General features: G+C 40.7%; 1 protein-coding gene across 1 annotated transcript; it reads left to right on the top strand.

Annotated features, from left to right (window-relative positions):
- Nucleotides 1-2,721: 2,721 nt before the first annotated feature.
- LOC102905980 (sulfotransferase 2A2-like) lies at nt 2,722-46,778 on the top strand. Its single transcript, XM_076571993.1, has 6 exons — nt 2,722-2,927; nt 4,507-4,715; nt 6,377-6,503; nt 18,944-19,038; nt 42,132-42,309; nt 46,644-46,778. The coding sequence occupies exons 1-6, from the start codon at nt 2,795-2,797 to the stop codon at nt 46,754-46,756; spliced, it is 855 nt and encodes a 284-aa protein (XP_076428108.1). The 5' UTR covers nt 2,722-2,794; the 3' UTR covers nt 46,757-46,778.
- The last annotated feature ends 14,168 nt before the right edge of the window (nt 46,779-60,946 follow it).

Genomic DNA, 60,946 nt, shown 5'->3' with positions numbered 1-60,946 from the left:
CTACCACTTCCCAGGGCCCCACTGCTGGCTCTTCAACATCCTCGGAGCGTAGGGACAATGGTGACTATATCAAGACGGCCTTTGGTGTGGCCACACCCCATCTCTGAGACCCCCTGTTCTTCCACCAAGGCCCTCGCCCACATGGCCAGTGGCAAAAGTGATGCCCAGCATCCCAGGGCTGGGGCTAAAGCTGTTTTTGCTGCCTCTGCTCTTGGGTGAAGCCCTGCTGGGCCTCTACTTCTCAAGGGATGCTTACTGGGAGAGGCTGTATGTGGACCAGCCAGCTGGCACACCTCTGCTCTATGTCCCTCCTGTGCAGGATGACCCTAAAGAAGTCCCAGCTTCCGCCTGGGCAAGAATCTCTCTAGCGCCTTCTGCACATGGCTGCATGAGAATGATTGGCTCTACATCCTTGAGGACACTGACCTTCTCTACCTCAACCAGGGCCTGGTCCACAGTTCCTGGTAACAGCTTAGCATTCACAATAGTGGCTTCCCCTTGCTCACCATCTTCTTCCAGGTCTCCCTGGGGTTCGCAACCCAGTGGGAGGACAAATGCCAATGGCCAGGCTGTGCCCATATGCACGTCTCATTCATCAGTGACTCCTTCCCAGCATGTAGCTCCCTCAAATCCCATGACCTCTACATCCTGGAGACAGACCTGTCCTTCTGCATCAGGGAGAACAGGTGCCCTGGCACCTTCTACCCGTTACACCTGTTACCTGTGCAGTTCTTTTGCCCCAACATCAATGTGAAGGCTCTTGGAAGGGGAGAGTCTACCCTTTCATTGCAGCCCAGAAAACTTGGAGGTGAGCACTCGCTGGGCCCTGGACTGGGAGCTTCAGGGGAAGTATGTGCTGGTGGCCGAGTGCATGGTGGACACTGGAGCCAACAAAGAGAAGGTGACTGTGTGCTTCCCGGTGACCATGTATGACGAGGATGACTCAGCACCCATGTTCTCCAAAGGCATGGGGCTGACAATTCTCCATGAGATTGGACTCAAAGATGGATTAACTCTAGTAAATCCTAAATGTGACTGGAGCAGCCTCCTTTTGGAAATTATCAGCCATATTTGGGCATAGGGGTAGGGAAGGATGACTCTCTCTTTGTACCTTTAATGGGTTTCTTAACTCTTCTCTCTGTAGATGTTCATGTAAATAATTCTGGTAATAAAAGCCTTTTCTCCTGCCCATGACATTGTTAAAAAGAGACTTTTTAGAGAAATCTCTGAAAAATTTTAACTAGTGTTTGGACTAGAAACTTACATTGTGTTTGCTTCATAACTAACTTCCCCAGGGACAGTAGGCTGATCTGCCAACTGATTTTCTGTATTCTCAATAAATGTTGGGTTTAACATGAAAAAAAGAGGGGGTGCCAAACAGGTAAACTTTGTAAAGACATGCCCTGAGCCTAAACCTTAAAATAAGGTGGGCTTACTGAAAAACAAAAAGGGGAAGTCTGTGGGGCACACAGGATGACATGAGAGGAAGTTAGCCCAAGTTGTTTATGCTGAGATTAGATACAAAGATCAGGAGGTGATGTCAGTGCATAAACAGCTCGTAAACAAAGAAATGAGCATAGGGTGACCTTTCAAATGATTGGTTGGTTCCTTCCACCTGCTCCTAGGGTTCTGAGGTTTTCTGCTGTGAAAGAAGCTTACTGCCCAATAATAAATGAGTTCTTGTTTGACTTGATTCTCCGCTGTTACTGATCGTCTCCATGTAAGAGGAAGGCTGGGAAACGGGCGAGCAGGGCGCACTTACCTTTCCTCGGTTCCAGGCCACCTCTTCAGAGGTGACCTACGTTCCTGGTGGGGCAAGACCCCATAGAGAATATTGACTGTGAGGTGCCCAAGCACAACTGATACATCTGCAATGAATCCATTCAGCCTAAGACGTGGGAAACACACAGAAGATTGACAGAAATCCCCCAGAGGCTAAGGATCTCTGTTGATGGTATATATACCCTAGACATGACAGGAAAACACACCTATGAACTCTCAAAGTGTATTTAGTGAAATGTGCCATCATAATCACACCAGTTGATATAGAAATAAGGACAGGGGAAATTCTTCATGGTCTTACCTCTAGATGAGGGAACACAGCAGGTCAACAGCTGCTGAAAGAGAGAAAATCAGCTGCCTCAGTAGGGAAATCCCATGTTGGTTTTCCAATCACAAGTGCTCAGCTCAGAATACATTCACATACAAACAGAACTAACTGGACTCAGTAGGTTATATGTACATGTGATCATATAAATATACATATACATAAAATGAAATGTAAAGAAGAGATCATTAATATGGGAAGGGAGTGAGGCACTGGAGGGGGAGAGTATTGGTGAGAGCCATAGAGTACAGCTAAGGAACTGAGTTTCTCAAAAACAACCACTACTTTTTAAAAAAAGAATTGCATGTGGTAATATTTTGTATGATCTCTGTAACTTTTTTTGCACATTTGAAACTATTCTGAAAACTGAATTGTATTAGAAATCATTTTAAATTAAGCTCCATTTCTATGTCCCAGTACTTGTTATTGAGTTTCTGGTTTGGGGTCATGAACTCAGGCTCACAAATGCTGCAAATGATCTCTGAATGGGTTCACAATTGCTTAACACCACAACCTTTGACTGGTTGTTACATTATTTCTTCCCGTCAGTAGTTAGTTTCACAATGAACTGTGGGGTGTTACTAATTTCTTTGACTGCACTATAAATAATACCTTTCACCATTTGCGAGAAGCTGAAAAGGTGGCTAAAACTGTAATCCTAACAGCATCCACAAAGAGCTCTTTGCCATGCCAGACTACCTTTGGTTTGAAGGGATACCTTTCCCTGCTGTAGAGTATGAAAAAGAAGTAATTGAAAAATCTCGTGATAAGTTTGTGATCAGAGATGAAGACACAGTCATACTGACTTACCCTAAATCAGGTAAGAACTGTTAGTGAGAATGCTCCTGAAGTGTATTCATTTGGGTGATGAGTAGCGTGCTCTATATATCTGATGTTTAAAATGTTTTGTGGGCATGGATTGCTGTTTGTGAGTGCATTTCACTCAGAGAAAGAACACCAGCCTGGTCTGTGTGGGGAGAGGCTCATCTAGGCCATGTGAGCAATGTCAGTAGATCCCAAGGCTCTGGCATTGTTCTGTCTCTGTGTGGAGGAGAGTGGAAGGGAAAAATGAGGAAAATAAACAGAAGAAACAGCAACAAGGTATAAAGGCATGGATGTAAGAATATGTAGAGGAGAGGACAATGTCAGGTAGAAGAATTACCATGGACCTTGTCCAAGGAGTGAAAACAGTCTCAAAACTCAAGGAACCAAAAAGAAGCAGCGTGGGCTTTGGGGAGGGTTGTTTTCTGGGTGGCAGAAGCACTGAACACAGGTAAGTTATAGGTTGCTTACATTGACAGTGAACGAACATGGAAAAGCCAAGGGCAGTTGAATCCATGAAGAAGATTCATACAATGACCCAGAGAAGAAAACTAGAGAAATACCCAAAGACAAGTGAACATGTAAACATAAATACAAGTGTGTGTGGAAAATAGACAGAAGGGGATTTATTCACCTAAAGAGAACCAGTACTCATACACATACTGCAGCATGGATTCATCTCAATTACTTTGTATTAAAAGAAAGGAGCTAGTCTCAAGGACAGAGTCCACAATTACATCCCTGTGAAGTATTTGGGAAAGTTGAACTCACAGCACCAGAATGTAGAATAATGATGGCCCAGGACTTGAGGGGACTTTCAGGTAGAGTTAATTGAGTATAGTCTCAGTTTCTCCATGTGAAGTTGATAGACCCCAGACCCAGGGTGCTACCTTCTTGAGGGGGTACCCCAAGAACCCAGACTCCGATCCAGTTGATGCAACAGCAAGAGGTGTTAATTAATGCGGATGAACAGTCGGGCTGCTCCGCTCCAAAGAGCAAGAGTCACCTCTATTGCAATCACATGGGTACTTTTAAAGGAAAAACCCACAAAAGCCATAAGATTACAATTCCCATACAATTTCATGGCCTGATCACAGGGTGATCACAGAGTGGGTACAGTCACGTCTGCATGCACATTCTTCCTGAAACCTCAAGGGGGGTATCAGGGCAGGAGTGCAGTTTACACAAAGGTCACAGTGGTCCTTCCTGGAACACTTGCAACTATCCCAGCCACAGTTGAGCACATCTCTTAACAGAAATCTCTTTACATTGTTACATTGTGGCAGGGGTGGTTGAATAATGGCTGAGTCAGGTGGCCCTTGGAACTAGTTTTCTTTTTAGTTCCTTATTCTCTTGGGGCTTGGGGGGTGTAAGCCTGAAGGGTTAGGGTCTTTCAAAGCATTGACAATGTGCTGTCTGAATAAACTTTGTACTTAGAGCATGTGGACATTATGAACACCACAGGTCTGTGTGCTTGGAAACAGCTTCACTGTAAATTGTACAGGTGTACAGTTTTCTTCTTGAGGCTTTTTAACAAGTACTGTTGAAATGAATGACCATTACTTTTCCTTCTTCAGGAACTAACTGGCTGATTGAGATTGTCTGCTTGATTCAGACCAAGGGGGATCCCAATTGGATCCAATCTGTGCCTATCTGGGACCGCTCACCCTGGTTGGAGAGTCAAGGAGCATATCCACTATTAATCAATAAGGAAGGACCACGCCTCATCAGCTCCCACCTTCCCTTCCATCTTTTCCCCAAGTCTTTCTTCAGTTCCAAGGCCAAGGTCAGTGTCCAGTGGTTGAGAAATCTTTGACCAAATGCTTTTTTGAACTTCATCTACCTTGATGGGCCCTGGAGCTCTGGCTGAAATGCACTCGGATTGTGTAGGTTGTGGGTGGAAACATGAGATTCTCATGCACTAACTAAGTGATGCAGATGTGTCTCCACCTCAGACTACATCAGAGTACCAGAATGTCAAGTACCACACAGTGATCCTGGGCAGATAAATGAGAGAAAGTGAAATATCAACTAGAGCATTCAGGAACTACACATACAGGTCAAGCAGAGGGCACAATCTAGTGTACAGTGGATATTACTGTTTTGCTGTCATCAAATTCAATTAGCTAATCTTGATTCTACATAAATCCCATGAGCAGTGTGTGAATCACCCCAGACAGAGTTGCTCATAGGAAAGAGCCTGACCAGGCATCAATGCTGTAATCATGGAGATTGTTCAGCAGTCATGGCTCATCTGTACCCACTGTGTGTTGCTCTATCTAGGTGTCCACTGATGTGATTAGCCACAGGAATCATACATATCACTGATTGAGGATCTCTAGAAGGGATCAGAAATATCCAGGTTCTGACCTACCATAGTTTCTTGTTAGTAAGAAAGTTTTTTGGAAGTCCCTGCACCATGGAGCCTAAAAATATTTTATGCTTAAACTGCAAAGACAAACTTAGAAAAATTTCCTCTCTTGGAAATATCATAAGGAACTTGTGACCATTCAGTTATACGCATGTGCATTATCCGGATTTGACACATACTTAGCTGGGAAAATTGACGCCTAAAGAGTTGAATTCTAGAATAATGCCACAAAGAGTGTTGGCACAAAATATAAATTTCCTTTTATTAAAATTATTTATTTTTGATTTGTTTCTTTCATTGTCTGTGATTATAATATGATTACATACATCATTCCCCCTTCTTCCCTCCAGGCTTTCCTTCTTTCTCTCTTTCAAATTTGTGGTCTCTTTTTTCTTTAATTATTGTTATATCTGTATATGTATCTACATATTTCTCAATATTTAAATGAAACCTGCTCAGTCTATAAAATGTTACTTGTATGTATGTTTTCAGGGTTGAGCATTTGGAATTGCATAACCAATTGTTATGCTTTTCCCAGGGAAAGTCTATTTCTCCAACTCTCTGCATTTCTGAGTTGCCTGTAGGTCTTTGTGTTCACTATTGTGCAATGACACACTGGCTTTGAACTCTGCATCATGATTCTTTTGAAAGTTATATTTGGTAGTTACAGTTGTGGAAAACAATTAGTTTCTCATATTGTAGATAGATTTAGCACAGTACTCATCTATGAGTATATGAGGTGCTCTTTCTTAGTGGATGTATGGTTTTTCACACAGTAAGATATTGATCTTTACAACTAGAGAATCAGTCTTGGATTTTTGTTATTGTTGTTTTGTTTTTTAAAGTATTAGTGGCCTGAGTAATTTTACTGTTACATGTTTGTAAATAAAATAAAATTATAAAAGTGGATTCTCACTATAGATATTTTGTACTTATGTAAATATTTTGTCCAAATAAAAATAATTAATGTTTTTAGAAACCTCATGGGGATTTGATTGACATTTCATATAAATTGTGGAAGTTAAATGGTTTGGAATGACTATGTTGACCTTCATGTACATGTTTTTCTGTTTAAGGTGATCTATTTAATCAGAAATCCCAGAGATGTTCTTGTGTCTGGTTATTTTTTCTGGAGAAAGACAAAATTAGCTAAGAATTCAGAGTCACTGAGAACTTATTTTGAATGGTTCCTCAAAGGAAATGGTGAGTGTCCTATTAAATATAAGGCTTTGGTGAGCTTCAGAGACATTTTTAATGACAAGGTGAGATATAGCTCAGGTTGGTCTTGAATTCTATATAGCCAGGGACAATGTTGAAGCTCTGCTCCTCCTGCATCCACTTCTTGAATTCTAGTACTAAAAGCATCTACTACCATATTCTGTCAATTTAATACTGGGGCTCATACCCACAAGATCATGTATTTTGTCTAACTTGCTTATGTGCCTAGCCTTTAGTATATTCTTTAGTATATAGTCTTCACTTGGCTTCATCTTATCCCTTTATATTCAACAAATCTGCGGTTCTAAATCTCATCACCATTTTGAAACTAATTTTGAAGTCTTCCCATTTTCACACACCACTGAATAACAGGGCACAACTACAGCTTGACCTGTAACATGCTATCCTGGCAACGTTTGCAGTATCTGGTCTTTTCAGTACTAAGGTAGGTGTTATAATTTGTGGTATTGAATGAGAAATGCCTCAACTAGACCTTGACATTTGAACACGTGTTTCCCACTTGGTACTCTTTCAGAAGATTTATGAGGCACAATTGCAGGAGGTATGTCACTGAGTATGGGCTTTGAGAGGTTTTAAATTCTTTTTTTTTTTAAATTAAATTTATTCATTTATTCTATATCCTGACCAGTTTAGCCTCCCTCCTTTCCTCCAATCCTTCTTCACCCCCAACCCCCAATCCACTCCTCCTCTGTTTCTGTTCAGAAAGGTGCAGGCCTCAGAATGGGTGTCAACAAAGCATGGCGTATTAAGTTCAGGTAGGGCTAAACTCTTCTCCTTGTATTAAGGCTGGACAAGGCAACCCGCTATGAGGAATAGGTTCCTAAAAGTTAGCCAAAGAAATAGGGATGGGCCCTGCTTTCATCACTAGGAGTCCCACAAGCAGATCAAGCTACACAATTGCCATACATGTGTAGAGGCCCTAGGTCAGACCATGCATGGTCTTTAGATGTCAGTCCAGAGTCTGTGAGCTCCCATGAGCCTATGTCATTTGTTTCTATGGGTACCTTTGGGATGACCTTGACCTACTTGGCTCATCCAGTCCTTCCTCTGTCTCTTCAATAGACTTTCCTGAGCTAGGCCCAGTGCTTGGCTCTGGGTCTCTCTGTTTCTTTAGGTCATTGGATGAAGGCTCTCTGATTACAAAGTGGTGAGTTACCACCCTGCTTACAGGAGATGGCCAGTTCAGGCTTGCTATCCACTATTGCTAATAGTCTTTCTTAGCTTGAGTCATCCTTGTAGATTCATGGGAGTTTCTCTTACCAGGTTTCTACCTGACCCCAAATGCCTGCCCTCAAGATGTCTCTTTCATTACTCTCCCACTCCAACTATGCCTCCAACGTAATCTATCATGTTCCCATCCCAGTCAACCCAGGAGATCTCTTCTATTTTCCCTTCCAGGGAAATCTGTGCATTACCATTCCCTTTGGGCCCTCCTGGTTACCTAGTCTCTATGGGGCTGTTTATTCTAGCATGGTTATCCTTTACTTTACAGCTAATATCCACTCTTTTTTTTTTATCACAGGCAATTTATTTTGTTCTATTCATTCACAGTTAATACAGAAAATACTTGGAAACATTTCCATATAATGTTTGACACAGAAATCATCAAATAGAAGTATACAATGTTGACAGGAGGCAGTACATTTATAATTTATAACCCCAAATGTATTTATAAATTAGAAATGGAAAGATCTACAAATGAAATTATGAAGGTTCACCAAAGTCATTTAATCTGTCAGTTTCTCATTCATTTTTATGTCTTAATAATATTCTATTGTATGAATAAGCCACATTTTATTTCTCTCCAGTATTTGATAGCTATTTGAGTTGTTTTAACTTTTTTACTATTAGCAACACACTGCTGTAAACTTTCATGTACATGTTTCATAGGTGCACATTTTCGGTAGTTTGAAAGGGTAGAATTGCTGAGTAACAGAGTAACAATGTTTTGCATTTTGACCAACCACCAAACTGTTTTGCCAAAGTGGCACACCATTTTACAATCTCACCAAATCCTTGTTTTTAAGGCTCTGATTTTTGTACAAAAGCATTCAATCATTCTGTCAGACCAAACCAGGAAAAGTAAGCTATAGTTCAGAGCTGTTCTATTCCATTTACTATGCAAAGCCATTCTTGGCATTTGCAACTCTCAGCCCTTTTGAGTATTCTTGCAGTGTTCACCTTTTCCTCCACCTTTTTTTTTCTTCTTTTTTTCTGGTTTATTTCTATCTATTACAAATGTATAAAAAATCCTCCATCAACGCTGCTGATAGCAGCAGAACTTTGAGAAATATACCTTTGGTTTGCCTCAGAAAAGGAACACATATTGCACTGTAAAATTTATAAAATTGGCGCAAAACATTGTGATAATGTTACAATACCAGTTTTAAGAGTTCAGTGACTAATGGGGAGCTGATGGGATACATGCAGAACTGTGAAAGCGATCTCACTTAGCCAGCTCTACACATAGACTGTAAATCTACATTCAGATCATTTCTGAACTAAGACTATCATCTCAGTTTATCTGTTGAGGTCAACCAGGAAACCCAAGAATATACCTTGATTTTTGCAAAAAACAAAATAGGGGGAGGGGTTTCTTCAGCATTTCAGTCCACGAGTAACAGTATCCTAACAGGCGAAGTGTTCTCTCACTGTCAACATAGAATGAACTGCTACTGGAGGTCAACTTGGGTTTTAATTTGCATTAGCACTTACATGCATAGTAGTCCAAGTTGTTGACCTCATGACTTTAAAAAGTAACTCTAAAAAAGTAAAATAGCCCTTCTTGGAAGACTAACGAAAGACATCCAGCCACAGTTGTAAAAAGTCTCATCAGAACAATATACCCTTTTATGAATTACGCCTCAATTTAAAAAAAAAAAAGTAGCCCCAAATAAGAAACAGCTCTGAAAAAGAAAATATAACTTAAGATATTTGGAAAAAACAAGGTGAATACAGGTTCAAAAATAATTAAGATACATTTTCCTAAGGCTACCTAGAATTAGGCTTTAAAGAATTCTACTATTTCAAGTTTACCACTAGTTACTAGATACCTATTTACAAACAAGATGTTCACCTTTTTTGTTCCTTTATCAAGAGAAAAATCTACCTTCAGACTATGAGGGTGGTGATGGGGAGGGACTAGAAAACAAGATTCAAACAAATCCCATGCAAATATCACATTTTTCAAATGGAAGAACTCCAAACTGCACTAGAAGTTCCAATCACTAAGACACTTTCCATTGAAATGGTTTAAGTACAACTAGATGGCACCAAGGTTTAGGCCTAATATAGGCCTGACAACCAAGTCCTTGTTTTCTGGAAGAAAGGTCTCAAAAGTCCCACTCAATTCCACATAACAATACTTCAAAGATCAATTAGGTTTTCCTTTCCTTAATATTTTTGTTTTTGACTTCTAATCTTAAAGACTAGATTAAAACTTAGCTCATTTCCCAGAAGGCATTGCTTCCCTTTGCTCTATGAAAGTCCACCAAGACCTCTTCCTCAAAACCATCTAGCCCCCAGCCTCCAGCCTGTGCTTGTGATGCATCTTTCTCAACATCCTGAAAAGGTAATGTAGGTAAAATATGCTCATAAACATTAAAACTAGTTGTTAGAAAGACGTAACTAGCTTTATAATTTAAGTTTTAAAACATAAATACTTGCAGCTTGATCTGCACTGACAATGATTGTCGAAGCCTAGAATTCAACATTTACAAATTCTCATTCACATACACAAAACACACTATTATCACACAACTTGTGTCTTGAGAGAATCTTCTGCTTTTTAAATCTTTGGCCTCCCAGTCAATCCCAAGTTCAACCAACTTTAACTAAAACTTCACTCAGAATTTCACCAAGCTTTTCACCCACACATTAATGCTTGTCGTATCTTTCATCAACTGTCAAAATCTGAAGCCTGCTCAGAGATTGCCAGGTAAAAGAAAATAAATGAAATACACAGAGGTTATTTCAAAACAGAACATGACCATCATCCAAAAAAAAAAAAAAAAAAGTCACGATTCCCGATTGGGGTCATCTTTTGTTTCCCACGTTGGACTATTTCACACTCCGGCATTGGCCAAAGGACATGAGAGCTGGTTCTGGAGCATACAGTTTCTCACACAGGTGTCCCCAGAGGAACACCAGAGACAAAGTCACGTGAGGCCTCTCCCGTACAGAGACTGTCTCACAGGGGCAGCGAGGGAGGACACCCACTAGTTTGTGGAGATCCCTGAGAGAGTATGATTCTTAATATCTGGACTGCACATAATTCACATCAGCCCTGTTCAGGTACTTACTGGAAGAAAGATGCAGCTGTTTGCCAGAACTCAGCACTCCACTCTAGATCTCTGCTGCCTTAGTCTCCGTCGCGGATTTCCGAGTTCTGGTAGTTACCTGGACCACTGAGGCATTGCCACAAGACTTCTTCTCTTTTGAAACATCCTTTTTCTCTAGATATTAGGATAGCTACACCAGCTTGTTTCTTAGGTCCATTTGCTTGGAAAGCCATTTCCCAGCCCTTTACTCGGAGGGAGTGTCTATCTTTGAAGTTAAGGTGTGTTTCTTGTATGCAGCAGATGGATGAGTTCTGTTTTCTTATCCATTCTGTTAGCCTATGTCTTTTTATAGGTGAGTTGAGACTGTTGATATTGATGGATATTAATGACCAGTGATTGTTAATTCCTGTTATTTTTTGTGGTTGTGTTGTGTTGTCCTTCTGTGGTGTATGTTGGTGTGGGATTATCTACTGCTTGATTTTTCATGGATGTATTTAGCTTCTTTGGGTTGAATTTTCCCTTCTAGTGCTTTCTGTAGGGCTGGGTTTGTAGACAGGTATTGATTAAATCTGGTTTTATCCTGGAATATTTTGTTTACTCCGCCTATGGTAATTAAGAGTTTTGCTGGGTATAATAGTCTGGGTTGGCATCTGTGGTCTCTTAGTGTCTGCATGAGATTTGTCCATGATCTTCTAGCTTTCATAGTCTCTATTGAGTAGTCTGGTGTTATTCTGATGGGTTTACCTTTATATGTTACTTGGTCTTTTTCCTTTGCGGCTCTTAATATTTTTTCTTTGTTCTGTGTGTTTAGTGTTTTGATTATTATGTGGCGAGGGGACTTTTTTTTGGATCCAGCCTATTCGGTGTTCTGTAAGCTTCTTGTATCTTCATAGGTATTTCTTTCTTTAGGTTAGGAAAGTTTTCTTCTATGATTTTGTTGAATATATTTTCTGTGCCTTTGAGTTGATATTCTTCTCCTTCTTCTATCCCTATTATTCTTAAGTTTGGTCTTTTCATGGTGTCCCAAATTTCCTGGACGTTTTGTGTTAGGACTTTTTTGTCTTTAGTGTTATCTTTGACTGATGAATCTATTTTCTCTATCGTGTCTTCAGTGTCAGAGATTCTCTGTTCCATCTCTTGCAATCGGTTGGTTATGCTTGTTTCTGTAGTTCCTGTTCGTTTTGTCAGGATTTCTATTTCCAGCATTCCCTCAGCATGTGTTTTCTTTATTGTCTCAAATTCATTTTTCAGATCTTGGAATGTTTCTTTCATCTGTTTAATTGCTTTTTCTTGGCTTGATTTGATTTCTTCCCATTTTTTGTTGTTTTTTTCTTCCATTTCTTTAAGGGAGTTTTTTATTTCCTCTTTAATGGGGTTTTTCATTTCCTCTTTAAGGAAAGTTTTTATTTCCTCTTTAAGAGAGTTTTCATTTCCTCTTTAAGGAAGGTTTTTATTTCCTCTTTAAGGTAGTTTTTCATTTCCTCTTTAAGGAAAGTTTTTATTTCCTCATTGAGGGAATGTTTTATTTCTTCTTTAAGGGCCTCTATCATCTTCTTAAAGTCATTTTTAGGGTTGATTTCTTCTGTTTCTTCTGTCATGGTATGTTTAGGTCTTGCAGGTGTAGAATCACTAGGTTCTGATGTTGCCATATAGGTCTTTATGTTGTTGCCTGTATTTTTGCGCTGGCATCTACTCATCTTTTCCTCTGTGTGGTGCAGGTGGTGTCTGTGTCTGAGAGTGCCTCTCTTGTTCTAATTTTTAGTCTTGGTTTAGTAGGGGTTCTTGGTTAAATTGGTGCTATTGGGCTGTTTCTTCAGGGACAGCTGATTTCAGTTGGTGAATTATATACTTATGATTCTGGTGATCTGGTTTAGTGGCTGGGTAGTGCCTTCTTCTGTATTCCCAGGTCACATTTTGTTCATTTGTCAACTCCTCAGCTGATCTTGTTTCTTCAGACTTCAAACTGTAGGCATCTGAATCCTCTCCCAGATGGGTTTCAGCTGAGCAGGGTAGTCTCAAAAACACCTCCAAATTGTTGGGTTTCACAGGATCAGCAGCTGGGCCCTGGGTTGTCCTCAGACGGAGTGTTCAGATTCGTTCTGGTTCCAACCCACACGATGATAGCTTCTTCCCCAGGTGTTGGGGCTAGGGGCATCCCCGTTCCAAACTGCGTCCACCCCTCTCCGTCCCGGGGCCTGTCCACCCCTGTGGCCCGCTGCCACAGGCCCACCCGCGTCCACTTGTCTCCGCTGGGCCTGTATGTTCCTGTCAACCGCCGCTGGGTCTGTCTGCCTCTGCGGGCCGCCAACGGGCCTGTATGTCTCTGCCGGCTGCCACCGCGGGCCTACCTACCTCTGCTTGTCACTGCTGCCGGGCCCATCCACCTCTGCAGGCTGTCACCCGGCCTGTATGTCTCTGCCGGTTGCCACTGGGCCTGTATGTCCCTGTCGGCCGCTGCCACCGGGCCCGTCCACCTCCGCAGGTCACCGACCTGCGTCCGCCTGTGTCCGCCTGTCTCCGCCGCGTGGCCGGTCTACTTTTGTGGGCCTGAATGTCTCTGTCGTCCGCTGCTGCCGGGCCCGTCCACCTCCATCTGCTTATCTTCGCTGCAGGGCCTGTCCACCTCTGTGGGCCACCGCTGGGCCTGAATGTCTCCGCCAGCTGCCACCGGGTCTAAATGTCCCTGTTGGCCGCTGCCGCCGGGCCCGTCAACCTCCGCGGGCTGCTGCCACAGGCCTACCTGTGTCTGCTTGTCTCCGCCATCTTGAATCCCTCCCCTAATATCCACTCTTGAGTGAGTACATACCAAGTTTGTCTTTCTGTGTCTGGGATACCTACTCAGGATGATTTTTTCTGGTTCCTCCAGTTCCCTCAAATTTCCTAATGTAACTGATTTTAACAGCTGAGTAATACTCCATTGTGGAAATGTACCTCATTTTCTTTGTCCATTGTGTGGCTGTGGAGCCCCTAGGTTGTTTCCATGTTCTGGCTATTGTGAATGACCCTGTCAGGAACATAGTTGAACAACTGTTCTCATGGAAAGATTGAGCATCCTTTGGGTATATGCCCAAGAGTGATATTGCTGGGTCTTGAGGTAGATTTATTTTCAGTTTTCTGAGAAACCTCCATATTGATTTCCAAAGTGGCTGTACAAGTATGGACTACCACTATCAGTGGAGGAGTGTTCCCCTAGATCCACATCAAAAGGTGAAGTTCTTAAGTCACTGCTAGTTCCTTGTCTCTGCTTCCAGCTTGTAGTTGAGATGATCTCTCAGCTTCCTGCTGCTATAGCCCTGCTTGAAACTTATTGCCATTGCCTCCTTTCTCCCATCATTTATTCATATCCATCTGGGATAATAAGCCAAAATTAAGTTCTCTCTGCTTACTTAAGTTGCCTTTGTTCATGATGTTTTATCACAGCAACAGAAAACTAACAAAAATATTGGTCTTCCTACCACACCATTTGTGGATTCTCTTAGTCTTTTTTTCATTGGCTTCCCATACATTGTCCTGACTGTCCACCATTTTGTTAAGATGCATCCTTCCAAATATTATAAACCCTATTTTCTTTATTGTCTTAAAAGTATTTTCATAGGCATAGATTCTTAACACTTTGTAAATAGTTTAACTTTTATTGACTTACAATAATTATATATAATTATTATGACATTTTCATACATATATGCAGGCATTTTTGATCAAATTAATGGCCCACTAACCTCTCTTGTCCTGTTCCCACTCTTCCTGATCTTTTTCCTCTTCCCAAGTAACTCTGCTTTCTACTTCCATGTCCCTCTTCTGCGTATGTGTGTGTGTGTGTGTGTGTGTGTGTGTGTGTGTGTGTGTGTGTGTTTGTGACCCAGTGAGTTACATTGGGGTCGCTTACTGGAGCACAGGGAAGGAGTCATTTACAGGAACATGGGTATCTCACCAGTAGCTCCTATACTGAAAAAAAATGCCTCTTCTTCCACTAGCAACCACTAACTGCCTATAGACCCTGGAAGGAGGGGGGTGTCTCATGAGCCCTACCCTAACTACATTTGACTGCTCATAAAGCCACAGGAAAGTTGTGGTTACTTGTTAGCACCTTTTCTCTCCTTGATAGAGTATTTTAGGGCCCAATCTTGTGCAGGTCTTGTGCAGTAATCCCAGCTACTAAGAGTTAAAATGTGCTGTGGCCTTGTCATGTCTAGAAGACAATATTCCACACCATTCATGTCATTTTATTTATAGAAGTGTTTTTCTTGCATGTATGTGTTTGTTGAATATGTGTCTGGGGCCCAGAGGGGCAGAAAGAAGGCATTGTGGGTAGTAGAAATTGAGTCCTGGTTCTCTAAAAGGACAGTGAATGCTTTTAACTGCTCAGCCTTCTCCCCATCCCTACTTGTTTAATTGTTCAAAATGTCATCTTAGTTTATTTTTGGTAGTTTTTAATCTATGTAGAAATTCATCCATATGTTTTAGATTTTCCAGTTTAGTGGAATGCTCTTAAGGTAAACCCTAATAATTTTCTGAATTTCACTGGAGCTTGTCATAATGACTCCATTTTCATGTCTTATTGTATTAGCTTTGGCATTCATTCTTCCTTTTGGTTAGTTTATCTAGAGTTTGTCAATATTGTTTATATTGTGAAAGAACCAAATCTATTTCATTGACTATGTAGTTTGTTTTGTTGTTGAGCTGTTTTTGTTTCACTGATTGCATTAATGTCAGTGTTTTCTTTCCAGCTAATGATTTTGGTGTTTGGCTTGTTCCTTTTTTACAGTCCTAAGGTGAACCATTAACTAAATTTTTAGAAATTTCTTTGATTTCTTATTACAGGAACACTGACCTTTAAACATCTCTGTTAGGACTGTTTACATTGCATCTCACAGATTAAAAAATGTTGTGTTTAATTTTCATTTTATTGAAGGAGTCTTTCTACTCTTGGATTCTTTAAGAAACCATTCATGATTATGTCGTGAGTTGTTTAATCTCCATGAGTTTCTTTACTTTTACAGTTTCTCTTATTTATTTATAGTCATTTTATTGGTGTTGGACAGAATATAAAGAAATATTTCAGTTTCCCCATATTTGCTCAGATGTTCTTTGTGTCCTAATATATCTTGGAATTCCCACTCCTATCTTATTATTATGTTATCTTTGTTCTTATTGGATTTTCCTAAGTCCTCCACCTTACCTTCACACTGTGATTTTTTTTCCTTTAAAAATATCTTATTTATTGTGATCTTGTGTGTATGTGTGCATGAGTGTCTGTGTGGGCAGAACATTTTTGAGAACCTGAGAACAACTTTGTGGAGTCAGTTGTACTTCTGATTTATGTGGGTTACAGAGACAATTTGGTCATCAGGTTTATATGATAAGCACTTGGTTTACCCATTATTATTTCACAATGCCACCATTACTTTTTGTATCTCTATTTATTTCATTTACTATTTACTAGTTGTGTAGATTACTCTTGCTAATTTCTACTCTTCCTTGTGCAATAAAGTTGTTTTCATAACTTACTTTTCAAAATTATGTCATTAGGGTCTGAAGAGATGCTTTGGTGCTCAAAAGAACTTGGAGCTTTTTAGGGGAGGGGAGTGTGTTTCCCACTACCCACATCAAGTGGCTCACAATTTTCTATAGCTTCAGCTTCAGGGGAACTGGCACTCTTCTCATCTTTGCAGACACACAAATACACAGACTCACACTCATATGAAAACACACAAACATATACAAAAAGAAAAAATTAAAATAAATCTTTCAAAAATTATTTCTTTAACTACAAGTTTCTAGGGCATTGCACATTCTCTGAACGCTCATGTATAACTCTCTGTCTCTGTCTCCCTGTCTCTCTCTCGTTCTCTCCCTCTGTCTCTTTCTCCCTTTCCCACTCCCTCTACCCTTTCCCCACCTCTCACTCTCTACTTGATGACTTATTCCCTTCATTCTTTTAATTGTGATTATTAATGATGCCATACAACCTTGATTCATTCATTTGGTTTCACTCAACTGCTTGTTGTATTGATAAGAATCATTCTTCTCAATGTCATACAAAGTGCCATTCTTCCCATCTCTGTCTTTGAATCTTTTTGTTTTCCTAGGACCAAGATATAGGTGCTTACTTGCCTGATAATTGAACATTACTCCCCACTAACACTCAGATCTTGTGGTTGTTTGTTTTTGGATGCAGCCACTAGGTCTCTTAACTTGATACACATCAATTAAAATGTAACAAAATATAAATAGCCAGGCTGATTAGTATGGTGCAAGCCTGCAATCACAACATTCATAGGATGGATTCAAGTGAATCAACAGTTCAAGAACACCCTTGTCTGCATAGCAAGATGGAGGCAGCCTTGTTGAGATATTCTTTTTAATACATGCTTCCAAATAAACACTTATGTTTTAAAATGACTTCCAAGGCAGAACCACTGTTATTTATCAGCTACATATATGTCATTAGCTTATTTTTGGTGCTCTCCCTAAAATGCTTTTGGCTTTTTGTTTGTTTTCAGACAGGATGTATTATATCCCAGATTGGCCACAAATTCTCTATGTACTTGAACATTGAACCTCTGGTCTTCTCTTGTCTTGACCTCCCGAGTTTTAGTAATGCACATGTATGCCACATTTGGCTTGGCTTTTAGCTTTTCTTTGAATGTGAATAGCTATGTGTGTTTATAATGGTGTGGTTACAAATGTGTGAATGTGGCTGTCCTTGTGCCAAAGCTTGAGTGTGGAAGACAAGCAATGACATCAGGCATCGAGCCTTAATTTCTCCCTTGTTTGAGGCAGAGTCTCTTTCTTCTTGTTCATCACTGTGTGTGCCAGATTAGCTGGTCCCAAGCTTCTGAACATTCTCCTGTCTCCACCTCCCATGTCATAGAAGGAGCACTAGGGTAACATATTTACTGCATCACCATCTTTGAGTGCTTCCTGAGGATTCAAACTCAGGTCCTCACACATGCAAGGCAAATGCTTTCCACTGAACCATCACCTGAGCCCAGCTTTCAATCTCGTTAAATGGCTTAATTCTGTCATGTACTGTGCAGCTTATTTCTCTCTACTACTTCTCTGTAGATCATTTACCCCCAGCTTTCAATCAAATTTTAGATTCCTTGAATTCATGTATCCTACGGCACTCTTAACTTTACTCCTGACTTGATTTATTTAGTTCATCAGATAATGGTGAGCAAGGCAAATGTGCAATGGAAGCTGAGAAATATAGAGAAAGGCCTAAACCAGGAACAGTGAAGACTGTTGAGAAAACATCACAATAGCCCTAGGAATGTAAATGAAGCTTTGGGGTGTGTATCAGGGTCCTGCGCTGTTTCTCCCTCTGGGGGAGGAGCCAAGTAGACACAGAGTCAATGACACAGACTCTGGGAGAATGTTGAAACAAGCCTGGTTTATTCAGGAAGAGGCAAGTCTTCCATACCCTCCACCCCACCCTGGGAGAAGGTCTTAAGAATATGCATCTGCTGGTGTGACATGGTTGCCTCTCATTGGTCCAGATCATCTCCAGATCATGTCTCAGCTGCTGTTGCTAAGGCCCTTAGCCAGACTCAGGTTGGTTCTCAGAAAGCATCTTTTTTTTTTTAACTGATCTGGGCCAGCTGGCTCTCAAGCTTATTAGGAATGAGTCATCCCACAGGGGTGAAGGTATAATTTTATGCCTGGAAGGTCTCTTGTAGTCTGTGTTTAGGAGGCTAGGGTATTGAGAATCACTATTGAGAAGTGGTAGAAGCTTAGAAGTAGATGCCAGGGTGAGGAGATCTCCCTTAGAAAGGATTAAGACAGTTCTTAAGACATGATAGTCCAACCATGGCCATGCCAAGACCATTCTGGCTTACTGTATTGGTATGATTGCTTTTCTCCCAAACATGCATCCATCACTAAAGCCCAAGAGGAGGATGTTTCCATGAGGCATCAAGGGTAAATCTGTGAGATGAAGAATTTACTAATGAACTTGATTTAATCAGCTCAATATCTGTGTGTATGTGTTAAATGTCACATTGTATAGTATAAATACTGGTTTGATTTTTCTTAGTAAAGCTGTCTGCCATTTCCAGAAAATATCAGGAAGACCTCACTTTCTTTCTTTATAATCAGTGCTTTCCTCTTCCCTTAATGCAGTGATATTTGGATCATGGTTTGAGCACACCCGTGCCTGGCTATCCATGAGAGAAAGCGACAACTTCCTGCTACTGAGCTATGAAGACATGAAAAAGGTATATGTTACAGCAATCACAAAGTCTCTCACAAAATTTCCCCATGCAGCACCTCATATTCTTCCGTATCCCCATGTTAGTGTTAGGTCAATGAAGAGTCAGTAAAAGTGAGATTATGCTCTATGTCCTTTATTGAGCTGCATCTGATATTTTCTCTCCAGTCTCCTGTCCATCATTCACAACGTTTTTACCCTACTCCACCCTGGGGTAGGGTGGGGTAGCTCACACTTGTGTTATAGGGTTTTTAATCCTGTCTATGCAACACATTCCATACACCTAATAACCCAGTGGTCAGTGGGGAATGGGTAAAGCAGTGTCATTCCACTGTTGTTTCCAACTGTAAGTCAACCACCCTTGAAGGCAAGAAGAGAGACAAAGGCAGGAAATCCATCTGTGAATCCTGGGAGAGCACAAGAGCTGAAGTCATATGAAAAGCATGAGTGATACACCTGACTAGGCATGCAGAGGATGCAGCCAGTCAGGGATGATTGTGTTCTGTGTTCTGCAGTACAGAGGTTTCTGCCTGGTGGGCTAGAATATACTGGAGATTTCAAAACTCTTAGTAGAGAATATCTGAAATATTTCAACATTTAGTAATGACATATGTCTAAATAAACTATTGGGCCATATCCTTAGCAGATCATTGCAGCTTTCATTTCATTGAAATGCCCCACAGACAGCAACATGTTGAAGTACTGTGTATGTGTCTAAAATATCTCTTATTTTAAAAATTAATAAAATATATCTTGGCAAGGCATCACATGACTAAAACTAGCACTGGGAGAGAGAGAGAGAATTTAAAATCCTGAATCATGACATGACAATCAGGGGTTCTAGGTTATTCTTGTTTGTATGGTAGGTTTGAGGTCAACCTTGGCCCAAAAAGACATTGATTCAAAAGATCATTAATTAAAAATAATTTTAAGTTCATTTGTGTATTTTATTTTCATTTAGTTAAAAAATTCTCCCTCTACTGATGGACACATAATAATGACACCAAAAATATAAACACAAAAATATTCACATTTGATCACCAACTCAAAAGTTTAAGCAGTTTGGAAGTTATCAGTGAAAGCTAATCATCATTTATATATCACAGGTAAAAGTATCGATTGTACTTTTTTACTGAACAAGAAAAGAATTGTGAAGTCTATCAGAGAAAACACTTGCCCATCCTTAGAATAGTTCAAAAATTTAGTTAAGGAGGAAAAGAAGCCACTGTGTACCTTTCAGAAGTAGACTCTGGTGATGATGACGGTTACTGATAGCAGTAATTTTTTTGTTTTCATTTTTATTTCTCTTATGAGAATTTTATTACTTAAAACAATTTTTAAATTTAAATATATTTTGATCATATCCTTTCTCTCCCACAATTTCTTCCAAGTTTTCTTCTCCTCCTTACTCACACAACCTTAAATTCTTTCTGAAAAAAAAAAACAAAATCCAAATAAAACAAAATTCCCCCTGAAAGAAAACAAAAGATAACAATAACCAAAAAGAAAAAAACCCCACTGAACTGCAACCAAATAAAAACACATACACACACGCACAAAACAAACACAAACACAAAACAAAACTGTGGATTCTATTACATGTTGGTCAACTACTCCTGCACATGAAGACTTTCCTGCAGTGGTTGATATATCCAGTGTCACTTCATTGGAGACAGTGGATTTTTCCTTTTCTAACAGGTATAAATGACAGTTCAGTTGTTAACCTTTACCCTAGTGGCTAGATTTTTCATGCATTAATTTTTTAAAAATATAACAAAATGAAGTACAATATGATAAAATAATATTATTCCCTCAAAGTTGGACAAGACAAACCAACAGAAGGAAAACAGCACAAGAGAAGGCACAAACAGAGACCCACATGTTTGAACATCCAGGAAGACCACAAAATCACTAAACTCTAGACTCTAACATATTAGCATAAGATTGGTGCAGACTGGTGTGGCACTATGCATGCTGCTCCAGTCTGTGGGTTCATATGAGCTTTTCTTATGTTGATGTGGATGGTCATGTTTTCTTAGTGTTCTCCCTCTTCTCTGTCTCTAACACTCTTTCTCTTCCTCTGAAGAGTTATCTGAGTTCTAAAGTGAGAGATTTGGTGGAGACATACCATTTAGGGCTGATTGTTCAAAAGTATCTCAAACTCTGTGTATTCTCTGTCTGTGGATCTCTATATTTCTTCTCAGCTGCTTTGGGAGAAAATTTCTGATGATGACTGTACAAGGTGCCAATCTGAGTATAGCAGAATATCATCTGGAATCATTTTTTTTCACTAATTTTTCAGACCAGTATTATTTGGTTTTACCTTAGGTCCCTAGGCTGTCTAGTCTCTGGTCACCAAAACAGTGTCAGCTATGTGTTCCATCCCATAGAGTAGACCTTAAGTAAAATCTGTTATTGGTTGGTAACTCTCGTGAGTTTTGTGGCATCATTGCCTTAGTGTATCTTGCAGGTAGGACTATGTAATTGGAAGTTTCCTGTCCCAACCATCTGGTCCCAAATAACCAACTCAGAGACTGTATGTGAACTATAAATGCTTGGCTGATAGCTCAGGCTTGTTACAATCTAATTCATACTTTTAGATTACCCATTTCTGTTAATATATGTATTGTCAGGTGTCTCATGGCTTTATATGTCCTCTAACATGTCTTTCTTCCTGATCAGCTGGGTGGCATCTCTCCTGAATCTGTTCTTCCTTCCCATCATTCTCAATTTGGTTTTACTGCCTAACTTCCTGCCCAGCTACCAGCCAGTCAGCATTTTATCAACCAATATGAGTAATACATATTCATAGTGTAGAAAGGATTGTGACAGACAATTTTTTCCATTTTGTCTAATTAAAAAGGAAGGCTTTATCCTTAATATAGTAAATCTCTGAACAACTAAAACAGTTATTATGTAAGAATTACAGTAACAGTATCTGATCCATTTATATTTGCAAAAGTGGAGAAAATACTTAATTATCTATCTTATCTTGGTTTGTCTAAATTTTGTATCTAATTTACTTTCTATTATAACTAAGGAAAACTATAACTATAACTATTTAATCTTCAGCTCCATCAAAGACTCCAGAAGGGTGAAAAGTTACCTAATGGCAGGGACATCAGGTTGCCTGGACAGTCACCCAAAGTTCATCTGTAACACTGGGGCATCCAACTCTGGCCTATAGGCCAAGCATATCTGACAGACTTTCCTGTTAAGCAGAGAATATTGAAGGACTGTCCTACACTATCATGGCAAAGTCCAGCAGTTACCTTTCTTGCATCCTGCTGGTCCAGTCTAGACAGTAACTGTCAGTAATTGAGGCAAGGGCAATTACTTTACCTATGTTGCTAGCTTTTGCCATAATGAAAACCAACTCCATATTGAATTTCTTTGATGCCCATCATTCTCTTTGAAGTAGTTGGTGATGCCAGGAGCAGACATGTCTCACTGTCAAGAAAAGTCTATGTTCTTAAAACATTTCAAATGCTGTATTCTGTAGGTCTTTGAAGTGTTTCAAGATTGCCTATATATCTGAAATATACCTATGTATACCTAGAAGACTCAACTAACACCTCTATATGTTTGCTATTATAGATGACTATTAATCTGTGTTTCTTAACTATATATTACATTTTAAAATTAGCTGCATAATCATATTACCAGAAACAAGAGTAGAAATATATACACTATAACAAAATTAACTTTAAATTTGTATCAATAAACCAAAATCCATATCAATGTACTATAGATAAGATTAGTACTTTGTTTGTGGATTAAAGTAGATTCAATAGTCTACCATTTTTTCCTATCATTTCTGTATCCCGCCTTTTCTTTTCAGAACAAGATTCCTGAATCTAATCTCACTGTTTAGCATTTTTTTCTGACCATTATGTATAACAACTTGTAGCCAACCCTCCAAATAATGACAATCATAATGTGTTTTTGGGAATTATTTCTGGTTGATTTTGTGTCCTGGTAATGTTTTGGGGATCCTGAGAAAATTTAGGATTATGGTCAAGTCCTGACTGAAGTATTCTGTGAGGCTGGATTATCTCAGCCAGCAGCCCTGAAGTTGTTCTGGTGCAGAACTCAGAAGGAACTGCAACAGATGCACTCTCAAACATTGCATCAGCTGCGTAACCCTTTCCCATTGGAGATTTTTCAGGGGGTCTTCCTCATTCAAACCTGATTTTTCTTAACCCCGAATGAATCCAGAGCCTCTCATTTCCTGTGGAATAAAAGCAGAATCTCTTTCCCAAAGTATCATATCTTTTGACTTAAATTTTGATGTCAAGATATTTTCAAAATATAAGCTTGGTTTAATCTAGCAGCTTTCATAATCAAATGTTTCTTTGCAGTTCTTATTTGTTGATGAGTATACAAAAAATTTAAAGACAACACAGTAACATATAGTATCTAGACTCCTTGTGTGTTTTCCATATTTATGTGGCTTATTATTTAAGGAATTTACTTTATTTTAAAACTATATTTTTTAATCTGGGGCTATATATATTCTTTTTTCTCTCTCCCAAGCCTATTCATATTAAAGACACTGTGACCTGTTTAGAGGCTCTTTTTAAAAAATCTGTCCTTACTGCACATCAATAACCTTTTCTGTGTGCATGAACCAAAAAATTGCTATGTAACTTAGATCACAGAATGCTGGTGCCAGCTCCTCTCCCTTGGTTCCCTGAGAGTCTAGTCTCATGGCAGAGGCAAGTTTACCATCAGCATTGGGAACGATGTTTACTTCCTGATCTCTGGGAAGTCTCTAGGTTCATGCTGCCATAGAGTAGCATGATGCCAGTTGCTCATAAGCACCATATAAGTGTTTGGTAGTGGGGTATCTTAAAAGAGATATCGCCCATGTTTGCTGCTAGCACTAAGCCTGAAAGCCACCTCATAAAGGAGCCATGCATATGCTCACTGCCAGCAAACAGCCCATTGGAGAAAAAGTCACTATCAAGAAGCCATGCTTGACTACATTCTTGTGTGTATAGGATTCTCTCCTGGAGAGCTGCGATCTCTGGCTCAGTGTTACCAGCTCGCTCTTGCTCAGTCCACTATGGGACATCTTAGAAGGTTTTTCTGTTCAGCTTCCCCTTGCTCAATCCACTATGGGACGTCCCAGCAAGGTTCTTCTGTGTACCAGTGAATGAAGGTCTTCACCCAAAACTCTTCTGAGAAAGAGATTTATTTGGGAAGGAGGAGTCCAGGAGAGTAGCTGCCTCTACCAGGGTGGAGAGAACAGCTCACAACTGACCAGGCAGGGCAGTTTATATAGGGTGTCTATGGGGCAGAGTCAACTGTGATTTTTTTTCTGCCCAGGGATTGGCCAGTTTTGTGAGCAAGGGGCAGAGATGGCCCTGATTTCAGGGCCAAACTGTGTTGCTTTCACTGGCCTTTCTTGACTTTTGGACACTACCTCTAAGGCCAGGGCACATTTCTTTCACTGACTCTGATTCTAGGGGCCAAGAGTGTTATTTTGGTACTAGTTTCAGATACATATTTTCTGGGTTCTGGGTTTGGGGATAAAGTGTTCATTTCTCTTGCTCCAGTCCCAAACACAAGCTATGTTTCTTTCCCTGGTCCTTGGCCCTAGGGTCAGGATTCTACTGTCCTGTTCTATGATAGGTTGGCTTCACAACACAGTTGGACAGGGGCAGAGATGGCTCTGATCTGAGCTAAACTATGTTTCTCTCACTGGCCTTACTTAGGTTTTTGACACTACCTCTAAGGCCATGGCATATTTCATTCACTGACTCTGATTCTAGGGTCCAAGAGTGTTTCTTTGGTACTGGTTTTAGGATCAGGGCATGTTTCCTTGGTTCATTTCTCTGGCTCAGGTCCCAAACACAGACTGTGTTTCTTTCCCTGGTCCTGGGCCCCAGGGCCAGGATTCTGCTGTCCTGCTCTGTGATTGGTTCGTTTCACAAGTCAGTTGGACAGGGGCAGAGATGGCTCTGATCTGAGCTAAACTGTGTTTGTCTCACTGGCCTTATCTGAGCCATCCTTCCTAATCATTGGCTCCAGGGTCAGGGTGGGTTTCTTTTTTTTCTCTCTTTTTTATTTTATTTTATTTTACAATACCATTCAGTTCTACATGTCAGCCACGGGTTCCCCTATTCTCCCTTGTCCCACACCCTCCCCTTAACCCCAGCCTACCCCCCATTCCCACCTCCTCCAGGGCAAATCCTCCCCCGAGGACTGCAATCAACCTGGTAGACTCAGTCCAGGCAGGTCCAGTACCTTCCTCCCAGACTGAGCCAAGTGTCCCTGCATAAGCTCCAGGTTTCAAACAGCCAACTCATGCAATGAGCACAGGACTTGGTCCCACTGCCTAGTTGCCTCCCAAACTGATCAAGCCATTCAACTGTCTCACCTATTCAGAGGGCCTGATCCAGCTGGGGGCCCCTCGGCCTTTGGTTCATAGTTTATGTGTTTCCATTCATTTGGCTATTTTTTTTTCAATTATTGAGTAGAACCGAAATTTATTATAAGCCACAGTCGTCCTAGGGACCTCCATACTATATATATAGCCTCTATGGTTCTATGGGCTGTGGTCTGATTGTTCTTTATTTTATATCTAGAATCCACTTATGAGTGATTATATACCATGACTGTCTTTCTGGGTTTGGGTTACCTCACTCGGGATGATTTTTTCTAGTTCCATCCATTTGCCTGCAAATTTCATGCTTTCATTATTTTTCTCTGCTGAGTAGTACTTCATTGTGTATATGTACCACATTTTTTCCATCCATTCTTCCATTGATGGGCATCTAGGTTGTTTCCAGGTTCTAGGGTGGGTTTCTTTAGCCAGCCCCTTTTCCCTACACTCCTCAGCTATTGGTGCACAGTTCATGTGTTCCCACTAGTTTGGCTGGCCATCTCTGTATGTCTCCCCAACATGATCTCGATGTCCCTTGCTCATAGAATCTCTGCTCTCTCTCATCAATTGGACTCCTGGAGCTTGGCCTGGCTGCTGGAAGTGGATCTCTGCACCTGCTTCCATCAGTCAGTGGATGAAGGCTCTATGATGACAATTAGGGTAATCACCCATTTGATCACCAGAGTAGGCCAGTTCAGGTACCCTATCAACTCTTGCCAGTAGTCTCAGGTGGGGTCATCCTTGTGGATTACTGGGAACTTCCCAAGCACCCTGTTTCTCCCTATTCCCATGATGTCTTCATATATCATGGTATCTCTTTCATTGCTCTCCCACTCTGTCCCTGTTCCAGCTTGAACCTTCTGTTCCCCTATGTTCTCATCTCCCATCTGTTGCCCTCCATTACCCGCCTCAGCTCTAGTTTGCTCATGTAGATCTCATCTATTTCTTCATCACTGATGATCCATGCATCCCTCCTAGGGTACTTCTTGCTAGCTAGCCTCCCTGAAGCTGTAGGTTGCAGTCAGGTTATCCTTTGCTTTATATCTAGTATCCACTTATGATTGAGTAAACATCCTCTTTGTCCTTCTGAGTCTGGGTTACCTCACTCAGGATGATATTTTCTTGTTCCATCCATTTGCCTGCAAACCTCATGAATAATACTGCTATGAACAGAGTTGAGCATGTGTCCTTGTGGTAAGATTGAGCATTCCTTGGGTATATGTCCAAGAATGATATAACTGGGTCTTGAGGAAGATTGAGTCCCAATTTTCTCAGAAAATGCCATACTGATTTCCAGAGTGGCTGTACAAGTTTGCACTCCCACCAACAGTGGAGTAGTGTTCTTTTTGCTCCAATCCTCTCCAATATAAGCTGTCATCAGTGTTTTTTATCTTAGCCATTGTGATGGGTATAAGATGATATTTCATAGTCATTTTGATTTGCATTTCCCTGATGACTAAGAATGTTGAGAAATTCTTTTAATATCTTTCAGCCATTTGAGATTCTTCTTTTGAGAATTCTCTGTTTAGCACTGCAGTCCATTTTCTAATTGGATTGTTTTGTATTTTGGTGCCTAGTTTCCTTAATTCTTTACATATTTTGGAGATCAGCTGTTTTTCAGATGTGGGGGATCTTTTACCACTTGGTAGGCTGTCATTTTGTCTTATTGACTATGTACTTTAACCTACAAAAGCTGTGCTGTTAAGTCACTAGTGTGAAATTTCTCCATCTTCTTTGTGTGGGTTTTTAGTGCTATGAATTTTCCTTTTAGCTCTGCTTTCAAAGTGTCCCATAAGTTTGGGTATGTTGTACTTTTCACTTTCATTGAATTCTAGGAAATGATTTCTTTCTTTCTTTCTTTCTTTCTTTCTTTCTTTCTTTCTTTCTTTCTTTCTTTCTTTCTTTCTTTCTTTCTTTCTTTCTTCCTTCCTTCCTTCCTTCCTTCCTTCCTTCCTTCCTTCCTTCCTTCCTTCCTTTCTTCTTCTTTTTTATTTTTTTTCTAGACAGAGTTTCTCTGTGTAGCTTTGCACCTTTCCCGGAACTCTCTCTGTAGCCCAGGCTGGCCTTGAACTCACAGAGATCCACCTGCCTCTGCCTCCCGAGTGCTGCGATTAAAGGTGTGCACCACTACCACCCGGCTCTTTCTTTATTTCTTCTTTGACCCATTGTTGATCTTTTAGGCATTGTTCAGTTTCCATGAGACTGTAGGCTTTCCGTAAATTTTGTTGTTATTGAATTCTAACTTTAAGCCATGGTGGTCTGATAAAATACAGGAGGTTATTTCAATGTTTTTGTATCTGTTGAGATTTTTTTGTGACCGAGCATGCGGTCAATTTTAGAGAAGGTTCCATAGGGTCCTGAGAATAAGGTATATTCTTTTGTGTTAAGGTGGAATGTTCTGTAGATATCTATTAAGTCCATTTTAGTCATAACTTCTATAAGTGCCCTTATTTCTCTGTTAACTTTCAGTCTGGCAGATCTATCAATTGGTGAGAGTGGTGTGTTGAAATCTCCTACTACTAGTGTGTGAGATTTGATGTGTAATTTAAGCCTTATTAATGTTTCTTTTACAAATGTGGGTGCCCTTGTATTTGGGGCATAAATTTTCTAGAATTGAGACTTCATCTTGTCGGATTTTCCCTGTGATAAATATGTAATGTCCTTCCTGACCTCTTTTGATTGATTTTAGTTTGAAGTCTATTTTATTAGATCTTAGGATAGCTACTCCATCTTGTTTCTTAAGTCCATTTAATTGGAAAGTCTTTTTCCAGCCTTTTCCTCTGAGGTAGTGCCTGTCTTTAAAGTTGAGGTGTGTTTCTTGTTTGCAGCAGAAGGATGGATCCTGTTTTCATATCCATTCTACTACCTTGTGTCTTTTTATAGGTGAATTGAGACTATTGATATTAATGGATATTAATGACCAGTGATTGTTAATTCCTGTTTTTTTTTTTTTGTTGGTAGTGTTGTGTGTTTCTCTTCTTTGGAATTTGTTGGTGTGGGATTATATATTGCCTGTGTTTTCATGGGTGTATCTAATTTCCTTAGAATGGATTTTTCCTTCTAGTGCTTTCTGTAGGGGTGGATATGTGGATAGGTATTGTTTAATGTGGTTTTATTATGGAATATTTTGTTTACTCCATGTATGGTGATTAAGAGTTTTGCTGGATATAATAGTCTAGGTTGGCATCCATGGTCTCTTAGTGTCTGCATAACGTCTGTCCTAGACCTTCAGGCTTTCAGAGTCTCCACTGAGAAGTAAGGTGGTATTTTGATGGGTCTACCTCTATATTTTACTTGGCCCTTTTCCATTGCAGCTCTTAATATTTTTTCTTTATTCTGTATTTTTAGTGGTTTGATTATTATGTGGTGAGGTTCTTTATTTTTTTGACTCAGTCTATTTGGTATACTGTAAAATTCTTGTATCTTCATAGGCATTTCCTTCTTTAGGTTGTGAAAGTTTTCTTCTATGATTTTGTTGAATATATTTTCTGTGCATTTGAATTGATATTCTTCTCCTTCTTCTATCCCTATTTTTCTTAGGTTGGGTCTTTTCATGGTGTCCCAAATTTCTTGGATGTTTTGTGTTATGACTTTTTTGGCTTTAGTGTTTTCTTTGGCAAATGAATCTATTTCTTCTATTGTATCTTCAACACCAGAGGTTCTCTCTTCCATCTCTTGCATTCTGTTGTTGATGCTTGCATCTGCAGTGCCTGTTTGTTTACTCGGATTTTTCCATTTCCAGCCTTCTCTCACTTTGCATATTCTTTATTGCCTCTATTTCAGTTTTCAGATCTTGGACTTTTTTTTATCTTTCTAATCAAAAAGGAAGGTTTTAATTTTAACATAATAAAATTACATATAATAGAACAGTTATCAATCAAGAATTAGTTACAGTATCTAGTCTATTTGTTTTTTTCTTTTATCTTTTATTTTACAATACTATTCAGTTCTACATAACAGCCACAGATTCCCTTGTTCTCTCCCTTCCTGCCCCCCTCCCCTTCCCCCCAGTCCAACCCCCATTCCCACGTCCTCCAGATCAAGGTCTCCCCCGAGGACTGGGATCGACCTGATAGACTCAGTTCAGGCAGGTCCAGTCCCCTCCTCCCAGATTGAGCCAAGCGTCCCTGCATAAGTCCCAGGTTTCAAACAGCTAACTCATGCGACAAGCCCAGGACCTGGTACCACTGCCTAGATGTCTCCCAAACAGATCAAGCCAATCGACTGTCTCACCTATTCAGAGGGCCTGATCCAGTTGGGGGCCCCTCAGCCTTTGGTTCATAGTTCATGAGTTTCCATTCATTTGGTTATTTGTCCCTGTGCTTTATCCAGTCTTGGTTTCAACAATTCTCGCTCATATAAACCCTCCTCTTTCTCACTAATTAGACTCCCAGCGCTCCACCCGGGGCCTAGCATTCAGATTCCTTAGTCCTTGGATGGGGTTTCTGGCACAATTATTAGGGTCCAGTCATCCTTGTTCCACATCTAGCATCCTCTTATGAGTGAGTACATACCATATTTGTCTTTCTGAGTCTGGGTTACCTCACTCAGGATGATTTTTTCTGGATCCATCCATTTGCCTGAAAACCTCATGATGTCATTGTTTTTCTCTGCTCAGTAGTATTCCATTGTGTATATGTGCCACAATTTATTTATCCATTCTTCAGTTGAAGGGCATCTAGGTTGTTTCCAGGTTTTGGCTATTACAAACAATGCTGATATGAACATAGCTGAGCAAGTCCTCTTGTGGTATGATTGAGCATTTCTTGGGTATATGCCCAGGAGTGGTATAGCTGGATCTTGGGGGAGATTGATTCCCAATTTTCTAAGAAAGCGCCATATTGATTTCCAAAGTGGTTGTACAAGCTTGAATTCCCACCAGCAGTGGAGGAGAGTTCCCCTAGTTCCACATCCTCTCCAGCATAAAGTGTCTTCAGTGTTTTTGATCTTAGCCATTCTGATGGGCGTAAGGTGGTATCTCAGAGTTGTTTTGATTTGCATTTCCCTGATGATTAGGGATGTTGAGCAATTCCTTAAATGTCTTTCAGCCATTTGAGTTTCCTCTGTTGAGAATTCTCTGTTTAGTTCTAAAGCCCATTTCTCAATTGGACTGTTGGTCTTTTTGATGTCTAATTTCTTGAGTTCCTTATATATTCTGGATAAAAGTCCTCTGTCACATGTGGGGTTGGTGAAGACCTTTTCCCATTCTGTAGGCTGTCTCTTTGCCTTGTTGACCGTATCCTTTGCTCTACAAAAGCTTCTCAGTTTCAAGAGGAGATCTTGGACTTTTTTGTTCACTTGTTTAATTGCTTTTTTTGCCTTTCTTTAGGGGATTCATTGATTTCCTCCAATTTTTTGTTTGTCTTTTCTTTGAATTCTTTTTTTTTTTTTTTAGTTTTTATTCACAAATAGTATTCATTAGTCAATGTCTCCTATTTTCCATTATCTTTAAAAGAAAATATGTTTTCAATCAGAAAAAAATATTTTATTGTTTTAATATTTCAGGTTATCTTATTTCAGCATCAATGAGACAGCTCTGTTAGAAATGTCTGTGTTGTACAGGCTGTGACTTCATCTGGTTCATCATATGAATATGGACAAAAGTAGACCCCACAAAGTTATCTTCTATTCTTCACACTTCTGTTGTGGCCTAAAAATTCATAGTCACATATCACACACACACACACACACACACACACACACACACACACACACACACAGATTTTTAAAGTAAATGTCACTGTTATTACATTATCTGGTACCTCTATAATACACTTAAAAGGCAATACTGCAAGATATTATGCCAAATGAATAACTGGTAACTGGTGAGGACATGAAGATGCATGTAACTTCAAATAATATATACATATACATAGTACATCAAGTTTTATTATAAAATAGTCAGTTCGTTACTGATTAACTTGAATTATTAATTTTCTTCCCGATAGATGAAAATGTTTCTTTGGATACACACCTAAGTATTTAATGTTTTATACTCTCTATTAAGTATTTTAACATTAATATTGTTAAAATATTTTGAGAAAATAATTATTGGAAGTAAATCATCAACCCTTTGACTTGTACTCAGGAGACTGACATATGAATATCATGAATTCATATAATATCCATGACTGATAACTGACATTCAAGCTATTCTCTCACATTCATTTGTTGATCTGAGAAACTGCTATGAACAAATGTTTGGTCCTCAGAGTAAACTAAATAATTTCACATGCAATAAAAGGAAAAACAAAAGAGATAGCAATATATCATTTTCACTTGGAAATAGGATTTATCATTCAATTTCTCCTACTTTGCATTATCTTTCAAGGAAAATATGTTTACAATCTGAAAAGATGCTATTTGATTAATTTAATATTATAACTAATTTTATTTGAGCATCATTGAGACAGCTGTGGTGGAAATATCTTTCTTGTGCAAGTCTGTAATGTTATGTTGATTACCACATGAAGTTGGACAAAAGTAGACACCACAAAATAAATCTCACTGCTATTACATTATCTAGCATTTCTGGATAATTCCCTTAGAAGACAATACTTTGGGATGAATTGCCAAATGCATAACATATGAGGACATGAAGATAAATGAGACTTTAAATAATGTATACATATTCATAGCACATTAATTTTATTGTGAAATATACAGTTGATTACTGATTCACTTAAATTATTACATCTCTTCCAGATAGATGAAAGTGTTTCTTTGGATACATACATGAAGTATTTAATAATTTGTATATTCTCTATTAAGTATTTTAAAATTAACATCATTAAAATGTTTTTGTAAGTAAATAGGTTGCAACAACTCTGAGTTTGGTCCCAGATTTTGGCACCAAAATATGAGTTTTGCAAATCTGAGGAAAGGCGTGCTGACTTCCTGAGAGTCAGAAAACACCTTGAGCTGCTTAGCACAGCTCTGATAGCTGCAATTGCAATAAGACAGTTCAGTCCTAGAGGGCAAGGTATCCCAGACACCTCAAGCTGCTCAAAACAATAACTCTGCCCTGAAGGTGTCTTGGACACCTGGAGCTGTTTAGTCCAACCCTGGAGGGAATATTTTCTGACTTCTCAGGAAAGACAGGCCTGGGAATGCTTCAGCAGGGAAGGGTATCCTGACTCTTCAGAAAATATCCTGACTCTTCAGGCTACACCTGGTGTGATGGGTCATGGTCTCCCTGTAGGATATAGCAATCCTGCTCCTCTCCCAGAGAGCCACTACAGCTAAGCTTTGCTCAGCACCCATTTAAGGGGGCTTCCTAATAAATCCCTGCTTTTCTGGCCAAAGAAATTACAAAAATGTAGCAATTTCCTCTGGCTCAGGAGAAAAGTGTTACTTTTCAGCTTTTTTGCTCTGTCTACTCAGCAAGGACCTTCTGTTCAGCTCCCCCTTGCTCTATCCACTTGAGCCATCTCAGCAAGGTTCTTTTGTTCAGCTCCTCCTTGCTCAATCCACTATGGGATATCTCAGCAAGGATCTTCTATTCAGCTCCACCTTGTTCAATCCAACTTGGGACATCCCAATAAGGTTCTTCTGTGCACCGGTGAATGCAGGTCTTCACACCCAAAACACTTTTAGATTATTGATTGGGAAGGAGGAGTCCAGGAGAGTAACTGCTTCTACCAGGGTGGAGACGACAACTTTCAATTGACGAGGTAGGGCAGTTTATATAGGATGTTTAGAGATGGAATCAACCAATCAGTTTTTTTTTCTGCCCAGCGATTGGCCAGTTTTATGGGCTAGGACAGAGATGGTCCTGATTACAGGGACAAATTATTTTTCTTTCACTTGCTTTTTCTTGGCTTTTTGACACTACCTTTAAGGGAAGGGTATATTTCTTTCACTGACTCTGATTCTAGGGACCAAGAGTGTTATTTTGTCACCAGTATCAGAGTCAGGGCATGTTTCCTTGGTTCATTTCTCTGGCTCAGATCCAAAACATAAGTTGTGTTTCTTTCCCTGGTTCTGGGCCCTAGGGACAGGATTCTATTATCCTGTTTTGTGGTTGATTAGTTTCACAAGTCAATTGGCCAGGGGCAGAGATGGCACTGATTTGAGCCAAAGTGTGTGTGTGTTTTTTTAAACTGGCCTTATCTGCATCATCTTTACCTAATTCTGGGCCCCAGGGTTACTGTGGGTTTCTTTACCCAGCCCCCTTTCCCTACACTTTTGACAAAACAACAATCATTGAAAGTACATCATCTACCCTTAGACCAAACTTCTTGCTAACTGTGCTTATACCTTAAATTAACCTATTTCTATTAATCTATAAGTGGCCACATGGCTTGTGACTTACCATTATGTTAATATGTTACTTCTCACAGCGGCTGACAGTGCCTCTCTGCCTCAGCCTTCACTTCCGAGAATTCTCTTGGCTTGTTCCGCCTATACTTCCTGCCGGGCTACTGGCGAATCAACATTTCATTTATACAGAGTGATATTCACAGCAGAGATAAATTACACACTAAAAGATTTACCGTTATATGGTTGCTCTGTGTTGTGAGTAGGTATTAACACATTGATTATATTCATAGGGTTACTCTCCAGTATGTGTTCTTTAAAATACTTTAAGATGACTGGGCTGTGAAATGACTTTACCACACTGTTTACATTCATAGGGTTTTTCTCAATCATGTTTTCTTTCATGAAATTGAAGACCATTGTGATGACAAAGGCTTTAACACATTGATTACAGTTGTATAGTTTCACTCCAGTATGTGTTCTTTTATGCCTCTGAAGATGAGAGTGATGAGCAAAGGCTTTACCACACTGATTACATTCATAGGGTTTTTTTTTCTCCAGTATGTGTTCTTTTATGTCCATGAAGATGACTGGGCTGTGCAAAGGCTTTACCACATTGATTACATTCATAGGGTTTTTCTCCAATATGTGTTCTTTCATGTCTTTGAAGATGACTGGGCTTTGAAAAGGCTTTACCACATTGATTACATTCATAGAGTTTTTCTCCAGTATGTGTTCTTTTATGTCCATGAAGATGACTGGGATGTGCAAAGGCTTTACCACATTGATTACATTCATAGGGTTTTTCTCCAGTATGTGTTCTTTCATGTCTTTGAAGATAACTGCTATGTGCAAAAGCTTTACCACATTGATTACATTCATAGGGTTTTTCTCCAGTATGTGTTCTTTCATGCCTTTGAAGGGTATTATGTTGAGCAAAAGCTCTGCCACACTGATTACATTCATAGGGTTTTTCTCCAGTATGTGTTCTTTCATGCCTTTGAAGATGACTGGGCTTTGAAAAGGCTTTACCGGCCGGGCGGTGGTGGCGCATGCCTTTAATCCCAGCACTCGGGAGGCAGAGCCAGGCAGATCTCTGTGAGTTCGAGGCCAGCCTGGACTACCAAGTGAGTTCCAGGAAAAGGCGCAAAGCTACAGAGAAACCCTGTCTCGAAAAACCAAAAAAAGAAAAAAAAGAAAAGAAAAGAAAAGAAAGAAAAGGCTTTACCACATTGATTACATTCATAGGGTTTTTCTCCAGTATGTGTTCTTTTATGTCCATGAAGATGACTGGGATGTGCAAAGGCTTTACCACATTGATTACATTCATAGGGTTTTTCTCCAGCATGTGTTCTTTTATGTCCATGAAGATAACTGCTATGTGCAAAAGCTTTACCACATTGATTACATTCATAGGGTTTTTCTCCAGTATGTGTTCTTTCATGCCTTTGAAGGGTATTATGTTGAGCAAAAGCTCTGCCACACTGATTACATTCATAGGGTTTCTCTCCAGTATGTGATCTTTTATGTACTTGAAGATAACTGCTATGTGCAAAAGCTTTACCACATTGATTACATTGATAGGGTTTCTCTCCAGTATGTGTTCTTTTATGTACTTGAAGATGACTGGGCCATACAAAGGCTTTACCACACTGATTACATTCATAGGGTTTCTCTCCAGTATGTGTTCTTTTATGTCCATAAAGATGACTGGGCTGTGCAAAGGCTTTACCACATTGATTACATTGATAGGGTTTCTCTCCAGTATGTGTTCTTTTATGTACTTGAAGATGACTGGGCCATGCAAAGGCTTTACTGCACTGAATATATTTATAGGGTTTCTCTCCAATATGTGTTCTTTTATGTACTTGAAGATGACTGGGACATTCAAAGGCTTTACGGCAATGAATACATTCATAGGGTTTCTCTCCAGTATGTGTTCTTTCATGCCTTTGAAGAGTAAAGTGTTGAGCAAAAGCTCTGCCACACTGATTACCATTCATAGGGTTTCTCTTCAGTATGTGTTCTTTCATGCAATTGAAGGGCACTGTTATGAGCAAAGGCTTTACCACATTGATTATATTCATAGGGTTTCTCCCCTGTATGTGTTCTTCTATTCAATTGAAGAACTTTCCAATAAGCAAAGGTTTTGCCACATTGATTACATCTATAAGGTTTTTTAACCATGTGTGTTGTTTCATGCCTTTGAAGATTACTGTGTTGTGCAAAGGTTTTACTACATTGATTATAGTCATAGGATTTCTCTCCAGCTTGTGTTTTTTCATGTCTTTGAGGATGACTATGACATACAAAGGCTTTACCACACCCTATATATTCATAGGATTTCTCTGTGGTATGAGGTCTTTCATGCCTTCCATGTTTTAGAGACTTTTGACAATGTTCTTCAACTTCAAGATCTTCCCAATTGTAACCTATAGCTGTGAGGTTCATATAGGTCTCCACCATCACATCTTTGTAGAGATTCCTCTGTGAAGGATCCATCAATGCCCATTCTTCCTGAGTGATGTTGACATGCACATCATTATAGGTCACTGCATTCTTGTCAGGGGTTCCTAGGTCAGCCATGCTTTCTGCTCAACTCCCTGCAGCAGGGCTCACAGCACAGCACACAAAGCCAATAGCACCAGCTCTTCTTTGAATTCTTTAATGGAATTTTTCATTTTCTTTTTAAAGGTGTAATTCAAATAAAATTTTATAATTAATTTAATTTTACATGGATTCCCCTGTCCGCCCTCCTCCCCCCAACTCCTCCCCCCATTTCTACCTCCTCCAAGTCAAGGATTCTCCTGGGGATTCAGCTCAGCCTGGTAGATTCAGTCGAGGCAGGTCCAGTCTCCTCCTCCCTTCACCCAGGCTGAGCAAAGTGCCCCGGCGTAGGCCCTAGGTTCCAAAAAGCCAGCTCATGCACTAGGGACAGGTCCTGGTCCTACTGCCTGGGGGGCCTCCTAAATAGTTCAAGCTAATTGACTGTCTCACTTATCAGAGGGCCTGATCCAATTCCATGAGGGCTCCTCAGCTATTGGTTCATAATTCGTGTGTTTCCACTAGTTTGGCTATTTGTCCCTGTGCTTTTTCCAATCATGGTCTCAACAATTCTTGCTCATACAATCCCTCCTCTCTCTTGCCGATTGGACATCTGGAGCTCCACCTGGGGCCTGGCCATGGATCTCTGCATCTGCTTCCATCAGCCATTGGATGAGAGTTCTATCATGACAGGGTGTTTGGCCATCCAATCACCAGAGTAGGTCAGTTTGGGCTTTCTCTCGACCATTGCCAGTAGTCTATTGTGAAAGTATCTTTGGATTTCTGGGGACCCCTTTAGCACTTTGCTTTTTCTTATTCCCATGAGGTCTTCATTTATCATGGTATCTCTTTCCTTGTTCTCCCTCTCTGTTCTAGTCCAACTGGGATCTCCCACTCCCCCAATCTCTCTGTCCCCTGACCCTTGCCCTTCATCACCCCCATGTCCAGTTTGCTCATGTAGATCTCATCCATTTCTCTGTTGTTGGGCAATCCCTGTGTCTTTCTTAGGGTCTTCCTTACTAGGTAGCCTCTCTGGAGTTGTGAGTAGCAGTCTAGTCATCTTAGGGTTATTTTTAAGGTCGATTTCATCTGTTTCTTCTGCTTTGTGATGTTCAGGTCTTGCGGATGTAGCACCACTAGGTTCTGTTGGTGCCATATTGTTTTTTATGTTGTTGAATGTATTTTTGCACTGGCATGTACCCATATCTTTGTTCACTCTGTGCAAGTTTTATCTGTGTCTGAGGGATCATCTTTTGGTCCAAATGATACTCTTGGTCTAATGGGAGCTCTTGATCTAATCTGGGCTCTTGGTCCAATCTGTTCTGATGGATTCTGTTTCTCTGGGAGCAGATCTTAGTCTAGTGAGCACCAGAAGGCTCTGTCTCAGAGAACAGCTATTCCCAATTGGTGCAGAGTGGGACCTGCTTTCCGTTCCCAATTGGTGCATGGTGGGCTTATGTCTCTGTTTTTCACTGGTGTCACAGGGGTGTGTTTTCTCAGTGAGGGGCAGGGGAAGAGGCAGCTGGATGGTCTCTAGGGCTCCAATGGCTTGGGGGAGGGGCACAGGGTGTGCCCCAGTGGCTTAGGGGATAGGGACCTAGTCTACACAGTCTGAGATGAGGCCTTACCTGTTTCCAATTAATTGGTCCAGGGTGGGCTTATGGCTCCAGTGGTCACTAGTGCCACAGGGGATGGTTGTCTTGGTGAGGGGGTGGGACTCTAGGATCCTTTTTTGTGCTTTGTCAGGTTTTATGGGGGAAATTTCAGCCACACCTTGTAATATTATATATAAAGGGACATTACCTATCCCAACTGCCTACTCCCAAAGAACCGACTTGGAGGCTGAATATGAGTTATAAATGTTCAATTGATAGTTTAGGCTTGTTATCAGTTCATTCTTACATTTAAATTAACCATTTCTATTAATCTATGTAATGCCATGTGGCTTGTGGCTCTACCTGTCTTCTAGCATGTTTTGCTTCCTGGGTAGCTGGCTGGCATCTCTCCTGACTCCACTCTTCTTCATCCTATCATTCTCAGTTTCTTTTTCCCATATAACTTGCTGCCCAGCTACCTGCCTGTCAGCATTTTATTAACCAATGTGAGTAATACACATTCATAGTGTAGAAAAGGATTGCTCCGCAGCAAACACCATTGTAGATCAAAGGATTTGTGGCTGGCTTCATGTTTCCATTTCTCTTTTGATAGTGTGCAAAGTACACTCTTGTAACAAAGATGCTGGAAAGTAGGGATGAAAACTCTATGTAGTCTTCAGCTGAGCATCTCCGTGTTCAATGAGTTATAAAGGTATAAAGGCTGCATTGTTAGGAGTTCCCATGAGATCTCTTTGGCCAATAACTCAGTTAGGTGTAAACTAATCTCAGTAATAGAAAATTCCTTTGGTGACAAGAGATGGCCATTTGCAATACCATATCCCCCATTATTAGGTTATATTGTTTAGATGGTCCTTATACACACACACACACACACACACACACACACACACACACACACACACAAACACACACACACAATGTATACATACATACATACATACATATATCTGTGTGTATTAATTCTTATAAATAAAGAGATTACTACTATACTAGGTTGCATATGTTTCCTCAAATGTCCCTTAATTTTAGCTGTATCTCCTCAAAGTCCCTCCTCCCAGTCTCTCTCCTTTCACCCTCCCCACTTGATCCTACCATTGCAGCACTTAACTATTCATCTATAACTTGCCCTCTATGTTTAGATTTTTTAATAATTATTTCATTCTGTAGGCACTTCCTTCCATGATTCAGCCTGTTTGGTGTTCTGTATGCTTCTTTTACTTTGATAGGCATCTCCTTCTTTAGGTTAGAGAAATTTTTTTTGTAGAAAATATTTTCTGTGCCTTTGACCTGGGTTTTCATCTTCTTCCTCTTTTCTTATTATTACACTTGTTCTTTTTGTAGTTTCTCAGATATCCTGAATGTTTTGTGATGGGTATTTTTTTTTTTAGATTTAACCCTTTCTTTGACAAATGTATCCATTTCTTCTATTTTTTTGTTCAATGCCTGAGAGTCTCTCATCTATTTCTTGTATTGTATTCATGAAGCTCACATATGAGGTTCCTGTTTGAGTTCCTAAGTTTTTCTTTTTCAGATTTCCTTCAATTCGAGTTTTCTTGATTGGTTTTATTTCTACTTTCAGGTCTTGAATGATTTATTCATTTCCTTCCACTACTTGTGTTTTCATAGATTTCTTTATGATATTTACTCTTTTCCTCTTTAAGGACCTCTATCATCTCCATACAAGCTATTTTAGGGTCAGTTTCTTATTCTGTATCTATGGTAGAATATGCAGGGCCTGTTCTAGTATGGTTTCTGGGCTCTAGTGAAAACATACTGTCCTGGATGTTATTGACTGTGCTCTTAGGTTGGCATCTAGGCATCTGGGATTGGGAAAATTATAATTCTACATGCTGAGATCTGGTCTTGTCTTTGTTGGGTTCATGCTTCCTTCCTTATTTTTGTTGCTCTGTCTGGTACTTAGGAGAGTGTGGTGGCTGTGTGTTGCCAACTATGAAATTCTTCTGGGATCCTGATAAGTGTGGTCACTGGGGATTCTAGGTAAAATGTTTCCAGATATAGAAAGCTAAAACTTAGGAATGGGGATGGTCTACGAGCGGGTCATAAGAAATTCCACAGGAGGGAAGGGAGCAGAGTTTTCCACAGAAGCTGCTTAGTTAGTCACCTGAGAATGGGGCCACTGAGTGAGGTCAGGCCACAGCAGAAGGTTCGATATAAAGCTGTGAATGAGACTGAGGAATGGACTTGGAAGAATGGAGGGAGAGATGAAGATCTGCAGTTAGCTTATTTGCTTTCCTGGTTAGAGTGGCCTGCAGGTGCTTAGGGAGTGTCCTCTGGATTTTAGGATTTGCTAGGACAAAACAGTGAGTAAGGAGAATGAACTTTGGAACTTGAGACTTGTGTTATCCATGTGAAACAAGGGCATTTGGTGGAGGAAGACTGTAGCAGGTGTTCTACATAGAGCTGAGAAGAAGACTAGGAGACTGGATTTGAATGAACAAAGAGAGATGTGAAGATCTGCATTTAGCCTAACTGCTTCCATGCCCAGCTTGGTCTTTGGGTTCGTAGGGAATGCTTGATGGAGTTGAGGTGTGGAACAAATCAATGCATTGGTGTTGGGGTGTTAGGAGGGGTCTGGAAGATCCACTAGGGATGTGGGTGGCTGAGGCAGGTGTTCTGCTACAGAGCTGGGGGTAACCCTGGGGGATTAGACTTAAAGGAAGGAGGGGGAGGTGAAGATCTGTAGTTGGCTTACCTCCACCCTGGCCAGAATGGTCTTTGGTTTCACAATGAGGGCCTGTTGGAGTTGGATGTTGGGATAGTGCAATGAATTGCAGCACTAAGGTTAGAAGATCTGTGGAATCCACTCTAGGTGTGTGTGTGGGTGGGTCACCACAGATTTTCTGTGGCATAACTGGGCATGAGACTGAGGAATTGGATCTGGAGGAGCACAGTGAAAGATAAATATCTACAATCAGCCTATCTGCTTCCCTGGCAGGAGTCAAAAAATGTTTTTTAATGAAAAACATTAAGGAGCGTCAAAAACAAGACAATTAGATTATTCAAAAGGAATTTGATCTCTTAATGGTATTATGCAGGAATAGTTTCCATATAAGTAGCAATACAAAAGACTCTTTTGTCTTCTGTAAAATCTTTTACTTTCTCATCATAAAATTCAATATTCCCCAGGAAGCTTCCTTACTAAGATGTCTCTGCTGCATGGTAGTGCGGTTTCCCATGAGTTTTCTGTCCAACCATTCAACACATTTTTTTTCTGTTATTGCCATGGATTTTACCTTCCCATGAAATATTAACTGAATCTGTGATAAAATATGTAAAAGTTTTCAGACAATAATACCTTTAGGCCTCCCGAAAAAGAGCTGGAATTCAAAGCAAAATCCAAGACTGCACCTTCTTGTGACTATTTCTTATTAAACCAGGTGTGGTAGTTCACAATTGTAATTCCAGAACATGGGTATCTGAAGCAGGAAGACTGTGAATTTGATGCCCTTCTGAGTTACAGCATGAGGTAAAACTCAAAACAAACTAATATCTCCCAGAAGTACCCCCAAGTAATAATTATTGAGCTCAGTCTTATGAAAGTGTAAAACTATTATTTGCATTTACCCATAGGGTGCAGTTTTACATGGTGTAAACATTAACCTCTCTAAATTCTTTGTGCACATTTTCTTCTTTTCCATGGATCATTGTCTAGAATTATTTATATAAGTCTCTTTGAACATCACAGGGCAGGTTGGGTATGGTGGTGCACACCTTTAATGCCAGCACTTAGGTAGCAAAGGCATGTAGGTGGATCTCTGACCTCTTTGAGCTTGAGGTCAGTCTGGTCTCCAGAGCAACTTTCATCCCACCAGACAGGGCTCCATTGTGAGATCATCTCTCTAGAAGAAACATCCCAAGTATATTTAGTGGGTGGGTTGTCACACACATGTGGACACATCACTACAGATATGGAAGCAGGAGGATCAGCCGTTCAATAAATTTGTCCACTAAGAAGTATGTTTGAGAACAGATCGATTTTATGAGACCTTGTCTCTAATATCCTCTCCCTGATAGAAGAAATTCTAGCCTCTGTCTTTTGGGGCTATAGATCAGTAACATTGCAAGCCCACTCAATATACAAATACTGTGGAACTCCTACCCTCTCAACATTTCCTGTATCTTTCCTAAACCCTTTTCAATGCTTTCTCATCTCATGTTGCCATTTCTTTCTTAACATCCCCTTTTCATCCTCCATCCATAGTTCCCTTCTCTGCATATGTTCTCTCAGAGCTTTCTGTTGATTACCTTCATTTTTGTTTCTTCTTTTAGGACACAAAGAGCATCATAAAGAAGATTTGTGACTTCCTAGGAAAGAAATTAGAGCCAGATGAGCTGGATATGGTCCTCAAGTACAGCTCCTTCCAAGCCATGAAAGAAAATAAAATGTCCAATTTTAGCCTTGTCCCTGAAAATGTGGCTTCTAATGGTTTGGTTCTCTTGAGAAAAGGTGAAGAAGCTTTTGAGCTTTAAATGATGTCAGGACGTGTGGAGGGCTTGTTGTTCCAGTGAGACTCTAGGAAAGAGTTGGGAATGTTTCAGAAGTCATTGCTCATTACATCATAGTTTCTCACAGAAGAGTCATTTCATGGTGATGATGTGGGCTTCAGTAGCTCTGAAAAATTAATTTCTTCAGGGAGAGGGTCTTGGGATTGCATATGTTTGTGTCCAATACCCTAAATGGAAATGAAAGGGTAGACATGTTGCAATGTGGCTTAGGAAGGCTCCCTGTATCTTAGAAATCTAAAGAAAACACATAGTGCATGGGACCAAAGATATATTCGCAATGATAATCACAGAAAACACTTCCATTCATGGCTGGAAAAGATGTTGAACATGCCAAGATTGCTGTCCCACACCAGGCTAAGTATAGACCCCATAAAGACTAAGCAAATTATTCACCAGTGTTACACCTGATGGTATTTACCAACCTAAATTTGGATTGCTTCAGGCTCAGGGCTACTCAGTTTGTTCTGAATGCCTCTCCAGGAATGGGAATGTCCATCTTCTCTATGTCTGTGCTACCTCTCTATGCTGGGAGCAGATTTCAGGTGTGGTTTCACAGCTGTAAAGTTGAGGAGCAATTTTGCCAGAAAGAATCACACCTGGAGTGTCACCTTTACCTAATTAACAAATAATTGGTGAGATGAGGCTTGACATTGAAGAAGGAATGAATCAGACGTCAGGTCTTTGGGGACAAGTAAAGAAAATGGGTAGAAGTGAAGGAAGTGTTATTATGTGTTTAATTTTCTTCTCCCAATAATTGACATGCTTCAGCCTTAAACTTTAATCCTCCTCCACTCTAGATTGTAAGGATCATGTCCTAGAATATAAGGACATCAGGAGTATACATATAGTTAAGTAAGTTAAAGTGGTTAGCAGATTACATTTAATTCAATATTCCTGGTGTCCTCACAAGAGGATGTTTGGGCTCAGCTTTGAGCACACATACATGTCACTTCAAGAATATGGTCATCTATAAACTATGGAGTGAGATCCCTGGAGAATCCACTGCTATTGACAGATAACCTCAGACTGCTGTGCTCCAGACTCTGTGGAGACAGAGTTGTCTGTACTAGATCTGAAGGTCCGACATAAGAAGAGATGTTGCCCATTCTTGGATTTCCTGTAATGAATTAGAATTTGGCAGAGGTGAAACAGTATGTATACATGAAAGGCTTTAATGAAATGACAAAAGGAATGAAATGTCTTTTTTAATAGGGAAAGGCTATGGAAACTAACAAGTAAAAGTTTTGTCAGAAACACAATGGTGCAGACACAATAGAATTAAGGACACAATTCTATGAAGACAACTGTCATTTCCTCTTTTCCGTGTAGATTTTTCTAGGATGAGACCACAATGGGATTTTAGTTAAGTATCTCCAAATCAGAGTATTTTTCATGTATCATATATGTTAATTCTGTCAAAAAAACTTGATGTGACTCTGTAAGTCCTTTGTAACTTATCATAATGATTATATATGACATCCGTATCTTCTGCATTTAAAGATAACTTTTACTCAGGGGAATTATTTTTCTTCTACTCACACTCATTGTAAGCCATGAGTCCCACTGGAAGTGAGATCATTTAAGAGGAGACCAACTTCATTACTCACCCCACCCTGATTCATGACTTCATAATAGAGGTTGCTGAGATGGATATCTGGGAAACACTTTTGAAAGAATACCATCTCTGAAGATAATGTTGGTCTTTTCAATTACTACATCAGATCGGTTCCTTTTTTGAATCTTGAAGGTATGAGTGATCAAAGATTAATTCTAAAATTAATTTCATTACTTACCATTAGATGCTTAATTCCCTAAGTCATAATGCATGAAAAGCTTTGCTAACTGTTAGACTGGCTTTAAGTGGGAGGAATTCTTTAGACCTATTTTCACTGTCCTTTAGTTGCTTTTCTCAGGACCCAAGAGAAATACCTTTTCTTGCCTCTAGAGAGCTACTCTGAAGAACTACTGGTTTTTTTGGTCTTTTGAGACAGGGTTTCCCCGTGTAGTTTACACCTTTCCTGGATCTCCCTCTCTAGACCAGGCTGGCCTCAAACTCACAACGATCTGCCTGCCTCTGCCTCCTGAGTGCTGGGATTAAAGGTGTGCACCACCACCACCCAGATTGAAGAGCTACTCTTTACCTGGGAGACTTAATCATCTGGCTAGTTGGGATGAATCTGGTTTTAAGCTTCAAGCAATAATTATCTACAAACAATTTTGGTCATTATGATTCCATATTTAGATACTACATGAAATACAGACTGAAGAGATGGTCATTCCCATTCATCCACTGTTTAGGTGACAGAACTTTTATTAAGATATTGTCACAATGAAGACATGAGGAAGCAAACATCTTCTGACAAGCTTCAAAGGTTTTGGACCTCATTACTTCACAGTGGATGTTTTCTAATCAGAGTGCTTTAGCCATAAATCATTTTTTACTGGTGTTCTTAGAAGGCATTAATCTGAGACACACAGGAAAGAAGACCTAGAGAGAAGCCAATTATCTGCTGGCCAATAAAAACCATGGAAGACTGGACAAGATTTTTTTGTGAGAATTGCAGTCTCTGGAACTATGAGGATGTTCCTTTCCAACAAGAGTTAACCCACCAAGAATTAGGCTTATCCTGTCCTCTGACATTCCAGAGTTTGAGGAGATTTTTAGAAAGAACAAATGAAGAGAAATATAGGCTTAGAAGATGCACTTCTCCCATCTGGACTGATTCAATCCAAGTGGGCAGTCGTATTGAATTTACTGACATTCTGGTAGCTGGGCATCCAGTCTGACTGCTCAAGAGCCAGGAGTGCTGTGAGAAACAATAAAGAAACTTGTTCTAATGATGAAGAAAATAACAAAGCTGAGAGTAGCAATTGATACTGATAGATTCCCATCTTAACAGATGACACTCTTATGGTCATATCAATTAGTGGCATATTATTTGAATATGGTGTATCAATAATTATCATTTAATTCTGAACAGCATATATTTTCTTTAATAATACCACTGGGAATTTAAAGTTAACTTATATGATACATAAGGAATACAATGTGATAAGGAAAACCATGACTTCTACTGTCAGTATTTTTGGCTTCAAGTCCATACCCATCACCATCATGCTGGGTAACATCTCAAGGCTAATTTTTTCCTCATCAGCAAAATGGAAACAAGGCCAGTGCCTTCCTCACTTATTCATGAATGCTTTCAACAATTCCATACTGAGTATGGTATATTTGTCTGATATGATTTGATGAATGAAGCCTTTGGTGATGAAAGAAACATTTTACTTTTTAAAGATATTAGATACATATTTCAGGCTTCTTTACAAAAAGGAAATTCATCCAAGTGTCATAATTATGAAATAAAGTACAGCAAGTTGGGCCTGCAGAGCTCTACATGGAGGGAAGTTAGGAAGAGGTGGTCACAGTGGCATAAATTAGGAAACCAAAGAACAGGAAGTGAGTATATGGAGGACATCAGCACTCTAGAAAGAAGGAACACACAGTTCAATGAGAGCAGTTGCACAATTTGTCACCTCTAATGTCAAACCTAAAGACATACTAGAATGCAGCGGTGAGAACCAAAGACTGGTAAAAAGATGTGGTAAAAAGATCACATATGTCTTGATGCATTACCAGACACCATGCTGATTGAAAACAGAAATCTTGGGATGTTCTCAGCTGGCAGTTATCTGGGTCTCCTGCACCTGATGAAAGCATCAAGATGATTGACATGTAGCTCACAACAGTGTGTATCTCCTGCTCAAGGGGATCTGATACTTCAAAGCTCTGCAGGAAGCTGCATTCATGTGGACCTATACACACATATGATTAAACTTAATTTTAAAAGATCTTTTAAAAGTTGCTTGCATGTTTTGCAGAACTTTTACAAGTAAACACTAAAATTTAGAAAGAAGAATTGAAACCTGTTTGGATAATTGAGATAAGAAACTGTTGGATTAGACGGTGTGATGGAAACAGGTGTAGTGGGAATCAGGAATAATCTGAACATCTAAATGGTAGAGCTGGTGTGGAAGCCCTTAGAGTATGTAGTTGATATGAGATAGCAGAAGGGGGAAGATTATTGCCACAGAGGTAGAAGACTTATGTAAATTATTTCAAGGGAATTAGATGTATTCTACAGGAAGTCACTGGTATTTCCCTTTATTAACTCTGTGGTCCTTGTCAAGCAGATGGTAAGAGCATGTGAAGGAAGGACTGAGAGCAGTGTTGAGATCATCATTAACCCATCTATGTGTCTGCTTCACATTTTCTAGGCACGACTGGGGACTGGAAGAATCACTTTACAGTAGCCCAAGCTGAAGCCTTTGATAAAGTATTCCAGGAGAAAATGGCCGGTTTCCCTCCAGGGATGTTTCCATGGGAATAAATTCTTAAAACTTAAAAAAAAATATATGGAGAGTGTGGTTTATTTTCCTGTTCTTGTACATGTGAATGACTGAGTGTTGTCATCAAATAAATCCTGTTATTGAATTGTAGAGGTTTTTTTTTTAGATATTAGGTGATAGAAGTATTAGTAGTGGTAATAGTAGTGGAGGTAGTTGTAGTGTGTGAGTGTCTGTGTGTGTGTGTATGTGTGTGTGTGTGTGTGTGTGTGTGTGTGTGTGTGTGTGTGTGTTTCCATATTTCTGTGTACAGTTCCTTAAGAGGTCAGAAGAGCACATTGGTTCCCAAACAGTTCCAGTTACATGTGCTGTAAGGCCCCTGCTTTGTGTCTTGGAACTGAACTCAGGTCCTCTACAAGGGTTTTTGACCTCAGCTTCATCTCTTTAGCTCTGAAACTTGGAGAGATGCATCAACAAATATTTGCTTCTTTTATTAGTGGTTTGTTATACATTATAAATTAACTCCAATATGCTTCATGGAATCTCAAATTAAAGCAATCCTTGTAACATTTTAAACATAAAAAAATTACAACAAACTTTAAGTAATTTTTATTCTGGGACTTTTGTGCAAAAGAAATAAAAATGTTTTTATAGAGACTTTGAAACTTCATTTAAATGGCCTAAGATGAAATATGACCTTTATAAACTTACATTTCTGCTCAGCATTTTATTTTATATTTTGTTTATTTTATTTTATTTTTTCTTTTATTTTACAATACTATTCTACATAACAGACACAGATTCCCTTGTTCTCCCCCTTCCTGGTCCCCCTCCCCTTCCCCCCCCAGCCCACCTCCAATTCCCACCAACTAGAGATCAAGGCCACCCCCGAGGACTGAGATCGACCTGATAGACTCAGTCCAGGCAGGTTCAGTCCCCTCCTCCCAGATTGAGCCAAGTGTCCCTGTATAAGTCCCAGGTTTCAAACAGTTATCTCATGCAGCAAGCCCAGGTCCTGGTACCACTGCCTTGATGCCTCCCAAACAGATCAAGCCAATCAACTGCCTCACCTATTCAGAGGGCCTGATCCATTTGGGGGTTCATAGTTCATGTGTTTCCATTCATTTGACTATTTGTCCCTGTGCTTTATCCAACCTTGGTTTCAACAATTCTCGCTCATATAAACCCTCCTCTTTCTCGCTAATTAGACTCCCAGCGCTCCACCCGGGGGCCTAGCTGTGGATGTCTGCATCCGGATTCCTCAGTCCTTGGATGGGGTTTCTGGCACAACTATTAGGGTGTTTGGCCATCCCATCACCAGAGTAGGTCAGTCTCGGCTGTCTCTCGGCCATTGCCAGCAGTCTTTTGTGGGGGTATCTTTGTGGATTTCTGTGGGCCTCTTTTGCACTTTGTTTCTTCCTTTTCTCATGTGTCTTCATTTACCATGGTCTCCTATTCCTTGTTCTCCCTCTCTGTTCTTGATCCAGGTGGATTCCCCTGCTCTCTTTTCCTCGACTCTCGCCGTTCATTGCTCCCAATCATGTCCAGGCTATTCACGTAGATATCATCCATTTCTCCATTATTGGGTAATCCCCGTGTCTTTCTTGGGGTCCTGTTTTCTAGGTAGCGTCACTGGTGATGTGAGTAGCAGTCCAGTCATTCTTGTTCCACATCTAGTATCCTCCTGTGAGTGAGTACATACCATATTTGTCTTTCTGAGTCTGGGTTACCTCACTCAGGATGATTTTTTCTAGATCCATCCATTTGCCTGAAAACCTCATGATGTCATTGTTTTTCTCTGCTGAGTAGTATTCCATTGTGTATATGTGCCACAATTTATTTATCCATTCTTCAGTTGAAGGGCATCTAGGTTGTTTCCAGGTTTTGGCTATTACAAACAATGCTGATATGAACATAGCTGAGCAAGTCCTCTTGTGGTATGATTGAGCATTTCTTGGGTATATGCCCAGGAGTGGTATAGCTGGATCTTGGGGGAGATTGATTCCCAATTTTCTAAGAAAGCGCCATATTGATTTCCAAAGTGGTTGTACAAGCTTGCATTCCCACCAGCAGTGGAGGAGAGTTCCCCTAGTTCCACATCCTCTCCAGCATAAAGTGTCTTCAGTGTTTTTGATCTTAGCCATTCTGATGGGCGTAAGGTGGTATCTCAGAGTTGTTTTGATTTGCATTTCCCTGATGATTAGGGATGTTGAGTAATTCCTTAAATGTCTTTCAGCCATTTGAGTTTCCTCTGTTGAGAATTCTCTGTTTAGTTCTAAAGCCCATTTCTCAATTGGACTGTTGGTCTTTTTGATGTCTAATTTCTTGAGTTCCTTATATATTCTGGATAAAAGTCCTCTGTCACATGTGGGGTTGGTGAAGATCTTTTCCCATTCTGTAGGCTGTCTCTTTGCCTTGTTGACTGTATCCTTTGCTCTACAAAAGCTTCTCAGTTTCAAGAGGTCCCATTGATTGATTGTTTGTCTCAGTGTCTGTGCTACTGGTGCTATATTTAGGAAGCGATCTCCTATGCCAATGCGTTCAAGACTACTTTCTACTTTCTCTTCTAGCAGGTTCAGAGTAGCTGGATTTATGTTGAGGTCCTTGATCCACTTGGACTTAAGTTTTGTGCACGGTGAGAGATATGGATCTATTTGCAGCCTTCTACATGTTGATATCCAGTTATGCCAGCACCATTTGTTGAAGATGCTTTCTTTTTTCCATTGTACACTTTTGGCTTCTTTGTCAAAAATTATATGTTCATAGGTGTGTGGGTTAATATCAGGGTCTTCAATTCGATTCCATTGGTCCACATGTCGGTTTTTATGCCAATACCAAGCTGTTTTCATTACTGTAGCTCTATAGTAGAGCTTGAAGTCAGGGATTGTGATGCCTCCAGAGGTTGTTTTATTGTACAGGTTTCTTTTGGCTATCCTGGGTTTTTTGTTTTTCCATATGAAGTTGAGTATTATTCTTTCCAGGTCTGTGAAGAATTGTGTTGGTATTTTGATGGGGATTGCATTGAATCTGTAAATTGCTTTTGGTAAGATTGCCATTTTTACTATGTTAACCCTGCCTATCCATGAGCATGGGAGATCTTTCCATTTTCTGACATCTTCAATTTCTTTTTTCAGGGACTTAAAGTTCTTGTCATATAGGTCCTTCACTTGCTTGGTTTGTGTTACCCCGAGGTATTTTATGTCATTTGTGGCTATTGTAAAGGGTGATGTATCTCTAATTGCCTTCTCAGCTTCTTTGTCCATTGTATATAGGAGGGCTACTGATTTTTTTGAGTTGATCTTGTATCCTGCTATGTTGCTGAAGGTGTTTATAAGCTTTATCAATTCCTGGGTGGAATCTTTGGGGTCACTCAAGTATACTATCATGTCATCTGCAAATAGGGAAAGCTTGACTTCTTCCTTTCCAATTTGTATCCCCTTAATCTCCTTATGTTGTCTTATTGCTCTGGCTAGAACTTCAAGTACTATATTGAATAAGTATGGGGAGAGTGGACAGCCTTGCCTCGTTCCTGATTTTAGTGGAATTGCTTTGAGTTTCTCTCCATTTAATTTGATGTTGGCTGTTGGCTTGCTGTAAATTGCCTTCATTATGTTTAGGTATGTTCCCTGTATTCCTGATCGCTCCAAGACTTTTATCATGAAGGGGTGTTGGATTTTGTCAAATGCCTTTTCTGCATCTAGTGAGATGATCATGTGGTTTTTTCTTTGAGTTTGTTTATATGGTGAATTACATTGACGGATTTCATATGTTGAACCACCCTTGCATCCCTGGGATGAAGCCTACTTGATCATGGTGGATAATTGTTCTGATGTGTTCTTGGAGTCTGTTTGCCAGTATGTTATTGAGTATTTTTGCATCAATGTTCATGAGGGAGAACAGTCTGTAGTTCTCTTTCTTTGTTGCATCCTTGTTTGGTTTAGGAATCAGGGTAATTGTAGCCTCATAGAAGGAGTTCGGTAATGTTTCTTCTGTTTCTATTATGTGGAACAATTTAGAGAGTATTGGTATTAACTCTTCATTGAAGATCTGGTAGAATTCTGTGCTGAAACCATCTGGTCCTGGGATTTTTTTGGTTGGGAGACTTTTAATGACTGTTTCTATTTCCTTAGGGGTTATTGGACTACTTAAATAGTTTATCTGGTCTTGATTTAACTTAGGTATGTGGTACCTGTCCAGAAAAATGTCCATTTCTTTTAGTTTTGTGGAGTAGAGGTTTTTGAAATATGACCTTATAATTCTCTGGATTTCCTCAATGTCTGTTGTTGTGTCCCCCTTTTCATTTCTGATTTTGTTGATTTGAATTCTCTCTCTCTGTCTTTTGGTTAGTTTGGTTAAGGGCTTGTCTATCTTGTTGATTTTCTCAAAGAACCAACTCTTTGTTTCATTAATTTTTTGTATTATTCTCTTAGTTTCTAATTTATTAATTTCACCTCTCACTTTGATAATTTCCTGGTGTCTATTCTTCCTGGGAGACTTTGCTTCTTCTTGTTCTAGAGCTTTCAGGTGTGCTGTTAATTCACTAGTGTGGGATTTCTCCAACTTCTTTATGTGGGCATTTAGTGCTATGAATTTCCCTCTTAACACTGCTTTCGTAGTGTCCCATAAGTTTGGGTATGTGGTGTCTTCATTTTCATTGATCTCTAGGAAGTCTTTAATTTCTTTCTTTATTTCTTCCTTAACCCATTGGTGATTCAGTTGAGCATTATTCAGTTTCCATGAGATTGTAGGTTTTCTGTAGTTTTTGTTGTTGTTGAAATCTAACTTTAAACCATGGTGGTCTGATAGAACACTGTAGGTTATTGTAATTGTTTTGTATCTGTTGAGATTTGCTTTGTGGCCAAGTATGTGGTCGATTTTAGAGAAAGTTCCATGGGGTGCTGAGAAGAAGGTATATTCTTTCTTGTTAGGATGGAATGTTCTGTAGATATCTATTAGGTCCAATTGGGTCATGACATCAGTTAAGTCCTTTATTTCTCTGTTAAGTTTCAATTTGGGAGATCTGTCCAGTGGTGAAAGTGGGGTTTTGAGATCTCCCACTATTAATGTGTGGGGTTTTATATGTGGTTTAAGCTTTAGTAATGTTTCTTTTACATATGTGGGTGCCCTTGTGTTTGGGGCATAAATGTTCAGAATTGAAACTTCATCTTGGTGGATCTTTCCTGTGAGGAGTATGTAATGTCCTCCTTGATCTCTTTTGATTGATTTTAGTTTGAAGTCTATTTTGTTGGATATCAGGATGGCTACCCCTGCTTGTTTCTTAAGACCATTTGATTGGAAGGTCTTTTCCCAGCCTTTTATTCTTAGGTAGTGTCTGTCTTTGAATTTGAGATGTGTTTCTTGTATGCAGCAGAAAGATGGGTCCTGCTTTCGTATCCATTCTGTAAGTCTATGTCTTTTTATAGGTGAATTAAGTCCGTTGATATTAAGGGATATTAATGACCAGTGATTCTTCAACCCTGTTATTTTTGGTGGTAGTGTGTGTGTACTTCTCTTCTTTGGGGTTTATTTTTGTGGCTTTATCTATTGCCTGTGTTTTTGAGTGTGTATCTGACTGCCCTCGGTTGGAATTTTCCTTCTAGTGCTTTCTGTAGGGCTGGGTTTGTGGATAGGTATTGTTTAAATCTGGCTTTGTCTCGAATGTCTTGTTCCTTCCATCTATCATGATTGAAAGTTTTGCTGGGTATATTAGTCTGGGCTGACATCCATGGTCTCTTAGTGTCTGCATTACATCTGTCCAGGTCCTTCTGGCTTTCAAAGTCTCCATTGAGAAATCGGGTGTTATTCTGATGGGTTTACCTTTATAGGTCACTTGGCCTTTTTCCTTTGCTGCTCTTAATATTCTTTCTTTATTCTGTAAATTTAGTTGTTTAATTATTATGTGTCGAGGGGACTTTTTTGGGGGGTCTAGTATGTTTGGTGTTCTATAGGCTTCTTCATAGGCATTTCCTTCTTTAAGTTGGGAAGTTTTCTTCTATAATTTTGTTGAATATATTTTCTGTGCCTTTGAGTTGGTATTCTTCACCTTCTTCTATCCCTATAATTCATAGGTTTGGTCTTTTCATGGTGTCCCAAATTTCTTGGACATTTTGGTTCGTGATTTTGTTGGCTTTAGTGTTTCCTTCGACTGATTAAACTATTTCTTCTACTGTATCTTCGATGCCAGAAATCCTCTCTTCTATCTCTTGCATTCTGTTGGTTATACTTGCATTTGAAGTTCCCGATCTTTTACTCAGGTTTTCTATTTCCAGCATTCCCTCTGTTTGTGTCTTCTTTATTTTTTCAATTTCCCTTTTCAGTTCTTGGACTGTTTCCTTTGTTTGTTTCATTGCTTTTTCATGATTTTCTTTCAGTGCTTTATTGTTTTCTTCCAGTACTTTATTGCTTTCTTGCAGGACTTTATTGTTTTCTTCCAGGACTTTATTGTTTTCTTGCAGGGCTTTATTGTTTTCTTCTAATTTGTTTGCCCTTTCCTCTAGTTGTTTACAGCGTTCTTCCAATTTTCTTGTCTTTTGCTCTACACAAGCCTCTACCTTCTTCATGATGTTACTCATAAGGCTACTTCCTTCTGCTTCTTCCAATTTTTGATGTTCAGGTCTAGATGTTGGAGGCGGGCTAGGTTCTGGTGATGCTGTATTGCTCTTCATTTTATTGTATGTACTTCTGCCTTGACGTCTGCCCATCTCCTTGTGGTTCCTTCTTGGTCTTATCAGTGTACTTGTTTCAGAAAGAGCTGACAGATTCAAGAAGTCTCTCTCTCTTGTCCAAAAGGGAGTTCTCTTGTCCAAATGGGAACTCCCAGGCAGGATGGAAGCTCTTATCTGTACCGGAAGTCTCTGGTCCAGAAGGGCATTCAGGAGCAGGATGGGATCTGGGGGCTGGTCTCTAAGTCCCAGGAGGTGGCTGGGGTCTTGGGCAGATGGGTGTGGGGGTCGGGCGTGGAGATTACAGGGGCTGCTGGGGGGCTTGGAGAGGGGGATCCCTCCCGGTGGGGCTAGAAGGGGACCTGCCCAGTGGCCAGAACCTGGGGCCAAGTTGGGCAGGTCTTCCCAGAGTGGCTGGTGCCCAGGGATGGGGTCCAGGTTGGGCCTGGATACTCATCTCTGGTCCAGAAGGGAAGTCGGGGGCAGGATGGGAGCTGGGGGCCAGTCTCTAAGTCTCAGGAAGTGGCTGGGGTCTCGGGCAGGTAGGTGTGGGAGCAGGGTGCGGAGATTGCAGGGGCTGCCGGGGGGCTTGGAGAAGGGGATCCCTCCCGGTGGAGCTAGAAGGGGACCTGCCCAGTGGCCAGGACCTGGGGCCAGGTTGGGCAGGTCTTCCCGGAGTGGCTGGTGCCCAGGGATGTGGTCTGGGTTGGTCCCGGATACTCACCTCTGGTCCAGCAGGGAAGACGGGGGCAGGATGGGAGCTGGGGGCCGGTCTCTAAGTCTCATGAAGTGGCTGGGGTCTCGTGCAGATGGGGGTGGGGGCAGGGCACAGAGATTGCAGGGGCTGCTGTGGGGCTTGGAAAAGGGGATCCCTCCTGGTGGGGCAAAAAGGGGACCTGCCTGGTGGCCAGAACCTGGGGCCAAGTTGGGCATGTGTTTCCGGAATGGCTGGTGCCCAGGGATGGGGTCGGGTTGGGCCTGGATACTCACCTCTGGTCCAGAAGGGAAGTCGGGGGTAGGATGGGAGCTGGGGACCGTTCTCTAAGTCTCAGGAAGTGGCTGGGGTCTCGGGCAGGTAGGTGTGGGTGCAGGGTGCGGAGATTGCAGGGGCTGCGGGGGGGGGGGCTTGGAAAAGGAGATCCCTCCCAGTGGGGCTAGAAGGGGATCTGCCTGGTGGCCAGAACCTGGGGCCAGGTTGGGCAGGTCTTCCCGGAGTGGCTAGTGCCCAGGGATGGGGTCCGGTTTGGGCCGGGATACTCACCTCTGGTCCAGAAGGGAAGTCGGGGGCAGGATGGGAGCTGGGGGCCGGTCTCTAAGTCTCAGGAAGTGACTGGGGTCTCGGGCAGATGGGGGTAGGGGCAGGGTGCGAAGATTGCAGGGGATACCAGGGGGCTTGGAAAAGGGGCTCCCTCCCGGTGGGGCTAGAAGGGGACCTGCCCTGTGGCCAGAACCTGGGGTCAAGTTGGGCAGGTCTTTCTGGAGTGGCTGGTGCCCTGGGATGGGGTCCGGGTTGGACCCGGATACTCACCTCTGCTCCAGAAGGGAAGTCGGGGGCAGGATGGGAGTTCGGGGCCGGTCTCTAAGTCTCCCGAAGTGTTGCCTCTGCCTCTTGATTCTTGGGATTAAAGGTAGATCCTATGCCAAGGTAATTTAAATATATTTAATACACCTTTCTCCTAAAAATAAAAACCAGTAATTATTTTTCTGAGTCCACCAAGATGGCTCACTATGAATAGGCATTTGCCAAAAGAGATTCTTGAAACTGGTCCACTGATCTCCCCATGTGACTCCAGAACCTTCATACTACATAAAATGTAATTTTTAAAAGTCATATAAAGACTTCATAGGAAACCTTCTTGGACTAGGTTTGCCACTGAGTCTTAGGGTGCTGGAAGAGGAGTAAAGATGAGTTTGGAATGTTCATCTCAAGCTACCTCAGACATTCCATCTCAGTTGTCTCTTGTCAGGCCTTTCTCACAAAACAGAATAATACCTTGCATTCTCTCCTCCTTCCTTTCCTGATCTTATAAAGACTGGTAATTGAATCAGGGACCTATATATAATGAAAATTCAAAGAGGCATCAGTCTCACTCAGTTAAATTTCAAATGTTCATCCCATTTTTTTTTCAATTGAAAATTTCAAGCCACATGTCCCTGGTTGACCCCAAAGTCACTTTGTAGCTCAGACTGTCCTTGAACTGGCATTTCTCCTGGTGCTTTACAAGTAGCTAGGATTAAAGGTGTATGTCCCCAGATTGTGTTCTTATGTAACCCTTGAAAACAGTAATGGTTCAGATTTTTTTCTCTTGTTAAAATCTAGAGACTCATGGAGAGTTTTTTGTCTGCTGTTGCTTGTTGGATTTTTTACTATTGAGACAGGATCTCATGTATCCCAGGAAGGATTTGGAGCTACTAAGTCATTAGTCTAGGCTAGCATTCAACTCCTGAAGTTTCTTTCTCCATCTCCAATACAAACAGGTCTGGTGTCCCAAACTGGCATGTAGAAGCAATTAATGGCCCTAACTTCCATATTTCCCCCCAAGATCTAATAATTATAGTAAAGGCTGCCGAACAGAGCAACATTGGAGTACAGATTCATTCTGGACACCAGAACCAAGATGGTAGGACCAATATTTTCTTAGTTTCCATTTTTCACACAATACTGTCACTCACTCCATAATCATTTGGAAAACAATGCTTAAAACTCCCAGGGTCCTGGTTATGCACTCCTTTAATGCTAGCCTTCAGGAGCATGATCAAAATCAACATCTATAAGTTTGAGGCCAGGCTGGTCAACAATGTAAATGGCAGGTCTCTTGGGAAAATAGAAAGACCTTGAATTAAAAAAATTAATATTGAATCACTTGCAGCAACTTACTGTTTTCCTGGCGAGGTGAGGCCTCAAGGTAGGTTGGAGGTTACCTTGATGGGTGAGAGTGGGAGCTATTGGGGCTGCCTTGGTAGCATGTGGAGCTAATATGGGTGTTTGGAGTTTGAAGTTCACAACAAGCCTGTAGCAGGTGATGGCAAAGAATTAATGTAGGAGTTAGTGACTGTGGGGCTTCTCTGATGTGTGTTTTAATCCCAGGTTCTCCATTGTAGGAAGATATCACAATGGGATCAAATTAGCAACTGTAATCAGCAACTCTCAAGTCCCCCAAGGATCCCCCTTGCCACCCGGAGTGAGTGGACACCCCAGTGTACTTACCAGTAACAAATCCAGCAGTTCTGCAGTGAACTCAATACCCAAGGTACAGAGTTCCTCAGTTCCACCATTTCAACAGGGTTTCCTGGTGTCTCAAGTCACACCAAGGTCACAAGATTCACCCGGTGAACCAAGGAAGCAGCATAAGAAACACACTGTGTTCACCCACGAACAGAAACTTGTCCTTGAGGAACATTTTAAAAACTGCATATATGTGAGCCAGGAGCAATGCATGGCACATGGCACTGGCTCAAAGGTTTGGCTTAAAGGACCACACTATCAAGGTGTCCCTCTCTTCTATTCTGATAGCCTGTCTCCCGGGAGCCACCCACACACCCCTGAATCCTCTATTTTTGGTGGCCCTGCATTATTGGGGCTACTTGACACAGTAACACTTTCTAGCAGGGTAATGATGCTGTATCCCAGGGTGGGTTGGAATGCCCCTTACGCCCTTAGTGAAGACTCATGATGTGATGCAGAGAGATAATGATGCCCCAAAATGTCTTACTGGCCTAGATATCAGGGCTCCCCTCCAAATTCCAAGCTTCTAGTAGAAGCTCCCTCATATCTCAGGCCCAGCTCATGTGGTTTTCCTTTTTTTTGATTCCAGGAACCTTAGAGGTCTCTGTTAGGTGCTGGGTGTAGACCAAGGTCTAGGCTTTTCATCTAGCATCTACAGATAGGGACCTCCAAGGGGCGCCTGTCCTCTCCTGATCTCTTCTCTCCCTTGTATCTCCAGTTGTGGCTCAAGAACAGAAGAGCTAAGGAGAAACAGAAGAATGCTCAAGAACTTCTTGGGAATCCTGGCTGTGGACCTCCTGATAGGCCAGCTTTCCCTGATTGTTGTGCCAGTCTTGCCCCATCTATGAGTGCAGATTCCCTCTGCCAGAAGCCTGACCAGCCTTCCCCAAACCAGGAGTCAAACTCTTGCACCCTTGATCAGGTCCCTGAGGAGGCTGGCTTCATGAAGAGTCCAGCCAGAGAGCATAGGGGGAGACAATAGAATAGTGTACTACCTGGTATGAGTGGCCACCAGTCAAGTGGTAGGTCTGGCTTTGGCAAAGTTTCTGTCCCTCTTCCTGGGCCTGGCAGCTCACAGCATATGCAGAAGAGACCATTAGGTGTCAGCTCTCCTCCACTCAGCACTACTATTTTCCCAGAACCTGAATCAATCTCCTGCATTACTCAGACCAACCAGTGTCTCTTAAATGAAGTCCCAGCAGCAGGAGACAGAATCCCAGGTAGTCAGCAGACTGTGCATTTCCTGCAAGCCCAACTCCAGCCCATGATGCAGACTTAACACAACCCGTGGAATCCAGGACATCTTCAAAACCAGCTCCAGAGACAGCCACCAAGGTGGCTGAAAGAGTAAAGGAGACTCCATCAGTCAAGAGCTCTCCAGAAACAAAGGATTATCAAGACTCCAGTGCCATCCAGAACCAGCTGTTTCTGCAGCATTTGTGTGACTTGGAAGCCTCCATAGTGCCACTGTCCCCACCTGACTTCTTTGAGAACTTCTCTATCCTTGAATTCTTTTAAGAACTCTTGATCCTGAGCATCCTGACACTCCTGTCTTCAACTTCCAGAGTAAAGTGAACACTGGTTGCTGTTGCCACACTGTTATCCTTTGCCGGAACAAAATTCTAACTCTGTGTACCCCCAGCTACCCTTTAATGTTCAGGGATCCACCTGCTTTTATTGCAGAATGTGTGTGTGTGTGTGTGTGTGTGTGTGTGTGTGTGTGTGTGTGTGTGTGTGTGTGTGTGATCACAACTGATGGCTGAGAATTTGGACACAAGGCTAGAAGTTTTTCAGTGACAGTATTTTTGTTGTTTTTGTTTATTTTGGAGTTAACTGTGTCTAATGTCCACACAATATGTGACAATTGTGCAGATATCATGGCAGAGCTTTCCTTGATGTAGATCATTTTGGACTATATATTCTGGCTCTCCTTTTTCCTGCCTCTTGAGTTAACATATTCCAGGTGTAGGCTAATATGTCTGGTCTATGAACTTCTCTCTTAATTAGTGAATTATATTAATCCACTTTGTTATCCATTTCTTATCTTTCACTTAGTAAAGTGATTTTAATCAAATTTCACATGTATTTCTTACTACTTTATAATGGGTCACAGCATTGAGCAAATTAAAATCTCAGGTGTGTGAGATGGCTAAGAATAAAAGATCATGTACTTTGGACACACTTTAATACCCAGCATCCCTGTTATGTGGACCCAACTTCCTCCTCGGGGACCCCTCTCCTGGAACTTGTGTCAACTACAATGCTATGTGCACATACTGCATTCCTCCACAGAATTAGAACTTTGGAAGACTGAGCAGGACCCTTGTTATCTCAAAGGGTTCATTAAGCTGATCAGGGTGAACTAAACATTTAATCCCAGCAGAAAGGATGCAGAGTTAGGGGGATCTATCTGGGTTTGAATGTAGCCTAGTCTATATAGTGATTGCAGGGCCCCAAGAACTATGAAGACATACCAAGTCTCAAAGAACAGAAGAAAGAATACGCTTCTGCATAGGTATTGTAAGTTAGAGTGTGACACCTTGTTCTTGTCTCTAACAGTATCTTTTCAATCATTGACCAGAGACACAGGTCAGCAGAGTGTGGAGAGAGTACTTAAGAATTGTAAGCTCTGGAGCAGCCAGTATGCTATTATGCTGACAGTCTCCTATTAGCACAGTAATGATTTGTATAATTATTCCTCTGTTGAGGAAGTATAGATCCTCAGTAGACACAACAACAGCTGTAGAGAAAGAATGAGTGCCCTGAGTCATCTACGCTGCAAAGGACATCTTCAGCAAATTCTGTTCAGAAGTGATGGGGAACACCTAGTGAATTTGGAGGTACTCTGGTTCATATCCCTCCTCTCAGCTTCACTGATTCACGAAGGTACCCCTGTAGGTTCATATTCCAATATGCTTTCTTGACCACCAATGCCCGAATTTTCTCCAATAGATCCATCCTACCCAAGAACTTTTTTCCCCCTAAATGCCTCCAGATCCCCCAAGGTCTGTATGTAACCAGATGTCCTCAGAGGCACCCAACTGGAATAGCTGCTCTCCCATTCACCACCAGTACACATAACAGTATCTAATATTCTTTGTGATACTTTACTTTTTGGGACAGTTACAGAATGTGTATATATGTGCATCTGGGGCTCTTCCTTACATTTTGCTCCAGCTGGGGTACATCCATGGAGTCAAATTATTGGTGCCTCATGACTCAGGTATGTAGACTTGTCTTCTAGTAAATCCCTGGATTCTTTATAATGCTCCTACCTTTGAACTCATGTTGTGGATTGCCAAGCCACAAAATTATTTTTGTTTCTACTTCATAACTGTAATTTTGCTATTTTTATGAATCATAAATATAAATATCTAGTATTTCCAATGTTCTTAGGCCCCCACTATAAGTGGTTATGAACTCCAATAAGGGTACTGATCCACAATTTGGAACTACTATTTAAGCTGAAACTTTCCTAGTTCTTTGGTGGGCCATCCAAACTCATATGTAGTTGAAGGCTTCTCCAGTCTTGCCAGGCCCCCTTCGTTCCCAAGTGTCTCTGGTTTTGCCCAGCCTTGTGGTTCAATCAGCCATTTATAAAATAATTAATATTAAACCTCTGAATAATTATCAATTGCATGGCCTATGGCAGGCCTCTTGCTAGCTAGCCCTTATAACTTAAATTAACCCATTTCTATTCATCTGTATGTGGCCACGTGTTCTTGGCTTTCCTTGTGTGCTATTACATGCTGCTATCTGGACAGTAGAATGGCATCTCCCCTGCCTCTGCCCCTCTTCTTCCTGTCTCATTCCTGGATTACCCACCTGCCTCTAAGCTGCCTGGCCATAGTTCAAACAGCTTTATTTATCAACCAATCAGAGCAACATTTATTCTCAGCATACAGAAAGACACCCACAGCACTTCCCCTTTTTCTACTTTAGAGAAGATGGACATTGATGATTCTGCATATGGACTTTACATTCACTGTGGCAAAAGTTAGCCATTAGGCAAGAAATGCCGTTGCATTGACTCCTGAGAGTATGCTGTCCAAAATGGACAAGCAGGACACAAAACAAGGGACTACCCATCCCAGTCAAGACAAGGTAGGAATGCTATCTAAAAAATTTTACTGGACAAATGAGTCTGTCAGATATGGTAAGCCTGTAGGCCAAAGATGATGCACCAACATTGCCCAGAATCTCGTGTGACTGTCCAGGCAGCTGGCTACTTCTGTCATAACTCCCATTTTTTGGAAGTTTCTTGTTTACACTTCCTGCTTTACTGGGTAATATTATTTCCTTCTTGGGTCTCTGAGGGATTTGAAGATTAGATAGTTATAGTTTTC

The sequence above is a fragment of the Peromyscus maniculatus genome, chromosome 1 (assembly GCF_049852395.1).
Source record: "Peromyscus maniculatus bairdii isolate BWxNUB_F1_BW_parent chromosome 1, HU_Pman_BW_mat_3.1, whole genome shotgun sequence".
In the NCBI taxonomy this organism is placed as follows: domain Eukaryota; kingdom Metazoa; phylum Chordata; class Mammalia; order Rodentia; family Cricetidae; genus Peromyscus; species Peromyscus maniculatus.
Note: the sequence above shows the minus strand (reverse complement) of the source record. Positions and strands in the feature narration are given on the sequence as shown.

Bases quoted from the DNA above. Each gene is read 5' to 3' on its own strand.
- LOC102905980 (XM_076571993.1), top strand. From the start codon at position 2,795: ATGCCAGACTACCTTTGGTTTGAAGGGATACCTTTCCCTGCTGTAGAG. The intron at 6,504-18,943 runs GTGAGTGTCCTA...CCCTTAATGCAG, and splicing joins ATGGTTCCTCAAAGGAAATG to TGATATTTGGATCATGGTTT. The intron at 19,039-42,131 runs GTATATGTTACA...TTCTTCTTTTAG, and splicing joins GCTATGAAGACATGAAAAAG to GACACAAAGAGCATCATAAA.